A 70,700-nucleotide genomic window follows, 5' to 3' on the forward strand; every position below is an offset into this window, starting at 1 on the left:
AACCTCTAATATTGGTGTGTTGTAATTAGTAGGATCTTGTTAAATTCTTCTCAATGTGTACTTTCCATGTATGTAATTATAATTTTTTTTTCTTAATATACAACTAAGGATACACAGTAATAATTAACAGATGTCTATGAATTAGTCATTTGTTTCAGAAACAAAATGAAGAGAACAAGCTTTTAGAAGTTGGAAGTATAAATGTATTATGAAAGGCACACCTTTTTTCTCCCTTTATTTGGTTACCCTTCTTTTCTCTTCATTATAGTGGTTAGGAGTTGTATGATTGTTTACTATGTGCATTCTGTATCAAGTTAATTGACTGTTGTGTTGATTTCAAATGTATGGTTTTTGGTGCTTAAACATATGCAGGTCCGGTGATGGTAAAGTGAGTGCATGTGGAGGCAATGGTTTTGGTGGTGGAGGTGGTGGGAGGATTTCCATTGATGTTTTTAGCTGGCGTGATGAGCCAAATACTTATACTCATGGTGAGATATCTGATATTTACTTATCTTTGTTTGATCCATTCTCACTTTATTGAAATTCTTGTATATCTTTGTTTGATTGATTCTTATTTCTCGTTTCATATTCTTTTTTTTTTTTATGTTGATTTGATTGCTTCTATTTGCCTGCTGCACTTTTTGTTTTGTATGGCTCTCAGAAAAATTTATCGGCTTGCATAAGCTTTCTTTGGCTTACAATCTATTTTTGGGCTGCTATTTTGGGATTTTGTGAGATGAGCAGCTTTTCTTGGTTATAGATGGCTGGATCTTCCATATAATAGAAGTACAATGCACATGAGAATCTAGATAGGTCACACTTTTTTTACGAGGTGTATCTCATAACTATTGTGGTACCACTGTACCATATCTTGAAACTTTTTGATGTGCTTTGAGTCCTTCGACTCATCTGAAACAAGATAAAAATATTTTGAAGTAGTGTTCTAATGAAAAATTTTACTTCATTATACTCTCAAACTCATTATACCTAACTAAAAAAATCATACTTTTAGTTTGAATGGATATTTTTTCCCTAAAATTTTAACATTTTTTGTGTCTTATTCCCTCCATTTCTTATTTTTTTAGTTTTTATGAATTTTTTTTTCTAAATTTTAAACTTTCTCGTGTCTTATTCCCCCTTCATTGCTTATTTTTTTCTACCTGCTTTTTGCACATTTTCATGTGAGCATCAATATCTTAAAATACGTACTTTAAAAAGTATATGAATCTAACAAGCTCCCAACTTTGATTTTTAAAAGTTTGTTTCTCGTCAAATGAAATATTTTAAGTAGGAACAATGTTTAGAAAGGGAGTACCTTGTGGATATTGTGGTTTTCTTATGTCATTTTTATATGTTACTCTGACTTGAGACTTGGCTTCTCATGTCATACCTAAAACGTCAGATCTTACTGTGATGGTGTAACTGAATAACTAATGGCTACATCTCAGATAATTATGTCTTCTGTCTATTATGTGACTTGATTCTTGAAGCTCCACTGATTTAATGCCATACTTTTGATTACTTCATCAAAATTATGTATGTAAACATAGGATTAATTTTGTGGGAGAGACTTAAATTTTACAATCCATGTTTTCTGTTCCGTTGAGATAGTACTGTGAAGGTTATAATTATTTTTCGTGAAATGATGACTGTCATTTATTTTGTTTAGAGTTGTACAAGTGTTAATTGCTAACTTGACACTTACATCATCACTGCATGCAGGAGGAATTAGTTATGGATGCTCAGATAATGCAGGTGCTGCTGGAACTCTTTATGATGCCGTTCCCCGCAGCCTTATTATTAGTAACCACAATCGTTCTACTGACACAAACACCTTGCTGATGGATTTTCCTAACCAGCCTCTTTGGACCAATGTTTATGTACGCAACCATGCGAAGGCATCTGTTCCGTTGCTTTGGAGTCGTGTGCAGGTCAGTTTATTTCATTCTTTATTCATTTACTGTTGTCAATACCATGTTTTATGAAATAGCTATATACTTCCTCCGTTCCGTTTTACTCCCAACAATTTGACATTTGCCACTAATCACATATTTCTGTTTGACCATCTTTAGTGATTAATATGTAAGGCAAAAGTATAGACAAGTGGGATCTTGTCAGATTTGTCCTATGTTATATTTTCGTAGTATCAACTTTTTTAAAAAAATAGATTTTTACTTGATCATAAAAAAGGTTATTAATGGTTGAAAGTTATGCATCGGCAAATGTGTAAGACTAATTGTTTCAAGTAAAATGGAACAAAGGAAGTTTGTAATAAAAACAATGAAGTGTCTTCGCTTCGCTTTCATTCCTCTAATTTGCGGTTTTGGGGTACTGGATCAGTCTATGCCTACACATCTAATCTATCATAACAGAGAGTTCTAGTCTCATTTTGTGCCCTCACCCTTGGATACATGTTATAGCGTATTACTTTCAGATTTCAGCTTCTAGTATTACGTAAATTTAATTTCGTTTCATAATTAATAGGTTCAAGGCCAAATTAAACTGGAGGCTGGTGGTGAATTGAGCTTTGGGCTGGCAAAGTACGCTTCGTCAGAGTTTGAATTGTTGGCTGAAGAATTATTGATGAGTGATTCAGTGATCAAGGTTTCTGCTATTTCAGACTTTACCTTCTGGATTCATTTTAGGAGTTTATTTATTTATTTTTATTGTAATGTCAAATAGTTTATGGTAGCAATTTAACATTTCCAAGAATATCAGTTCTCTGTCTAATTTGAATGTTTTTTGAGTGGAAAGCATAAAAGCATCACAATACTTTTTAATAAAAGTCCAAAAAGTAAGTCGTTATTTTATTTATTAACTTGTTTTACAAAATGGGTATTTTGATATAGGAAGATTAAAGGTGCTATCCATTGTGGTTTTTTGATTGTTGAGAGGTCTTGCATTTTGGTTTGGAAATTGGCTATCCTTTTTAGCTAGAGCCTGGATGGCCAGACTTCTTATGTCGCCATTTTTTTTATTTTTTATTTTCACAATTTTGTATATTTATTATGGGGTTGGGTGCTTTGATTCTTCTTTGCAAACATATTAGCTTCTTATCTTATTTAATATGTCTTTTGTTTTTTTCCTTCGGCAAACCCTTATCAGATTTGCTTGGGCCTTTTTAATTTCCTTTAAATTTGATCCATAAAGATATGATCTTTCTATTCCCAGTGTAGAGATTTATTAGTGGTTGATAGCATAGCATTTTGTTCTTCTGATTGTTTTGAGTTACTTTCTGTAATTAACTGTGTTTTGCACAGGTGTATGGAGCTCTTCGTATGTCTGTGAAAATGTTTTTGATGTGGAATTCTCAATTGCTAGTAGATGGTGGTTCAGATATTGCAGTTGCGACATCCTTGCTTGAGGCCAGTAATTTGTTGGTTTTAAGGGTACATCCTTCTGTCTTTTTTTTCTTTTTTTTTTTTTTTTTTTTTTTTTTTTTTTTTTTTTGGGTTCATGATAATTTGTCCATGTATTGAAATCTACTCATTTATATGCCAGGAATCATCTTCCATACACTCTAATGCTAATTTGGGAGTTCATGGGCAAGGTTTGCTAAATTTGACAGGTCCTGGTGATGCGATTGAGGCACAGCGTTTGGTGCTGTCATTATTTTATGGTATCCATGTAAGTTTATGTTTAAACTTTGCAAGTTATCCATTAAATGCATTGCTGAAATAATGCAAGTACATTTTAGTGGGACGATCAGATATGGGGTCAAGGCTTAAATTTTTAGATGTATGTTAGATCTACCCTCGACCATAGCAGATCTGCGATATATTAAAATCCTATTCTTTGCTTTTGTGATGGTTTTAAATCTCGTACACGGTCTGAACTGTGGGCAATGTGGGTGGCTTGTGGCCTAATATTTTGGTTGCGGTAAGCTTAAAATTCCTAATGAGGTTGTGATGTGCCTGAGATTTAATTCCATGGTTTGGATTATTTTATTGTCAGTTAGTAGTCATGTTTTTACAGAATATTCATTGGTTCATTATTGTATTATACGCAAGTATTGGATTAGGTTGAAGCATCAAATTATTTTGCTGTGCAACCATTTCAATTTTATATACTTTTGCAGATTGGGCCAGGATCTGTCTTGCGTGGCCCACTGGAGAGTGAAAAGAAAGATGACATGTGAGTTTTGTTGAACTCTTAACAGTTCAACCTTTTTACCACATCATTTGGTGTCAAAGTGGTTCATTCATTTTGTCTTGCAGGACACCTAGGCTGTACTGTGATGACAATGACTGTCCTTTAGAATTGCTGCATCCTCCTGAAGATTGTAATGTCAATTCTTCCCTGTCATTCACTCTGCAGGTTTGTATTTTTAAATGAATGCTATTAACAAGATCCAAATATGATCGAATATTTAAATCTAATTCACGTGGAGGAGTTGTTGACAGGTGTGTAGAGTTGAAGATGTGATTGTTGAAGGCTCTATAGAAGGGTCAGTTATTCATTTTCATAGAGCCAGGACTGTAGATGTGGGACCATCTGGAACAATAACTGCATCTGGCTTGGGTATGCATCTTTTAAATTCTTATAGTCGAGGTGTATATCTGTTTATGTGGCTGGATCTCGTTTATAGGTCTGAGATTCAGAAGAGATCCCTAAGCTATAACCTTAGGCAGTATCTGTCGTTAGTAATTTGCGGTGGTTGCTCTGACATGGACATCAATCCCTTCCCTAAATTCCTATTGCTTTCCTTTTTAACTTTATTTATTTTATTTTTTTATGTTTGGTTGGACTGCAATGGGAGGATCTACTAAGTACCCTGTCCTTTGTTTTGAAAAAGCATGTTATATAATTGTGCAGGTTGCACTGGTGGAATTGGCAGAGGAAAGGTTCTCAGTAATGGCCTCAGTGGTGGTGGTGGTCACGGTGGTAATGGCGGGGCTGGATGTCATGGTGATACTTGTGTTGAGGGTGGGGTATCATATGGAAATAAATATTTACCTTGCGAACTTGGTAGTGGAAGTGGAAATGATAGCGTAGCTGGTTCCACTGCTGGTGGTGGAATTGTTGGTAAGTACCATGAGCTTAGATGGTATCGTCACCGTATTTTATTGGCTTCTGTTTAGTGTCTAATTGTCTATCAAAGCCTTATAACTTTGCTTTTCTAATGTATATTGGCAGTCCAATTTTTCTGATGTTATTTGATACTTTGTATTAGTCAACATGATTGTTGTTTTTCCACATATTTTTTACAGAAGTGTGTATGGTATGTAGTTTGTAGTCCATGCCATGTGTATATTGTTGACTCTTCTCTTATTGCTAGATCTAAATGTCAAACTTTATGAAAATAGTTCTATATGTTAATCTGTTGGCCGTAGGTTGACATGGATTCCTAAGTCCAATCTAAATGAGCATTTATCTTGGAGAAGGGAATTATGCATATTTTTGGTTAGCTATTGTAGAATTAATTAATGCATTGAAGATGCTGAATTTGTGATTGTGAGCTTTTCGAACTCCTAGTTAATGCGAATTAAAACTAATTGTATACTTTTTCACTTTGTTTTTGTGTTGTAGTCATGGGTTCAATGGAGCATCCATTGTCCAGCCTTTCTGTTGAGGGCTCACTGAGAGCTGATGGAGGAAGCTATCAAGATGGAATTAGGAAAGCTTATTCTATTTTTGACAGCTTTAGTGAAGGTCTTGGGGGTGGATCAGGTGGTACTGTGCTATTATTTTTGAGGACCTTGACTATTGGTGATAATGCCACCCTATCTAGTGTTGGTGGGAATGGTGGTCCACTGGGTGGTGGTGGTGGTGCTGGAGGCAGGGTGCATTTTCATTGGTCTGATATCCCTACCGGTGAATTTTATCAGCCAATTGCCAGCGTTAGGGGAAAAATTGTCACTGGGTTTGTATTGGCTTCCTTATTTGTTTATATCTTTTGCATGAAATTGTAATCTTTATTGCCGTTATTGCTTTGGATTTGTATGCTCTGTTTTGTTACTGTATTGGGCTGTCTTGTGAATGATATGAAATAAATCTGGCATTTGTTCTGTTATATACTCAAGTCAATAGTTCATGCCCTTGTTATTTTTTTGGTTACCTTGTCATACTGTCATTTTCGTATGCATTTTTTCTTATCTGGTTTCATATTTAGTACATACTCGTATATAGTTTGAGATGATATTTAGCTATTCAGGAGTATGTGGAGCTTTGTTCTTTTCATATATGGATGTGGCACATGTTTGCATTAGACATTTTTTTGTTGTACAAACTCTTGGTAGAAAATTTTGAAACGTCTTCCCCCTCCTCTTTTGAGTAATTTGACACCAATGAAACAAAATAATTGATGGTTTAAAGCTTGCAGTTAAATATACTTTGATGTCTTTGTAAATGATGATCCTTCTTTGATATCTTTCTCTGGAGCCTAGCATCTCTTTTGTTGTTACGTGTTCTTTGGAAATTATATGAGAGTTTTGTTCTTTCTGTTACTTTTTTTTACTGTTTCCAATTTTCCATTGACGCTTGGATGTGTTTGCTTTATTATAGGGGAGGATCTGGTGGTGATGAAGGTGGTGCTGGAGAAAATGGAACAATGACAGGAAAGGCGTGCCCAAAAGGTCTCTATGGCACCTTTTGCAAGGTAAATTTGGAAGTGAAGTTCTTGCAGAATTTTCTTTGTAATTTTTATTTAATTACTGGAGTTTTGTGGTCTCTTTGGTCATTGTATAGTTGAAAACTACTTTGTTAGCTGCATGTCTTTTAATGATGTAGATGATATTATGCATGTGGCCTGATAGACGTTTATTTATTTCCCCTTTAGCCATGTATGTTATGGGAAACAACTGACAACATCTTGTTGCTTTTACTCAGTTACATATTAATCATATGGGAAAAAAAAAATTATGCCTGATAACAAATTTGTTTTCTGGACAGAATTATGGTTGCGTAAAAGAATGTTTTGTTAATTTTTTGTTTTCCATAATTTTTTTAGCACTCCTTGGCCAGGAATATCTCTAAATCTGCCTTTGTATAAGTGTGCTATTTACACACTAAAATTCATCTTCATTGGCTTGGAGTAGGTTGGCTGTGCACATAATATAAAATTTCTGAGTCCATTTTCCTAGATTAATGCTTTACTTTACAGGAATGCCCCCCTGGCACTTACAAAGATGTCATCGGATCGGAAGAACATCTCTGCCATCATTGTCCTTCGCTGGAGTTTTCTCATCGTGCTGTTTACGTTAGTGTCAGAGGTACTTCTAAATCTTGATTAAATGTCAGCAAGAGTTTTACAGTTGCTGAGCTGAATTAGTAAAAGGTTATGGCAGTTTTTATGCTGCTGTGATTTCTTGTAATTATTTGATCAGATCTGGAAATTTCATGTTTGAATTAATTACTCCTGCGCTTCTTAATCACTACAAGCTATAATATGGAGGATGTAATGTTTAAATATTGGCTGCTTCATTAATAAGCTGATCCTTTCTGATAGGTGGCGCAACTGAAGCTACATGCCCTTACAAATGTATTTCAGACAGATATCATATGCCACATTGCTATACAGCCCTTGAGGAGCTGATTTATACATTTGGAGGACCCTGGATGTTTGGTCTTATTCTACTGGGCCTCCTTATCTTGTTGGCTCTTGTGCTCAGTGTTGCACGTATGAGGTTTGTTGGGGTCGATGAATTACCTGGTCCTGCTCCAACACAGCACGGTTCTCAGATAGACCACTCTTTCCCTTTCTTGGAGTCACTTAATGAGGTGTACAATCCTGTCTTCTGATTTTTTATTTGTCTAGAAAGAGGGGGGGGGGGGGGGGGGGGGATTCTCTAATTAAGTGGACATGACCTGGTTTAATCTGTGAACTATGGAAGTGATCTTCAATTATCTCTGTTTTTTCATTTATTTTCTTTTTAAATTTACATTTGCAGTGTTGATACTATTGTCTTACTTTGCTGTTTCTTGTCGCAGGTTTTGGAAACAAACAGAGCCGAGGAGTCTCAGAGTCATGTTCACAGGATGTATTTTATGGGACCAAACACTTTTGCTGAACCTTGGCACCTCCCTCACTCCCCACCGGAACAATTAAAAGAGATTGTGTTAGTACTTTCTTTTTTTCAGCCATTATACATTTGATCTTTGGATGCACCTGAGGTGGCTTCTAAATGCTCTCCGATGCTTGAAATCTTTTACAAACATTAAGGGTATCTTGTCTCATATTTGCAGGTATGAGGGTGCCTTTAATAGATTTGTAGATGAGGTTAATCTTCTTGCAACATATCAGTGGTGGGAGGGATCAGTATATAGTATACTTGGTGTTTTAGCATATCCATTGGCTTGGTCTTGGTTACAGTGGCGCCGTAGGATTAAACTGCAGCGACTTCGAGAATTTGTTCGATCAGAATATGATCATGCTTGCTTAAGATCTTGTCGTTCTCGTGCTCTTTATGAAGGGATAAAGGTTAAGCTCTGCCTGCTTACTTTCTTCTGTTATTTTATATCTGAATGTTTTTGTGTTTTGGAATAGGATTGTCTGTTTTTCTTTTGTTCACCAACCTTTACTACGTAATTTCTGTAACAAAACTTGCTTTTTCTTGGATCATTTTGTACTGGTTGCTGATTTTTTTGATCTTTTTTGTAAGATGTCTTTCTCAATTGAGATATTGATTTGTCCGAAAGGCGTAGTTTTTCAGACTTCCTGCGTCTAAAGGGTACTGGGGTAGCTGATAGGTTTGTGATAATATGGCTGATTAGATTGTTTGATTATACTCCCAGCGTTTTTATTTATTTCCATAATTTGATTTTTAAGTGTATCGGTTTGACTGGCACTTAGTTTTAGGTTGGTGAGTTGAATGGAGTAAAATATTGTAAAACAAAGATAGTGGTGGTAATGTAAAAAAGTAGAAGTTGGGGGGACCATGTGAGGAGAAATGAAATATGAGAGATGATGTTCAAAAAAGGAAGTGTCTTCAGAACAGGTTTTTTGTTAAAGCTTATTTTTGAACCCACATTTGAATTTAACAGGTTGCTGCTACTCCTGATTTGATGCTCGCATATGTGGATTTTTTCCTTGGTGGTGATGAGAAAAGGAGTGATCTCCCTCCTCATCTACTTCAAAGGTTTCCCTTGGCTATACTTTTTGGCGGTGATGGAAGTTATATGGCACCCTTTACTCTTCACAGTGACAATATTCTAACTAGCCTAATGAGTCAGGTATGCCGTTGTAAACTCATGTCTGAGTAGGAATTAAATATTTATAAATATGTGTTGATGCTATGTTTTCCTTAATGCTGATCGTGTATGTGTGCTCTTTGGGGGTATGATTCCCTTCAGTCTGTCCCTCCAACCACTTGGTATCGTCTGGTGGCCGGTCTTAATGCGCATCTACGCTTGGTCCGGCGTGGATGCCTAAGGAAATCATTTCGACCTGTTCTTAGGTGGCTTGAAAGTCATGCTAACCCCAAGCTGAAGAATTATGCTCTACGTATTGACCTTGCTTGGTTTCAAGCCACAGCTTGTGGATATTGTCAGTATGGTCTTTTGGTTTGTACTCTTGATGAGAACCTTGAGTGTCTATCCCCTGAGTATCATGATGGGAATATGCAAACTGAGCTACCTTCTAGGTATGTTGTTTTAATCATTCTTGTTTATTTATACTTATATTGTTGTATATGTATATGTGCATACTCAGCCTCTGTGTCTAGTATTTTTTAGTTCTGGTGACTGTCTTGATGAATGCTTCTGATCACATAACAGCATCCGGGTAGGAAATTCATCTGGCTATCACTGGGAAGATGCCCTCTTAGACAATGTTAGCAAAACAGATGAATATTTGATGCGGCAGAAGAGGTCATATGGAGCTATTTTGGACATTGAAAATATACGAGATCTGGAGGAAAAGAGAGATATCTTCTTCCCTTTCTCTCTCATTCTTCACAATACTAAGCCTGTAGGGCACCAGGTAATGGATTCTGCTAATTAATTTTGAATTGAGTTCTGCTGAAAAAAATAGTTTACAAGGGCCTTCATGGATATTAACTTACCATCACTATTATATGTATTGTCCTCTTGCAGGATCTTGTTGGTTTGTTTATCTCTATATTGCTTCTGGGGGATTTCAGTCTAGTGCTGCTTACTTTACTCCAGCTATATTCTGTATCACTGGTGGATGTGTTCCTTGTATTATGTTTTTTACCACTGGGTATTCTTCTTCCATTTCCTGCTGGAATTAATGCTTTGTTTAGTCATGGTCCTCGGCGTTCAGCTGGTCTTGCACGTCTGTATGCTCTGTGGAACATCACCTCTTTGGTCAATGTTGTAAGTACAAATTGTCCATCTCTTTTGTTTAGTTTACAAATATGGTTTAATTCTTCTTAAAGACCTTGATCTAGTACTTTAAAAGAATTTGATGCTTTAAAGAAGTGAAGTATTTTCTTATTTAGTTCATCCTTTATCGATTTCTCTAGTAAAATCTTCAATACCAACTCTACATATCTGGCTCAACTTGCCAATCAGCTTACTTAAGAAGGGTTTACTTGGCAATTTGGATCCTCTTCAGCTCATCCCTTGGCCCTGCTGAATGCTCACGGTCTTTTTTATTTATTTTTATTTTGAACAGGTGGTTGCATTTATTTGTGGTTATATCCACTACAAGTCTCAAGCATCACGAAGCAAAATGATTCCCTATTTGCAGCCATGGGGCTTGTAAGTTAACTTTTTAACTAGATGTTTTCTTTATTCGCTAATTACAGGTAAACATAGGCTATCGTCGGCCTGCCTCATAACGATTTCCTTTGTTGCTGGGTGTATTTGCAGGGATGAAGGTGAATGGTGGATTTTTCCAGTGGGACTGCTTTTGTGTAAATGTCTTCAGTCTCGACTGATAAATTGGCATGTTGCAAATTTGGAGATACAAGATCGCTCGTTGTATAGTTCCGACTTTGACGTATTTTGGCAGTCATAAGTCATAACATCATTTACTTTGTCTCTTGCCCAAGTATTAGGTTTTTTGTATGTTGCTCTTGGGCGTAGATGAGAAACACAAAAGAACTGAAAGGAAAAAGAAAACAACAGGAGTAAAAGAAATTATTAGGCCTAGGATAAATGTCATTCTTTTTGTGTAGCTGATCCATTATGTAATCTTCTGTATCCCATGTTGTACATAATAGGTACATATGTGCTTCGCTTTTTGACCATTTATGATTCTTCATGACATTTTGACAAATGTTACCATACTTATTTAACAGAACAATTGTGTTAACGCGCACTTCTACACTTTGCCCAAACTAACTCAGAATGGAGCATTCGATTTAACCATTGAATAGGTTTCGGAAATTCTTGAAGTGTTGCAATGGTAGATGGAAATGTTTAATTCATGTGAATATGAACTTGTAGTTATAGGGATTTAGGAAGGAATGATAATTGCTATTTTCTCCTTTCAAAAATATAGTAATGTTAAATCTTGTTAAATTTATCTATGAAGCATACTTAATACTACCTTCGTTTCATATTATTTGCAATGATTAGACACTTTTCTCTCTATTTTATGTTAAATCGTTGCAAATAATATGAAACAGAGGCAGTATTAACATTTTTTATAATTTTACTAAAATACAACTTGAGAAATTTAAGTTATAAAATATGCATTGACATTTGACAGTCGCAAAATCCTCAACGTTGTGACTAAAAGTAGTATTCTACTTTTCTCAAAAAAAAAAAAAGTAGTATTCTACTTACTAATGCACAAATCAAGCTTAGAATTTTACTTGCAACACTAAGAAGTTTCACTCTTACTAATCTATATTTTAAAGTATTAATATCTTTGTTGCGTTTTGGTAAAATTAGATTTTTAATAAAATTTAATAGTGTAAATTGAGATGAATCTAACTAGATAGTAATACATGAATATTTTTTAGAGTGTAATTAGTGCCGAAATCCTAATGTACAACTTGCCAATCAACTAAAAAGATGGTCTTCACATTTCACAGGAGACAGATTACAATGACTCCCAAGAGATCTGAATTTTTTATATTCAGCCATAACACAAATAACTACAAGTTGAAGCATTTTATTCCTAGTTTAGAATATGCTCTGCCTAAGAATCATTGAACATCTTCAGAAAATTCTTGATACAAAAAAACATATCTGCTGTCACTCTTTGTTCAAAATTTTGGGCACCTTGATGTATGGTTCCTCATAACTGGGAAATGAAGCTATAATAGCTTCCCTGTACAGTAGAAACAGGAGACTTAGTTTAGATAAGAAGTTGAAATTTAAGAGCAATCAAAATGGCTATAAAAATGAAGAATATTTTTTACCAATTGTCAAATGGTTGAGGGATGTCTTCACGTAAATTGTCACCATCAATTTCTGCACATATGATTACATTTCGAAGTTAGATAGGAGATTTTTACATGTCCATATCGTATCAGGGATATATATATCAATGCTTAATCATACAAAGTAGTTATCTAGAATATCATGTAATGCAACCAATATTCTTAGGTATAATAATGTAAAATTTAATTCTAGCAAATCATAACAACGGAATTCTACATGCCAATGACGCAAACAATTCAATGATTTGGTTTTCACAAATCAGCACAGGCAAAGGTCCTAAAAAGCTACGAATTCTCCTAGTGAATCTTTCTAAAAAAGTCAGACTCAAGACGAAGAATTCAATGCTCATTGCAGAAGAGGGTAAGCTAATTAGTTTCGTTAGGAAATTGTAATTGTTAATTGTGCAAAGTTAATTAGTTTCGTAATAAAATAATGAAGTAAATCAGGATAGGAGTCCTAATTTAATGAATCAGTAAAACTAATTACAGCAAATAGGGGACGTATGGGCACAAAAGTTCACAGGCAGGTGCATAGAGAGTATATGAGGAGAATCCTTGCAAGAAAAAAGCTCATATACTGTGTACCATGCACTTAGGGAGAGACTATTCACAAAATTTCAATAAAATGACCGCATCATTTCCTAGACAAATTGATAAATCAGTTTATAAGAGGGGGGCAGTAAAGAGGATTGGAGAAGAAGAATTAGACATTAGAGCTTAGAGACAGCAGTAGTGAAAATAGATTTGACAAAGATGATAGTATTCGACGAAAAAAAGCATGTGTATTCTCGATAACAATGATTGAATGCCGACTTCTTTCCAAATATTATTTTTCAATACACTAGAAGCAAATATATATCCTTATCTTGAAACGAATTTCCATGGATTTAAAAAAAAAAACTTAAATAATTTCCATATGATTTACAATCCTATGACATTCCCAAGTCAAAATAATAATGCAGTCAGAGGAAATATTTGTAATGTTCTCTAGCAAACATAATAAGAAAAATACCTTTAGTTACACACTTAAACAAAGAAAGGGGTGTCAGGGAGTTAGAAGAGTAGACACTATTACCTGAACGAATGGCTGGCTCAATACTTTCAAGATCGACATCTTGAAGTTGTCCAAACCTAATAAATAAACCAGGAAAGAAAACCCTATAAGCTAAGACGAGACAGCACAAGAAAGTAGAAAATGTTTATTACAGCCAAAGTAAATCCTTATTTTAGATCAAGGTTGTCCTTCCGTAAATCATGCAATGATGCAACACACCCAATCACCAAGGTAAGAAAATTGCCTCTTAAAAACTATTTTACCACAAGACAGCATCAATCCATGAATATTAAAAACCCCAAAGGGCCAAAGACGAAACAAATAAATTCACAATCCTATGTCATATGAAGATTATTTCAACGAAAAGTAATCAGTAAACGTTCCTAGGTTAACCTTCCTTACTTCAGCATATGGAACAAACAACTACATAAATTATTTATATCCCTCTACCCCCACTCCCGCCCCCAACAGTAACCCATCACTGCAAATTCTGAAGCTAATATGGATGATTTGAGCATCACAACATGAAAGAAAGACTAATCAGCCATTATAATGCGGAAAACCTGAATTTAAAAATTGAAAGCAATCAGCAATTACATAAGCTGAATTTGAACAAGAGGGTAGTAGGCAAGAGGAGAAGGTTTACCACTCAACGACTTGCTGAATTTTAGGACCAAATTCTTGAACCTAAAATCAGAAGACAAACAGCTTAACAAATCTCGCTCAAGCCGTGAAAAAATTGTTAAAAGAAACAAAAAAAACAGGTGTGACCAAACTGCAGAAAAGGATGTGCTAGATTGTTCAACTTTTACCTCCTGGGGGGTGAGAGAGATACGAGCAGTTTCAGCCAACCGACCCACATCAGGTGGATCAAAAGAAGAAGATTTAATGGAGTAATTACGTCTTTCTCTCTTCTTTATGAACAAACTGGGAGTTGCAGTAGTGCTTCTCGTACTACCAACTAACATGTTTGTTCCTGTTCTAAATGCAACCATTGCTCTGCTGCAGAAGCTTGCCATTTGCCTGCACTCTTTTCTTCAACACTGCTAGTTTGTGAATTGATGCCTCACCCACCCCCTAGCTATTATCGACGGACACAAATACAAGAACAAGAGCTAAGTAATTGGATAAAGAGCTAACAAAACAGCATGTTATGAATAATACTAACATTTTATCACAAAATACCATTATTATAATTGAAAAGAGCCAATAGGTGGTAACAATCAGTACAACTTATGATCTAAAATACAAAGCAACCACAATTTTCAGAATAAGACTCATTGGGTGTTGCAAAAATACACAAATTAAACTAAACCAATTCCAACATAATGTGTCATCCTCCCACATCTAACACCTCTCCCAAGCATAGAAAAAATCATGTTGAATAAAATCCCCACTCAAACTAACCCAAAACTAGAGCTGATTCTCATAATAAAACGGATTTATCAACAAGAGAGGAAAGAAATTTGCCGAAGGCAACAAAATTTAATAGTTGCAGTGTGCAATGTTGAAAAAAAAAAGTAATAAGATGGGTTTAAAAATTAAAATCAATTCATCTTTACAAAATAAACACAAATCAGAGGCGCAAGATACCCTTTCCCTTGGACCTGAAATTTCATGCCTTCAAACTGCAAACTCAGCCAAATTTTATTTAGATGCTGAAATATAAGAACTGAAATTTCCGCCATCAAATCCCCTCCCCATCTGTTAAAACTCAATCTCCAGTCAGCTCCAAATTTTCTACAAATTCTGATTTTGGCCTAGTGAAAGATTAAGATCAAATAATGAGAGAGAAAGCTTTGACCTGGAAGTGAGACTGCCAGTGCAGCGGATTTTAAAATCTGCTATGTCTTATTCTAGTTTGAGGTAAAGGAAGAGGGAGGAATTAAAAGGAGGGAACCTACGAAACCAGGTTAATTGTATTTGGCTATCTCTAGCCTATCCAACATATACAAGTACGGAGTATATTCTGATAGAATGCTTAAACTAGGTATTATAAACTAAACAATTTCTTAAGAGTGAAGATGTTGAGTACGGTGATAGTGCCCCTAGGTTGCATTGGCAAGTTGATATCAATTAATGATACATACAAGATAAAAGTATAAATATCTAATGATAAATACTTAGTAAATTGTTAAAAAATGATATCCAAACATCTAGTTTAGATGAAAAAACCAAACAAAGTATAATGAGCTTTTTTTTTTTATTTTTTTTTTTGAAAGAAAGTATAATGAGCTTATGTGCATAAGAAAGATAATACTAGTCGTACAAGTAATCGTTCTTATAAACCAACAATTAGAGCTACAATAGTCTTAATTTGTAAATCGTTCTAAATTCTAGTACTTGGAATCTGCAAAGTAAATAAAAACCATGAAACCAAGTACAGGCAAAGTGTATATCTTACACACCATAAAACCATGGAAAAGAAGCACTATTGCACTGTAAAAAACTAAGATAAGTAGATAAGCACAAGCTCCATTAGTATGCAAGTTATGCATACCGCGGAGAAATAAACCAAGTCCTCAATTGTTTCCAATTTCAATGCAATTATACCAAGGATATCCTTTGGCAACATAGACCAATAATCACCCATCTAAACAACATTACAAACATATAATCAAAACACTAATCATAATTAATTACAATCAATAATTCCTAAATTGAGTATACTGACGACTAAATTAATCGATTAACACTAGATTGTGAAATTAATATTCGGTAGATTAAAACAAATAGTACCTCTAAATTGGCCAGATTATCAAATTAAAGGGTTATGTAAACCAAACTATCAAATATATGAATAGCAAAAATTGCAATATCTTACCTCAGAAGCCGTTACTTTCAATGGTGGAGAATGGAGACTGAAGAGAAAGCTCAAAAGCCGCTTCAATGGAGGAAATTTTATAGAGAATACCGAAGAGTCCTATAAAAAAAATGAAAAAACTTATATATCAACGATTATTCCTGAATTAAAGAAAATGAGAAATCCAAACAAAACTTTCTCAAAAGAACTTCGAACAAAAATCGATTACATTAGGGAAGTAATTAGGAATAATTTAAGTGTAAAAAGAAATTGTGAATAAAAGATAAATTCAAATACCTGAGAAGATAAATCGAAATACTTGAGAAGATAGAGGTAGTGCTAGTAATCAAATTGGTGATTAGGGCACAGCTGATCGCCGTCTCCGTCACCGTCGCCGCCGAATTCGCCGGAAAATTGGGGTCGGAAGAATGCGTGGAAGGAGAAAGGAATTTAGTGACTGGTGATGGAGAGTGAGGAATGCTCATCCACAATGCTAAGGAAATACTTTTTTTTTTTTGACACAAAAGGAAAAATACTAGGAAGGTAAATAAAAAGTTGGAAAATAAATTATAATTAATTAGCCAATTTTCTAAATTTAGTTTAAAGAGCGGAAATAGTGGTGAAATTATAAACTAATTCTTTTGAAACTTTTAACTTTTTTTTTTTTAAAGGTAATTCAATTAGAAAGACTATTCAATGGCTACATGTAGTTGTAGATGTTATAGTGTTATACAAAATTTTACTCCAACCTATTAAAGTTAGGAGCAATCGTATCCATTGTTTTGTTTATTAAGTGAAAAAGTTAAAGTAAGAATACGAAACCAAAGTTAGAAACGGTTTTGCCTGCCATAAAATACAATAGAAACAAAGTGCCAATGCAACCTAGGCGTAATATCACCATACTCACCATCTTCACGATAGCCACTTATTTTCTTAGTTGGTCGAAAGGAACAAGAACTAGTAGGATAGTACTCTTAAGTAGCATTTTTTAGTAATTTAAACAGCGAAATTGCAACCAATTTGATAATTATGTTGCACATAACCTTAAGGATTATAAAATCAAAGCAACATTTAAAAAAAAAAAAAAATAATCCATATACAAGTATACAACTGAGCCGTCGTGTGATTTTGTCATTTTAAGATTTGATTTGCCAAATTCTAGATAGATTGTGTTCCTAGATAGACGCAAAGTAGATACTCAAAATGGAGGGATTAGATCATATACAATGTGAACGTGAAAATTGCCTTATTTCACCCAATATATATAAATAATGCACAAAAAGGCCAGTTCATCATGTCAAAAATTTCAATTTCTTTCAGGTTCTGCGTCACTATTAAGATCAAAAGTTCTCCTTTCTGAGACAGTAGTATTATTACAATGGTGTAGTTGTTGAGCTGCGGATAGAATCTTTTGGCTGTCATTTGTGTTAGGGGAAGTGTTTGTTCCCGGATTTTTACTCGCTTCAGGCAAAATGGAAGATTGCGTATCAGCTAATGGAGCAATTCCTGCAGCTTCACTGCTTCCAACATGACTTGCCACACCGTCTTTACAGCCACCAACAACTAAAGTAGCAATACAATGAAGAAACAATTGGAGAAAGAAAAGAATTTAGAAGCAGGACGGGAACCATAAAGAAAGATGGCCTTTTACACATAGATAATACAGTATGTTGTGTAGAGACCTATTTTTCTTCTAACAATAAGGTTCATAAAATTTATCAATAAGATTTACATACCTGACTGAGGAGTTGGAACAGTTGGCAGGCTGGTGGTGGAAGCCGAGGATAAGGCATTGCTTGCTTTTTTGCTTTTAGTCTGGGATGAAAGGATAGCATTAGGTAAAATGAAATTTGAGGTGCAGAACATAATGAAAGAGATATTTGTGGCTCAGGAATTACAGCATACTAAGCATAGTTCTTTAAATTACTCAAATTATATCAGTTTTTTTTTTTTAATTTGTTTATATACAATAAGTATTTGAGCAATAGAGCTCCCATCTGAAAGAAGCTTGCATAGAAAGTTGTTGAATTAATTAGGATTAATGATGAGCACGTATTTATTTGAGCTTTGGGCTGTAAACACGAGGAGCCTGAGCTTTGTTCTTGTGTGAGCTAACTAAGGTTGTATACAACTCAAGGACATATAAAATAAAAGGTCACAAAAGTGCATGCTAAAATACTTACACAATAAGTTTGCTTATATGAATTATGAATGCATAATTAAAAGTGAATACATGATTGCAGAATACGGCAAAATATAGTTCATGTACCTTAACATTTTCTTCGCAGTACTTGACAACAGCAGAGATACTTGGGCATCGCCCGTGCAATAGTGTGTATGCCCACAATAAAAGTTTCCGTGGTACACTCACATCGACAATTTCAACCCCATCTGCACTGTGGTTAAACTGCCCAGTTGTGATCAGTCGAGCTGGAACCCAGAAGAGATTCAAACCAGATAGGAGAACGATCGATGAACTATCACGATAAAAGCTGTAAGTAGATCTCAGCAGAGAATTTGCCGTTTCCAGATTTTCCTCTGAAGCTTTCTTGACTACAACATGCTCAAATTTTGACAATAATGTATTCCATTTTGTTTCAAGAATCGCAACGTGAGCTGAATTTCCAAACGAAGGATACCAGAAATCTTTGGCTTGCAAATCTAGACACAAAAGCTGCTCATTGTCTGAAGCAGTTGCTTCACCACAGGCACTAGAATGTAATGGTGTGATCTTAACAAGATTGATTATAAGAGATCTGCACCAGGCAACAGAAGCATGTTTGAAAACCCCAGAGCAGCTGCTATCGTTTGACAGTTTTGGATTTCTGCAACGTTTCCGTATCTTCTCATTTAAGCCTTCAAGGACTTCAAGCTTGACATCTTTCTCCAATGAATATAGATATTGGTGGAGATAACTGCATTAAGAGCAGATAAAGAAAATAATGCATCTGCCCATTTCAGTTCAATTTCAAATTTGACTGCTAATATCGAGTACAATAAGGGGACTTAGTTTGAAAGTGAGTTCATGATAATTGATTACATAGGAGATAACATTACAGTCAAGCATATTTTTGTGATAGTCTCCATGAAAAATTTAGAATTCTGAAAATATAGCATTGAAAAGGGAAAGAAACAAGCAATAGTAGCATGTAGATATCAAAATAAACTTGCTGAAGACCAATAAAAGAAATAAGTGGTTGAACATAAATTACCCATATAATGTTCTTTCTGACAGTTCTGGGCACTTAATTTCTGTCGAACTGCAAATATCAGGCCAAAGGCTTGCCTGCTCCATGAACAAAGTAAACATCTTCTCAAGTATCTGCTCGGGAGAGCTTTTTGCAGGAGTAGAGGCAGCAGCATCAGTTGACGACATGGATGAGATAAGAGTCTTTAAGTACCTCCCAAGAGCCACAGGAACCAGATCTTCCAAGCATAAGGAGAACTGGATCCAAATTCATACGAGTAAATATTTCAAATCAGCAATGTATTGTAGGCACAGCATTAATCTTATAGTGAATATTGGCATCAAAATCTCCATAACATAAACAACAGAGAAAAGAAGAAAACAGAAAAGATCTCTAATTTGTAAGACAAACTTCAAACCCGGCCTTTCCTTTTCCTTTTTCCAGGACTAAGGAGGAAAAGGGGCAAGAGAAAACCAACTAAATACACGAGCTATATGACTTCTACAGAAAGAACAAAGACCCTAGATTTCATAAGCCAAAAATTAAAACAAGACAAAGAAGGAAATTTAAATGAGAAGAAAGAAAGAAACTGGATATGCAAAATTCCTTCAACTTGGGTAGGAAGCATAAATATTCGTAAAATGGCAGCCAAGGATAAAATGACGCCAAAGCCTAGGTGGAGGAGATGGATTCAAAGTTGCTTGTCTTCACTGTGTTTGTTGGACGCTAGTTAATGGCTGACTCTATTAAGTTTCAAAATTCTATAACTTTTCAGATCTCTGAGTTAATTTCAGCACTTACAGTTGTCAGTCCCTAGAGGAATGGATGGGATGAAAGTTGGACTCACACTTCAGAAATAAACCCTTTCAAGTATAAAGGATGGGAAATTGGCTAACTTTCATGAAATCAGCTCTAGAATGTGGTTGTGCTGTATTAGATGAATAGTCCAGCTACAATTTTGGAGCATTTTCACACCCCATGTGAGATTTTGTTAAAATATAGGAGTGAGATCTATTAATTTTATGGAGGTCAGCCTTTTCTGCTCTTATACGAGTGATTTGCAAGGGGGGGAATTTCAATATGTAGTAGCTTCTCTTCACAGAAGAAAGTAATTAAAACAATCACCCATCTGGCCCCACTCAATTGAGAATATCTCTTAAGCATATGTACTACACATTTGAAACATTGTTGGTCTTCTATGATTCTAACCCAATAACTTCTTTTGTTTCTAGTTTAGCCTAGTATTCATTATAAAATTATAAATTAATACTAGCGAGAAGGAAGAGATCATAGGCAACAGTACAACATGAGAATACTAAAAGAATTAATCTACGTACCCGCTTATCAGCTCGGATAGTAACATATGCTCGATCAAGGGTGCAAAGGTCTCCAGTCTCCTCCAGGAGTTTCAAATAGAATAGCAAGTACTTCCTTATGCAAGTTATAAATTTCCTAGAACTTTCTGGCAAGTTAACTTCAAGGACCTTTTTGCTCCCAGCAACAGCAGGTGCTTTTCGTCTGATACCAAAGACAAGACAGGTAAAGCCCCTTTAAATGCTTTTACAGTCTATAGAATATCCACAAACTTTTCATGAAGTCCTAAAATAGTAAATTGGGCCACATATGCTAATATTTTTGCCCCACGGAAATGAAAGGCATCGTCAAGATTAAGGAGGAAAGGTAATTTAATACAGAATGGATGGAGTTTAAACCTTCCTTTTTTTGCAGAACTATCAATCTCCCACATGTTAATTGTAAAGGAAGAGCGTGATGACTTGAAGCAGAAAGACATCTCATCCTTTGCCTTCTGAAGATCCCCAATTCCACCTCTTTTGTAAAATCCTTGAGCAAGCATGTATCTAGCTTTGTGATAATGCTTAAGATCCCCTTCCACACATATCTCAAGAGCAGAAAGGCAATCATTGTACAGCATGCGCCAGGGTTCATCCAATTGATGAACTTTCTCAAGGTTAGGGCCATCATGACCAGATAGGATATCCTCCTTCCTATCAATTTCTACTTTATCAAGAATATTCATTACTTTCTCTTTGGTGGTCTGATTGAAGGAATAATCTGCAAAAACCTAGATCAAATAGAGCAAAGTCAATTTGCAGAGACTTCAAAAGAAAATTCCAGAAACTGTCCAGTGAAGGCTGAAAAGACACCCGAGCCAGCAAATCGAGCTTAACAGTATTCCTCAAAGATGCCATGCAAGTGCAAAGACTTTGAGGAAACATGGCATGATAAAGTCAAGCCTTACAAAATCAAATAATCACTATATACAGAAAGTTCTAGTTTATCAGGTAAACTTTTTAAAGACTGATGATTATTTTAGGATGGAAAGAGCAAGATAGTCGCACTGCTAGCACTCTAGCAGATTAAGAAAATAGCTTCTGAATATATCCTTCTGGTAAAAACATTCCTTTCCATGCCCAAACATAGAATTGGTTGAAAAAATAAATAACAGTTCTATATAAGATAAATGAGATACCACCTTAAGATTTTCAACATTTGTCCTCTGACATGTGTGAAGTAATTTCAAGCGAGAAGCATGCATCCTATAAATCGCATCAACTGCTGATGGGTTTATAACAATAGCCTTGTCATAATATGAGAGTGATAGCTCTGGGGAACATTCCAGCTTTTGACAAATTTTCCCCAAATAAAATGCATGTGACCAATCCTGCCTAAGACCACAAATTAAAACCCATAAAACTTAGAACCAATTCCAATATTAATAAAACAGGGTATACATGATGAGGAACAAAAAGACCAGAAGGTACCTGTGTGCAAAAGCCTTCTCAAAATGTTTCTTTGCATTTTTACAAAACATCATCCAAGTTGCATCTTTACTTGGCGCAACAGATCTTTGATCATAAAATGGTACGACATTCTGAAGACCATCATAATACACCAGTGCCAACATCTCGTGTATCTCACTCTGTAGTTTACATCGGAAGAATAGCAAAATATAAGAAAGTCAGACCTTGTAGGGTGCCAGTACCTTTAGAAAAAATTGAAAAATAAAACAAAAGAAGAAACTTCCCCCAACCCTCTCCACCCCCCCCCCCCCCCCAACACCCTCCAATTGGATTGAGAGATAATTAGTTGATACTCAAATGGAAAAATATGGGTACTACTACAATACTAGTAGCTGATAAACTCTTACACTTCAACGTCCCAACCTTCACACTTTTGTTTTGAGGCAAGAACTCAATACATCTTGGTCAATACAAGGAAGTAAGATGGTTGTCAGCTTGAGAAGCTTATCCACAAGGTCAAAGCCATGGCGAAGAAGGCATATTACCTGTTGTTCTGAAGTCTTAGCCAAAGCCAAACTCATTAATAGGCACCGTCGGCTCCTCCTCCTACTTGTCTCCACTCTTTGAGGCAATGAAGCATTCTTTCTCCATCCAGTTACATTTATATTCTTGCTCCCATCATTTAGCAATAAATCTACCTCCTGTTTCACCAAAGAGAGACTTACCTTCAATATATAGCAGAAAATACCCTCTCATTATTCTAATTTAACATTTGCTCATAGAATTAACAGGGGTTAAAAAAAACTTGTTAAAGAAGGCTTCGGTGGTTTTGACAATAAAATAGATCTGTCTTACCTCATCATAAACATTGGCAAGACGCTGCCAACTCTCAAAGCGCAAAGGATTAAACAATAAATCATACTTGGAAACATTAGCGTTCTGCTGAACATAGTCCTCCCCTTCCTTGGTGAGAACAAAGCCAGGCCATTTATCAGTAGCACTTGCTTCCTCAGACTGAGCCAAAAGATAGTACAGGTCGCTATAAACCTCCATATAAGGCTCGCAGCTGTAGTCATAACATCAATAGTAACGATTTATTGAAGAAGAAAGCAAGAGAATAAATTCAAGTAGCAATGCAATTAATTTACCTTCCAACTGAAATCTTTTTCTGGTTGAGGATTCCTGTATCAAGAAATATAGCTTTGACTATTGATTCGAGAAATTCATCAGATCCTGCCACCTCTGAGAGTTTATCTTCACAGAGATTTGGATCATCTAAATATTTATCAATAGGATTTCCAGCAAGAACATCATCTGGTGGCTGAGGAAAATGTTTGCGTATGGCTCTCAGCACTCTTCGGAGCTTGAGCAGCCCTGTTTTCTGAAATGAATGATATTGCAAGTTGCAACAACAAACATAGAAAAAAGAGTTAAAGAGTAGTGATAATAAGTACGCATATGGGCTATTATTTTAAAACATACAGAGGGATTAAGAAAGAAACTAACAGTTGAAGCCTTCGCATATGGCAGTATATATTTGAACACATCAGCACACTGCTCTTTGGACTGATAGTCTGCCTGACTAGTGTTTCTATGCACCGCCAAATCATCCTCAAAGCCTGATTCAGAACGGAGATTTAGACCATAAAGACAGAAAAAGCACTGATTCAAGGCATTATCAATTGCTGATTCAAGTTCTTCTTTTTCATCTTCAGAAAGTTCAGACCCAGAAGGAGAATCCGGCTTGCTTTGTTCTTCCCAATTGCTCAATTTGTTGATTGGAACATCCTCTATGCCATTTCCCTGTTCGCTTTCAGCAGAGGAATAAGTATCAGGAACTATTAATTCATTAGGTCCTGTAAAGACTTCCTTAGGTGGACTAATTCCTGCACTTGGCCCATCCGCAGACATCCTTGCATCATCATGAGATCCATTGGATTCTTTGCTCAAAGAATGGTGACTAGACTTAAGTTTTATAGCCAACAAATGTTTAATAGCAAGTTTAAGAAATGTTCCATCCACCCCTTCGCCATCTTCACCAACACAACACAACCCATACTCGGCAAGCACATCATGGATTGTTAAAATTAAATCAACCTGATACAAGATGGGTAAAGAACATTGAAGAATTTGCAAAATTGCATGAACCTTAGAAAAATGATCTGGAGAAGACTTGACACAGATTACTCACTTGAGTTTTAATGGGGATTGTCAGATCCAGGTGTTGAAGCTTGCAGAATGCAATTGCTGCATTGACAAAGAAACATTTTCGCTTCAATTCTCCATGATCTGGACTCGAGACGCCAGAAGGTTTCTTGCAAAAGCTCATTCTTGCAATGTTGCACATCAGTGCCAACAACAAAGCCTGGATATCAGCAATACTGCTTCTTGGGATATTGATATCCCTCTGTAACAATAAATTCAGATATGAGTAGCTGTAAAAGTAACCTTCAAAGCTAGTAGAAGCATGCACACATACAAAAAAGGTTGGACATTGAATAGTTAAAGCTTGCGAAAGGTAAACATGCATACATAACCACATAATGGTATCAGAATCCAATTTCTACTATGACATGATATGTAGATAAAGGGATCATCAATTAACCTTGAGTTGATATATTTTGACACAGAAACACAATACTATCAAATTTGTCATTGGAATTTGAGGTATCTTAAGGTTTATTAGAAAAAAGTTGTCTTGTGAACCAATGCAAGCCATAATTAATTTGGTCTACGAGTATAATTCCTTTATACACAACTAATTTAGTAATAATGTGCCTGCTACCATTAGACATGCCAGGGAGAAATGAGAAAGTTTATTATTTTTGTTTTTTAGCCAACATGCACAACAAATTCAACGCCCAATGAACCACATACCCTTTCACAACAAGAAAGCAAACAAATATCTTTGAATGGTACTTATTCTAAATAAAACTCCAGGTGGTTAATTAATAAAAATTTCAGAACAGCGTTTACGTAATTGATTGATTAAAAATTTCAGCATCACATTGTTCTATTAAAAAGTATACTGTATAGCCCAGAAGGTAACTTGCTAGAACCACACCAAACTACAAACCATCAATATCAGATTAGCTTTCCATAATATCCTTCTTCATCCATTTTATAAGTCACAGTAACCTAAATCTCTTCCCACTTGCCAATACACAAGTTGATGGTGTGTATGCATATGAGGATTTCTTAAAACTCATCCCAAAACCTAAAAGGATTACATTATTCTTCCTTTTTTGGTTTGGGTGTGTCGAGTGTGTGTGTGTGAGCCCCTTTCCATTGAAGTAGGGAGGGCCTCCTTCCCCACCATTCCGGAAACATCCATTTCTCTCTTTCTAACTAGAACAACCGAGCTCAGTAGCTTCCAACACCTTAACGACAAGCAAGGAAGAGGGGAAGGGGGGAGGTTGACAGGAAGAGCAAGTATACAATACTCGGTCAACAGCAGCACAAAAACTGACTTTGCAAACTATATAAATTATCTGGAAGTCTGACACCGATATCAACTCCCACCAAATGCACTTAGCTGCAAAATACTACTATGAAGTAGAAACATGTTATGTATTATAGATGGCTTCTTACAATATCTCTAATGTGAAAAGCATTTAGAAAGACCTTTTCTTGAACAGAAAATTTTAAGAATTATGATTCTGGGATGGTGTAAACTTGCCTCCAGCGCGGCAGCGCCAAAGCAACATATATATAATTTCCGAAAAAATCACTTGTTAAAAAATTCTAATGCTTGTGTAGTTGTGTTAGGACATGATGTTTTATAGAGATTTGGGACATCTTAGCACTATATACTCAGGTTCCTTCAAGATATCTGTGTTTTAGAATTGTTTTAGAATGACATAATACTCTCTTTATGCTTATATCTTTCCACAGAGGTATTTGTTACAAATTCTTTATAATGATGTCCTCTCCAATAAATTATGCATAGATAAGGATGTAAATCAATAGAGACCCTCTAATCTTTTGCTCCCAACAAAATTATTCCAACTTTCTTTTTTTTTTTGCTTGGTGTGACTGAACACGAAGGAAAAGTAAGGCAAAGAAATGTCAGCATTTAATAAGGATAAAGTCATTACCAGATCTCTGTGTTGATCAATAAAACTCTTCACCTGAGATGCACATTCTGAAATTGCCTTGACTTGCTCTGCAATTGAATCAAAATAGTTGTTTGATAAAGTATCTTTTGATTCTGTTCCATAAGACATTACTTTTCGAGCCGTCTTCTCACAAGATAGATCACATGAGGCTACAAAGTCTTCCATCCCAGCTGCAACCATGAGTAATTGGAGTTTGCGTTTCTGACAATTAAGGTATACCTCCACATTCAGAGGATTGACCTTTTCACAGGCTTTGATCAAAACATCTAATGCTGATAGTTCACTAGTGGTAACTCCCTCATATTTATCAGTTGCAGGCGCAACATCCACATCAACACCTTTTGTGGACAGCAAAAGTGGAGCAAGCAAGGCTATGCATTCCATATACAATTCTTTCTCAAGCATTTCAGCAACATCATTCTTCAGCAGAAACTGAACTTCTAACAGATTGATTTCATGTAGTATTTTATCAGTAGTCAACTCTTTATTAACCTTGCAGTGAGGCAATTGAACAGAACCAGGTATATCATTCAAGTTTCTGTTGTTTTCCAAAAGGGATAAAGAAGTTGAAAACTCTTCATGAGCCCTCAATCTATTACCTTCCCAGATCGACACAAGACCGCTTAACCAATAAAATCGTACCCAAAAAGAACTTTTCTCAGTCAAAATCCGTGCATGCACTGATGATTTTGGCCGTTGAGGACAGTCAAAGGAACCTTGAACACAGTCTTCTGTAGTCTCACCATCCTTAGAGCAAACTTTACCCCAATTAACACCTAAATCCACAGGCCATTCCAGAGCAACTGATTCTACAATTTTTGATAGATGGAAGGATGCCTCGTGCATAAACTCAGACATTTTAGATGATGTGGGTGAACATGATCCCAGATCATGATATAACTCAGCGAGAAAGAGACTGCATTCAGGCGTTCTATCACATCCCCAAAGCCTCGTCAATTTTTCCATCTCTAAAAATTTCATAAATGCATCACGATTTAAAGGTTCTCTTTTTGCAACCTCTTCCAAAAGCAAATGTCCCAAGTGATGAGCCCCATAATTTTTTGAAGTTTCAATCACAAAATTTTGTACATCTTGCCATTCATTCTCCAGAGAATGAATTGAAGAGTAATCCAAATCCTTAATCTGCTGTCCACTTATGATGAAAGGTTGTAAAGAATGAATTACAACTTTCTCCATGTCTTTATTCCCAGAGAATTCTGCATCTTCCTTTCCTGTTTTCTGACTCCTAAGGCTTACCAAACGAGTGCTTCGTCTTTCAAATATTTGTTCTTCAGAATAATGCAATTCTTTTTTATCAGTAATATTTTCCTGTCTTGTATCACACTCACCATTTGAGATGTTTTGAGAAGAAGACGCAAAAGGCATTTCAGCATCTTCCTGCTTTGAAGGTAAGCAGATTGCTATTCTCATATTTCCAGACAAATTAGAATTTTCAACTGCTGTCTCAGAATTTGATCCATCAAGTGAATTCAAGAGTCCCAAGACAATATCCGCAAGAGCTGTCCACGAGAGTTCTTTTAACTGTAATTCAATCATCTGGTTCAACCTCTTCGGCACATTGTCCATGTCCAGATCACTGTTGGATGCTTTTCTCTTGTCAACAAATTTAAGTCTGGCATGCTCTGGTTCCAGCTTATCAATGCCTCTTGGAGCAAAAGGTATTGGTTCTGACTCTTCAATAGTTATCTTGACGTGTGAAGCTCGAGCATGCGATGGCCAATGGCGCAAAATTAATTCTGCAACAGAAAGGCTTGCAACTTCATCTCCAATAGCAATAAGCACCTCTAAAAGTTTCTCCATGCAATTCCCTGAATACACCATAAAAAAGACACAATAACACTTCTTTCTTGAAAAAATAGAAAAGGCAGAAGTACTTGTAGAAGCAGCAAACCAGTTCAATTAATAGCATGTATCAGTAAAGAGCATCAGCTATAAAAGGGACCGAGTAGTGCTTACAATTGTTAGGACTGCAAACAAGCCCTTGCTCAAATGCCCAACGAGATATACTCAATAAACCCATGGAACAAGCCAGCGTACCCAGCTGATTCCAGACAACAGAATCTTTAGTATCAATTTCCACTGCTTGCAGATAACAGTGCAATGCACTTTCATAATGTGCAGAACCTTGTTGCAAGAAAACAGTAGCAAGGTTCTTCAGGGCCAAAAACCTGTCAGAAATGAGATTTGAAAAAAATTAATTAGAAAATGAATAAAAAAAAATAAGATTAAAAAATGAATCAATATGCATATATCTCATGGAACTGCAAAATGACTGGCCAGATGACATTAATCAATAAATAAAAGCACTACATTGCTGCAGATATCTATTACTCAAAAAACAATAAATTTTAAGGTATTTTATAAAAGTGGAGGATTGTATCATCATAAAATGCTTATCTTACATTTATCACTTAATGCCTTGTTCTCCTCAGATTTTTTTTGCTTTAAAAAAATCATTAAAAAAAACGTAAATTTTCTGAACTAACTTTTTTTTACGCAAAATAGAAATATATTATATTAGAGCAATTTTAAACGCTCGAGCAAAAGCAAAGCATAATGGCGCATGTGTAGCAACCATTTCCTGCTTTGAAAGATAGGAAACATAGAAACAGATAAAAGAGCTAAAGGATAAGATAAGTTTGTAATAGCTACATAGACAAAAGACATCCTGCGTGTATCAATCTGAGTACAGGGAACAACAGGAAGCAGCTCATCAAAGAGGTTAAGCTGCAGTATGGTGCCTTGGGATCTCATTTGCATAAGCTTCAAAGACTTCAGCAGGGGGGTAGAAATAAGTCTCCTTATCTCCTTTCTTCACCACAGTGGCACAGTTCTGCCACAGTTCTGAACTAACTTACTTTTTCTGATCTTGACTTATTTTTACAGGACTTATTTTTATTTTTGAAAAAAAACTCATTTTTGCAACAACTATATTAATAAGTTGAGGAGAACATATCCTAAATCCATCATTATTTTGTCAAAATACAGACTTATGCATCTCTCATCAACAGATTGAGAATAGCAGAATTACATGATGACGAGTTGACGACCACTTAATTCATATGGCTGAACGCCTGAACCTAAAAATTATTTTTGATGTATGAGCACAAGCTTAAATTCTATGAATATCAATCTTTTGCAGCATGTCTAATACTGCTTAGGATTAAAAATTAGGTACATTGAGACCTCTCTAGCTCCCAATGCCATATTTTGTAACAATTACCCTGTAGTTAGCATTTCACTCTATTGACAGATAGCCTTAATCAATTACAGATTTAGCATTTCTAAGTATATTACCTATAACTCTGTCAGAGTGTCAGACATGCCGCAAGAAATTAGGGGTTGTTTTGATTCAGCATTTTCTGAATCAAGAATGATATTGCAAAGAGATGGTTCCCTTCGATTATCTTTTGATTTTACTTTATTTGCATTCTCCCTCCCCTTTATAAATAATCAGCCCCACCAAGCATTACAAACATTGATTATAATCCCCACTATGGGGTTAAGTTTCCCTTTCTGGGCAAGATAAAAAGTGAATCAAAATAAGAAGAAAAGTTAACCCTTGCTATCATTGCTTCCATGAAACTATAAATGACCATGTAATCATGTATAGGGGAGATGCAGTGGACAATACGTCAAATATCTCAATGTAGCCATGATATTCAAACCAACAAACCAACAATGGTCTACTGGCCAAGGTCTGAATTGTGATAGCTCACTGTATAATTAAAAAAAGCCAGTCTCAAATGCCCCCAACACAACTTCTGAGTTCTGATGCACTAGGACACCATAAATGAAGATGGGCCAAGGGGCTCAATGAAGGAATTCCATCTTGAATGCGGTCATGGTGGCAACATGGTAGCAAAACCACTATTGCAAGCAATGTGGATAATTGTCCCCGCAGTCTCAATCAAATACATAGTATCAGGGGCCATAGTAGGTTCAAAAACCTTAGAATGTGGTGATGCACCCAGGAACAAACCCTAGCACTTATCTATTTAAAACTTCTTCAGGAAACCAGGGGAGGAAAGATGGTGTGAAAAACTAAGTTAATGAAGTACACAAACGAATAAGCCACAAATCAGGTCACAAACTGTAGTTCTTGCTTAATAAAGATTACCTGTTAACCACAGTGAAAAAGGATTGACACTAATGAAGGTATATTGGTAGGAGGATGAGAGAGGTTCAGACAGACAGTCAGACATTAAGAGAGTTACATACAATTAACAGTTTTTACATTATTTTGATCTATGGGTCCAGAATATGGATCTTGTCCATACCTAGTTGAATTTTTTAGTTAGCTCCAGATCAATGAAGAAATGGGGAAATTAATTTCCAATAATTTTATACCAAACTTAAAGCCTATGCAAGAACTAAACTTATTTATATATACAGCACAAAACTTCGGGGAAAGGTGACTGCAAATTTTATAATTACTGCTGGTGTCTGGTAACTGTTAAAAAAATATGATGCTTCAAGGTCTAGAACCATAGTTGCATGGGAATGGTAAAGTCTTGCATGATTACCACAAGCACTCTTTACAAGTCACAACCTTTAGCGAAGATGGATGTATATGAGATAAACAATACAAATTTATAATATGAAATAAAGTTAATTGTAACCAACAACTGTTCAATAGAATATAAGAGGATGTGATACAGTTTATTTAAAACGTAGCTAGGTCATACAGTCAGTTTATAGTCATGAAGAAAACCGTACACACCTAGAGGAAAAGGAAAAAAAAAAGAAGGGAAAGATAAGAAGGCAATGATTAGTTGATTACTCTAGGAAGATATGGATCTAAAATGAATTGGAAAATGTCCAAAGCATAAACACATTCACGCAAAGAGATATTGTGTGCAGTATATTAAGGGGTTGCAACAGCTTACTTGAGTTGTAAGAGATGGCCATCACTTGCAGTACTCTCCACCTAAAGATAAAAATGATCTCATGATTCCTCATCCAAGCTTATAAGGAAGCTATACTTAGATCAAAATATGTGAGTGAAGAATCACCTGAGTAGTAGACACCAGAGGATCTTTGACAACAGCTTCCAGATATTCACGTGCCTTTTTATAGTCTTTAGCTTGCAACTTCAAGAGTCCATCGTGATAAGTTTGCGTAAGGTGGAACTCCTGTACCGAACAGAATCATGAGAGTGAATTTTATTGGAAAAAGGATGTCTACTATGGTCAGAATTCAAGAACACAAGGAGCTAGCTTAACATAAGGAGATTTAGAATCAAAATATAACTAAGCCAGCAGGAACAACAACTATAAATCAGCACCAAATCCTTAGGTCCTCACATTAAAAACTAACAAGTTCAGGAAAATGGTATCCTCTCCCCGATCACAATTTCATTTTTTTTCTTTTGAAAACTCATTTCATCCAAAATCCTATGCGTACCAATTAATCATCAGTGAAATCCCCTCTTATAATTGAGATAACTCACATAACTAAAGTAATTAACAGCATACAACTTCAATAATCAGCCCAATGCCCTTTACAACGATATCATATCAGCACAACGCCCTTTACAATAATATCATACCAGCTTATCTTAAGTCACATTGTCAGCCAAATTAGGGTTTCATCAGAAAAGTTCCAAAATGCATCAGACCCAAACAACCTAAACTGCCACAGGCGAAAACACGAGTCCCCCTGAACCTTACAAGAAAATCTTCACCGACAACATATGACAATCTACCAATCAACCAGATAGCTATTATAGTATCAATCACAAAAATCAGCAGAATTCAAATATCAAACACAAAATACAAGCAATGCCCCTCACAAATATCTCAAACATGATCAAATGAAAAAACCCAAAAATTTATATAGCATAACATATACTCGTAGAAATCAATACAAAAGGGCGGCATAAATTTATAGAATTGAATAAACTCATATCATAAAAGTAATTTTTAAAACCCAGAAAAGGGTACCTGAGCTTCTTTGGTAGGAGCTAATGGTTCCCACTGGTTCTTCGAATCAGTATCATTAATGGCGGAAATTGCAAACTGCAATAAAAGGGTAATCAACAAAAACACTAAATTTCAGCAAAAAATTGATTTCAAGCCCAAATTATGATTCAGTCGATAAATTAACATGAACAAAGAATGATGACAAAAATACTAATATATGAATCAAATTACCATTGTTCCTGATGTTGTGTGATTTTAGGGTTTATAGAAATTGGAGAGCCATAGTTGGAATTTGGGGATTGCAGAATTTGTTCGTAAATTTATTTCTGGAGTGAAGAGAATTTTAGGCGCGGAATTGAGTGCGAAGAGTTGAGAACTGGGAACTTGGTATTTTTGACAACTGAAGTATTCGTCCGAAATATTACGGTGTTTGTCTTTTTTAGGAGTCGATAAATTAGAGAAACAAGAAAAAGATAGAGTAGATTAGTGATTGAATATTATTTACTTTAATAACATTATGCATTTTTATTAGAAACTTATTGCCAAAATATAATCCAATAAAGAATGTCTTTGTGTCGGTATGTGTGAAATATATGTATTAGTATATTTTGTATGTGATACAAATGCTGATACGTGAATGATTATGCTGATATGTGAGATGCACACGCTGATTAAGGATTCTAAATCTAAACATTATGTTGTTGCGTTCATCCATATCATATTATTGCTGATTATTAGTATACATTATTGTAATTTTAAATTTTATATGCGTTGTAATCAATCTTCATGTCTTGTGTGGTTACACAACTTACACCGGCTATGGCATTCAACTTTTCATGTGATACTTTAATTGATCAATAATCCAATTGGTGAAATGATGTTCCACAACTATTGCCTCTCAACTACCAAGCTGAGTTTGGTTTAGTGGAAAGGATTGTACCTTCCGACCTTAAGGTTGGGGTTCAACCCTCACTAAAGGCACTTTGAGGGTGGAGATCCCTTACCCTCCCCCTCTCACTCTTAAAGGTGTTTGACCCACAAATTTCGGACCAAAAAAATCGTAAGGGTTGAGATTCGATCAGGGTCCTACTCCTTAATGTTAAAAATTTATATATAAAAACAAAAAAAAAAAAACTACTATCAACTCCTCCCATCTTACACACAAGCATATTATCATTCAAATTTTAAAGGTCAACAGGCCTTTATAAGGCTCCGTTCATTTCACCAAATGGAATTTTAAAAAAAAAGTTCCGTTGCCGGGACTTGAACCCGGGTCTCTCGGGTGAGAGCCGAGTATCCTGACCAACTAGACTACAACGGATTTGTTGGTAGTTATAGTAGAATAAATTTTAACAATAACATACGAGTATTTCTCAAATCAACACTTCTATAATATTTATATTTGTATTTAATTAATGCAACATAATTAATTATTTAATTGTCAGTATTATTATACTCAAATAAAAATTATTTGTCACTACTATTTTACTTTTTTGAGGCCTATCACTATTATTTTACTTGTACTCCCCAGTCACTTATTCCATTTTTATTAGTCAAGTACCATTAATATTAATTTTATTACTAAAATTCTCTCCAATTTGCAAAATAACTTTCTTACGTAAATTTTGCTTTTCCATATAGTACTTTAATCACTTTTTCTCTCACTTTTTTGCATTCCTAATGTAAAAGTGACTACCAAATAGGGACGTAGAGAGTATATTTTATTATAGTATATTTTATTGTAGTACAGTTCGAGCTATTAGTATATAATGCATCGACAATTAGCATGAAAAAACACTTTCTTTTTTTTTTGTTTTGACAATTAACAAATTAATTAAAATACTTGGAACATACTTCAAAAAAAAAATGCACTTAGCATTTCCTTTTCATACACTTATCTCACCACATGGCAAATACAGCTTTAACTTGCCTTCCCACCCAAAAACAAAAGTACTTCTTCTACAACCAAAATAAAACACTAATTAAATCAAAACAAAAACAACACGAAAAAAAAAAAAAAAAAAGTGGTGCAAAAATAAAACCCTACAAAATACTAAGAAGTTTGAGCTTGACTAGTTCGATAATTGTTATGATCAATAGTACTACTAGTAGTAGTAGCCTCTTGAGCCTTATGTTGTACATATTGCAAATTCTCCTTAGCCTTTTCCTTAACCTCCCAAGCCGCGTTACCAATCCTCATCCTAGCACTATCCAATTTATCAGCACCGGGCGGGTGCTTCCCGGTCGTATACTGATATATCCACGACAAAGCCGATAGGGCCGCAACACCGCACCCACCCGAGAACACGAAGCCAGATGCAATTAAAAAGATTGTTATTAGGGCAGGAACAAGGATAGGACTAAAGAGGACTAGGACGGGTGTGGCTAAGACTAGGGCTAAGACGGTACCGGTTAGGGTTAGACCGGATAGGACTAAGAGGACGGTGCCGATGGTTGAGGCGGTTAGGAACTTTACGGTTTGACGGGTGGTTGGGCTAATTGGGTGGTGTTGTTGTTGGTGTTGCCTTTGTTGTTCATAAGATGACATGTTTGTTTGCATGTTGTTGAATTGTATGTTGTGTTGTTTTTTTTTTGTTGTTGTTAGTTTTTTGTGATTTGGTGAGTGTAGTGTGTAAGATGGGAGGGAGTGTAAGAGGGATATATTGTAAGGGAAGGGGGGTGTACGTGGAAGAGGGTTAAAATGAGGGTTTGAAATAGGGTGGCAAGTGTTTATTTGCATGCATGGGGTTTTGTGTGAGTTTGACACGTGGAGGAGGACTTGGTTTTTCCTTTGGTGTCACCATTAAAATATGAAAATTTAAAATTGTATATTGGTGTTTTTGGTTTTGTGTGTTTGATTTTCGGATAAATGTTATACGTAGTATAAAAAATAAAATCTATTGATTTAATAATTAGGGGTGCTCATATATAATTCAGCACCAGAAACTATAGGTTTTCTCGGGTACCCATGGTCAATTAGCCGACTCAGGTTCAGACTTGACTCTCTTCATTTTTATTGGATCGGGTATCATGCCCATGAAATTAGCAATAATAAAGAAACTCATTTAGAGGGCGTTTGGTTCAAACAATGGTATGGGTTTGGAATAAAGAATGAAACTTGGGTGGTATGAGATTAGAACTTGATACTTGATTTCATATGTTTGGTTTTTATCTATAAACTCATACCCACCTCCCCATTGGGTTTCAAAAACCCATACCTTGGGGGTTTGAGGTATGGGTTTGAAAAATGAAAATTCTGAAATTTAAACAAACACGAGGTATGGGTTTTGGTCATTCTAAACCCATACCTTGTACAGTTGTACCTAATATGCTTGAACCAAACACCCCCTTAAAGGTTTATGTATGGAATCCAATGTTAATACAATGCAAGTCATTAATATAATCAAAGTAAAATAAAAATAAATAAAATTAATTTTTACAAAAAAGGATAATACTACTCCGTATAGGAAATACATGGTAAATATTGAAAAGAATCTTGCTAACGAGCGCCCCGGTGCGTTAGATAAGGATAAATTATATTGGTTGAAATGATATTAAGTTAGAAATTCATGACAAAATGGTATTCCTTATCTTACGTCCCGGGGCGCCCGTTAGCAAGATCCAATTAGAAAATATTTTAAATATGGCAAAAGCTAATGTTAAAGTTTTTCCTAAAAAAAAAAAAAAGTTAAATTTATATTTATTCTTTCTATTTTTAGTTATATGTAGTATATACTCCGACATTTTCCAAATTAAAAAAGAAAGAAGTGGGCTAAACAAATTGAACTCCATTTATGATTTATCAACATATAAAGCCGGCTTTTCTAAAAAAAAAAAAAACATATAAAGGCGACTTACGTTTACAAAGCTAAATTTTTTTCCCCTCCTATCAACAATAAGAGGTTTCTCCACAAACTTGTAAAAACGTACACTATAATACAAATCATTGCTATTGCCCTTAATGCTACAAGCTTGGAATTTGTTATATACATCGGGTATACCGTATATTCTTTGTTCTTATTTTGATTATTGTTTTTCATTAAATCATCAAATGGAGAAAAACACTAACCTTGAGTAAGTTGGGTGTATGATGCACTCGGGAGTATATAACAATCTCTCCTACAAACTAGATAGATCTACACACAACTCCAAATCTTGTTAAATCATCTCCTTCAAGATTTTAACTATACAAATTATTAATGGGGACAAAGAATTTGTACTTGTAAAATCATAGATTCATAGATGACTTAAAGTAAGTTAAATTTCGCCTAAGATTTGGTTTTAATAAATTAATTAACAATTATACACATACATTTGGTCAATAATTCCTTTAATCCTACTCAAACTCCATCTCCACCGTCAATACAACCGTACGACCTTAACAATCAACGGCCACAATACGCTAGATCGAAAAAAAAAAAAACAAAAAACAATTTTCAAATCTCAAATACGCTCCTCCTAATCAAATCGAACAAAGAAATTAGAAAAAGAAAATTTGAATTGTTGAACAATTATGATTGGTCCACGTGTCCACCCCAAAAATTCGACCGTTGTAGAAATCATTCAATTTCTTCCCCCCCTAATCCTCCCTCCCCTCTCCACCGTTGAACACCACTGTCATTTTCTCTCTTTCTTCTTTCTCTCTCTACTTTCTCTCTCTTATTTCTCTCTCTTCAATGGCGATTGCTGCGGAAAATCAGGCTGAGGAGAAGGTGAGTTAAAGATTTTAATTTTCAATTTTCGGATTATTATAAAGTTAGGGTTGAATTTGTTCTTGAATTGTGAAATTAGGATTTTTGAATCGCGTGAGATGATGCTAGGGTTTTGTAGAAGTTTATGTTAAATCTTCAAATGTAAAGTTTCTAATTTCTGGTGCTAATTTTGTTTCTTTGTTTCGATTTGTTCATTCTTTAGTCCAGAAATCGGATAAAAAATGGCGATAATTTTAGAAATTCGTCGTATTTGTTGAATTCGTAGAATGAAGTTTTGTAACTTATGAGTTCAAATTCATCTTACCGTTTGATTCTGTGCAATGTGCGAAAATCTGCCCTTGTTCTTTGAAATGCGTATATTCATTTCGATTTCGTTGTGATTTGCTAATTTCAGCTTTGATTGGTCGATTTATAATGAATTGACTGATATCTAGTTTAGGAAATCTGGAATTTTGAGTTTTTTTTTTTTTTTTTTTTTTTTTTTGCTGAATGTCTGTATTTTTGTGAGTTTATTCAGGCATCTGCAGAGGTTCCTGCAGCGGAGAAGCAACGGTGGGTACTAAACGATTTCGATATCGGAAAGCCACTCGGTCGAGGGAAGTTCGGTCATGTCTACTTGGCAAGAGAGAAGAGAGTATGCCATTTAATCTTGCTCCTTTTTTTAAAGTAGGAAGTTTTAGTTGTAATGTTTCTGTTTATGTCTAAACTGAATGAATATGCATAATTGCACAGACTTAATTTAACCTCGAAATATGGTGATCTATTCTTAATTCAAATCATGTGTGAACAATGAATTAACATAAGCTAATTTCAAGAAATGATGATATAAGAAAATCCACCTCACTTTATATTAGGCTATTGCTTTGAACTATGGTATTCAATCTCGGCCACATCACCCACATCACAATGGTGTGTAAAGAATGATATCGAATCGAATCTCGGCTGCTCAACTGCATCACGATCGAATTGTATTTAAACTGTCAAGGGATTTGTTTCTTTGAGATTTGTATATCTTTAGCTAGTAAAGACATCACAAGTTGAGAAGGCACAAAATTTGAGTCTTTTATCAATACCTGTCATTAGCAATGTTATGTTTGATTTAATTTTGTTGCCTCATCCTCCATTTTTGTACACTGTGATTGATATTAAGTGCACCCTTATTTATTACCCCTTTGATAATATCTTGGCCTAAAGGGGGATTTTGAGAATTTTACTAATTTGCTGATTATTGGAGCAGAGCAATCATATAGTGGCATTGAAAGTGCTTTTCAAGAGCCAGCTAAAACAATCACAAGTTGAGCACCAGATTCGTCGAGAAGTTGAAATTCAAAGCCATCTTCGCCATCCCAACATACTACGTCTCTATGGATACTTCTATGATCAGGTACTGCTTTATGTTTATGTAATGATGTTGGCTATGTCTGATGAGAAATTGTTCCATACAAAGGTGAAATGACTCGATATGTTATCTATGCAGAAACGTGTGTATCTGATTCTTGAGTATGCACCGAAAGGAGAGCTGTACAAAGAGCTTCAGAAATGCAAGTATTTCGCTGAAAAGCGAGCAGCAACTGTAAGTTACTCCCATAGCAATAAAAAAATTTTGAGGTACTTTGGTAGGAATGGTTTCAAAATGTATGACCTGATAGCAAATCCAGCTCAGACATATATGTTGTTCATAATTTTCAAGTTAATTTAGTTGAGTTCAATACACCTTTTTTCTTACATCTTTTGCAAAATTGCAAAGCTTGTGGAATCCTTAGATAGCAAATCCTTAGATAGGTGTATGACAGAGGACAGCAATTTTACTTCTACTGATGTTAACAGCCACTTCATTCAGCATGTCTAGAGTGCTAACTTGTGTCTTTTATATCTTTTTCATTTGTCTGCAGTATATTGCATCATTAGCCAGGGCTCTTATTTACTGTCACGGAAAACATGTGATTCACAGAGATATCAAGCCAGAGAACCTCCTTATAGGGGCACAGGTAACAAGCACAACTAGGCTTCCATTTTGGTTTTCCTCAGGCTTTCCATATCCGCAAGATTGTGCTAATATTGAAAATTGTTTTCTGTCAGGGGGAACTCAAGATAGCGGACTTTGGTTGGGCAGTTCATACATTCAACCGCAGGAAGACCATGTGTGGGACACTTGACTATCTTCCTCCAGAAATGGGTATGCATTCTGTGAACAATCTTTATTACAGCAGATTTTTTTTAAGTGTTTATTTTGGGTTAGACATGATTTATTTTGTGCTCCCTTTTTGCCTTGACAGTTGAGAGCGTAGAACATGATGCAAGTGTTGACATATGGAGCCTTGGCATCCTTTGTTACGAGTTTCTGTATGGTTTCCCTCCCTTTGAGGCTAAGGAACATTCAGACACATATAGGAGGTGAGAAATCATTGACTGCGTGTTTGTTGTCTGTTTGAAATAAGTAAACTTGTATCAGCTTCCATTAACATCAGTAAGAACACGTCTTTTTGCAGGATTGTGCTAGTTGATTTAAAGTTTCCTCCCAAACCCATTGTATCATCAGCTGCAAAGGACCTGATTAGTAAGGTAAACATCTTTTTACAATGCTGATAATTCTTTTTTCAAACCTGCAATATCTAAATGATCGTTCTGACCCTCATCATTAAAATATCAGATGCTCGTTAAAGACTCAGCAGACCGTCTTCCACTGCACAAGCTTCTGGAACATCCATGGATAGTACAAAATGCAGATCCTTCAGGTCTTTACAAGTTCTAATACGTGCTCTTCGGCTCCATAGTGATACGTCATTATAACAAGAACAAGTACTTATTTTGTAAAATTGTCATCTAATGCATGTTTCCTAGGATGGGCTAATCTGTATAATAACCATGTCTGATGTCCCCTCTAAATTTAAAGTAGTTGCCATCTTCCTAGGGGTGTAGACATATTTCAGGTGAATATTATTTGTTCCCCATATTATATATTGTAGCTATAAGAATTCTTTTGTTTGTTCATTATGTACTAAAATCAAGGCAAGGATAATAATATATCGAATACTGATCACTGTCTCAAGTGCATCTCCTACGTTATTTGATGGGCTATAGCCTTTTACAACCAAGTCCGAGTTGAAGTCATGCAAAAAACACATCAGGTTGACATGAATTTCAACATTAATGAGTGTAAGGTACTTGAACCAGCCTACCAACTTAACAACTCCAATTCTTCCATGGAAAATTTCTTTTTTCTCAAACAGTTTGCATTTGGGTTTGAAACTATCAGCATATCCCATTTGTTTTTCCTTTTAATTTATCCTAATGTATTTACTTTCTATGTTCTAACAACGGAGTTTACTGTATTTTAAATAACTACAAAATTAGTATATATAACACCGAAAGTAAACTAGAGATTAAACTGGGGTCTTAACCAGTTTGCACACTGAGCAACATAATCGGTTTCAGCACCTCACAGAGTCACAGTCACCAGCAATTCCAGTATCCCCTGAACTCTGCTGCCCACTTCCTTCACCACAAACCACATAACCTGGTTTGAGTTCTGAACGCCAATGAAGCTTTAATGGGGCTCTATCATATGCGATAGCAGCATAGGCTTCGGTTCTATAGGTTCCAAGACAAAATTCCTTTCTGCTTTTACACTTCATTCTCCATTGCCCCTTGGAGCAACCCCTCTGAATCTAGAAACCTGGCCACCAAGCAACTTTTTATTCCTTAGCAAGTACTAACAACCGAAGCTTCATATTGTCAGGTGATATAATGGATCTAGATAAGTATTTCCCTACAGAAATGAATTTTGTTAACAAAAGCAGTAACTGTCTCGTATGAGAGACTTCACATAAGGTTTCAGACTTCGGTAGAGTTCCAACAGTAAAACTGAAGTTTAACTTAATCAAGTAGTGATTAAAAGGCCTTGAGTATTAAGATTTAAGAGTGCCTAAATGCTATGTGAATAGAAACGGGTGAAGTTTTATTCATGATGCATGCAAGGAACTATAAATTGATGCACCCAACAAAGACAGCACAGTATCTGTTCTGCCAAGAGCTAAATAAATTAGTGAAGATGCAACATAAACTATAAAATTATTTGCTCAGAATGATGGAGTCTAACCTCAATATCTCAGGATAAAGAGCACGAAGTATCAGATGACGCCATCATCTCACTTTCCTGCTAATTACAAGAAGGGAGAATAGACTAGGGATGTGATAACCTGAAAATCATGAAAAAGAGAACTGCAAATCTGCTGCAATACCTAATATCTATGGAGAATAAAGCAGGGCATCAATTAAAGGCATCGACTTAAAGAATGTAGTTTGATATATGAATTTGGTGCAGGACCTTGCACAACACATTTTCTTATCCTAAGCTCTCTTGATCCCCAACCTACCCCCCCCCCCCCCCCCCCCCCCGCAACACAAACAAACACACACACACACACACATACTATACTAATTATTCAAGGCACATTTGAAGAATTCTCCATCGTGTGCATAATGTTTCATAAAAAAAAAAAACAACATTATTTATACCTTCCAACAGCACATAAGATGATGACCAATATGATCATTGCTAATGCACAGCTCAAATTAATCCAATGCTTACAAATAGCACAATAAGCTCAATTTTTTTTAAAACCACAGTCATTTCACATAATTAACCCTCATTTCACCCCGCAATTACCCTCCAAGCCAAAAGAGAGAATAGAAACAAGTGTTAATTACTAAGAAGGATCCGAGCTTATAAACTTGAAAACAAAATCAACAATGAAGAAGCTCCTTCTATTTCATTCATTATATCACAAAAAACCTAGACTGGTTACATTTTTCTGTTTCTACATATACTAGCTTCAATTTAACAAGTGTGAAAGCCTATCATATCAGTATAATGATATTTCTTGAGCTGCATACATCAAGAATATATCATGCAAGTACAAACTACAATTAAAGGAACTAACATCTTTCTAAATGAAACAAAACAACTAAACAAAAAACTCAACCATAGAATTCACCTATCTGCACAATAGCACAATCTAAAACCTTAAAACTGATACCGCCTACACGATTGCCACGAAACAGCAGGCTGTCCAGCGCACCGTGTCAATTGAAACTCGAAAATCATGTTCCCGCTTGGCCCTTTCTTCTTAATACATTCCTTCACCTCATACAGTCCATCATAAACATACAAGATCTTTTGACCGTAACTTTTATCCAATGTAAGCCCCCTGACCACCCTAACCGGCTTCTTCTCTTCCTTATTATTCCACAAAGCTTTATTGCCTCCCTTAAGCTCCTGATCAGGGGGTTTCCCGGCCTCGTTTCGCCTTAGAACCCCTCCTTCCCCAATGTAAACCAGAGCATTGGGATCATTCATTTTGTCCAAATGCCTCTCACTAGCTACAATACAAGTAGCCAATCTCCCTCCACCCCACTCCATTGTATCGATACCGCGCTCGTAATGCTTATGCAGCCCTACAAAGGCCAATTCCACCCTGTAATGAAATTTATCACCCACTTCTACACCAGGAACAGCTCCAATCATCAATGTAGATTGGTTTGAAATCTTCCCTTCTTTTCTCAATTCTGCACAAGCTACTGTATCAATCCTTCTAATTCCTCTTCCACTCATTGAAATTTCCTTACACCTCTTCCTAAACAATTCCACCATTTCCAACACTTTCTTCCTTTCCCTAGAAATGTTCTGGGGTTTCTTCATCTCATCCACCTTCTCCTTCTTCTTTTCTCCTGCTCTTCTCTCAGTAACTGCATCGAAACCCGAACCCGGCAATGCTTTTCCCTTCACATTCTCAGGAATTTTCACAGGAATTCCATCATCCATTGGTTGCTTACTTCTCACGGCAGGCACAGAGCGTCTCCAAGCAGTGGAATTACTGCAAAATCCAGGAATTTTCTCACTTTCAGTAGGTTTTTCAGAGGGTTTTTGAATGATTTTTGATGAATTTGAGCCACACCTAGGTGGAAATTCTCTAGTATAATGATGAACTCTCTTCAATGTTGGAAATTCCATAAAGGGTGAGTTTGAAATCCCAAATTGTGGCGGGAATTCTCGGGACAATGAAACCCTAGATCTCTTACTTCCATGGTTTTCAGCTTCCATTAATAGAAAATTTTTGAAAAACAGGGGAAGGGGGGAAATGGGTATGAATTCAAACTCAATGTGAGCAAAATTCTGAGAAAATTGGAGCTTTTCAAGCTCAAAAATTTGTAAAGAACAGCAAGAACCCAACGAATGACCCAGAATAATACCATAAAATTGCAAAAATGAAGGAAATTTTGGGATGTTTCAAGTTTCTGGGTGTTCAAATTTTGGGAGAAAAATATAGGAGTGAAGATAACAAAAGTTGTGAGAAAAGATTGAAGGGTTTTAATGGGATAGTTTTAGGAGAGAGAAAGTTGTGAGAGTAAACGCCATTGATAAGAGGTTTGAGAGCTTAGCAGAAGGAGGGAATGAAATGCAGTGTATGTATAACTGTACTTTAGACTCTGAAGAAGCAGATTCTATTTTTAACCACTTTTGGCTTTTAGTGATAACCATTTTACTTTTTTTTTTTTTTTGAGGTGAATTTGCCAAATATGAGTGTAATGAATTTCCAATTGTCTTAACGTAATTAATACTCTATCCATTTTGATTAATACTCTACCCATTTTGATTGCCTTTAATCTTTACCTTAATATTCCCGCTTTTTGAAACAAAATGAAAATAAGAAAGAAAAGAATAACAATGTGGTTAATGTGGGGATCGAGAAAAGAGAAGAAAATTTTACAAAAAATTGTTTTTTTTTTTATGGAAAAAATTATTTAATGGGAAAATTATTTTAAAAATTGTATGAAAAAAGTAGTGATATATACAATTTGGCACACTCACTAAATTATACTCGTATATAGGAAAATTGATGGGAATTATTCTAACTATATATATATCAGAAATTTCAAATGAGAAGAAATTTTTAACCATAATCAAGAAATGAGCAACTAAGGATTGAAGTAAGTATAAAGTAAAGTGGTGGGATAGTCTTTTGTTCATAAAATGATAGAAAGTTAAGGAAAAATTGCCAAAAATAATACAACGTTTAACCCCCTTTTTTATTATTATTTTTAATAATACAATCTTTTGATTAATTTTGAATAATACAATATTTAGGGGGTGTTAATTTTAAACAAGACAAAATTAGTTATTCGGTGGGTTTTGAGGTTAGGAGAGGGGAGGGGATGAGTTTTTGGTAATGGGGATTGGCAAGGGGGGGAACATCCCCTCCCCTTTCCGACCTCAAAAATTATCATTCCCTAAAAACTCTATTATTTAAAAATAATTAAAAGGTGTGTCAGCCTCAAGATGCGCCAACTTCTTCTTCTTCGATCTGTGCTGCACCATCGTCTGTATTTGGGTTTATCACATCAATGTAATCTCCTTGAGGCTATCTAAAACAAAAATTCACATAAAATCGATGTAAAATTGAATTTCACCATAGTGGTTCTTTAGTTCTATTTAGCTTAGGATGGAGCGACCAAAAATAAAAAGTGTGTCATTTAATGTGAAACGGATAAAAAGTAAAGTGCCTTAAAGAACCATCACAAGATACCATGCCAAAACGAGTATGAGAATATGTAAAGGGACACTTCAAAATAATATACTCTTATAGACAATCCTTAAGGACTAAGAACTTAAGAAGAGTATAGTTCAATTTATTGCTTCCATTAAGTTGCTTTCAAACATAAGTCTTTATGTACATTAATTCATCTTGATTTGATCTTCTGGTTTTTACTTCCATTTTTCTGGTTGAGTGACACATCGATCTTCTGATCAGATTTTGCATCCCACTATAATTTTACATACTTCAGGTTTGACATGATATTTTTTTTTCTTTTTTTTTGCTTTTTTTTTTTTTTATTGAATCAAGGTTTGACATAATTTTTTAAGTTACACGTAGTATAAAATAATATAATGCTGTTGTATACTCCGTAATATATTGTCGTATAAATCACAATATATCTCAGCATGTGAGAAAAGTGCTAGAATATCACTTGGAAATAAGAGTGAATATGAAAGTACAAATAATTATGTACTCGTACGTACAAAGGATAAAAGAATTTTGGTAGGGATAAGTTTTGCATGTGTATAGTCTTTTTTTTTTTTCCTTTTTTCTTTTTTAATTTTAGAGTCATGTAATATTTATTCAAAATAAACAAATAAAAACAAAACAAAATATATGTAAGGTAAGAAAACTAAATGTAATCCGTTTTGTTTGTATAATTAGGGGTTGAATCAAGGGGGGTTGGGATAGGCCATGACCCCCATATGATTCAGTTAAAATTTATTATGCAGGTAGAAATAGCTTATACTCCCTCCGTTTTTAAATACTTGCTCCATTTTTCTTTTTCGGCCGTTTTTAAATACTTTGCTCCATTTCTTTTTTTGGAAAGCTTTTATAATATTTAATTCATTTCCCATACTTAGTAGACCCAATATAATACTCTTTTTCCTCCTATTCTTCCACTACTTTTGCTTTTTATAATTTTTTATTTTTCCAACTACTCCACTACATCCATATTTTTATTACTTTCTACAATTTCTCCTAAAACTCCGCGCATGGAGAAATGGAGCAAGTATTTAAAAACGGAGGGAGTACATTGTAGCTAAGCTAGTTTAAGAAATTAAACCATGATATTGGGGATCTTAATATGTACAGTAATACGTATTTTACAACTTTTTAAAAAAAGTTTTCTTAAAAAATCTATTATTTTCTAGAAAAATAGCAATTATATATGTTAGGATAAATTATAGCTTAGTATTCAAAATTTTATAAGTTGTGTAATGAAAGAATTAAAATTGTTTTTAGACAAAATAAATAAAAACTTTGTATATATTTGATCTACGCTACTGCATATAATATAATTTGAAGATTTATTTGAAGATTTTATATGTCCAGATCATATGCATACAATGAGAAGAAAAAAAAAGATCTCACAACTACTAAAACTTAATGTTTTGGCGAAAATTGTGTGTATATGCAATTAGACACTTATGTTAGGGATGCTTCATCATATTTACAACTAATACAAGAAATTGTGGGTGATTGAGGTCTAACATTAGAAATTTATGTGTATAAGAAACTACGTAGTACTCCCACGGCTAATTGTTTGCCCCAAATCATAAATCCCCTTTATTAAGATTTTGGGGAAAAAATGGTGCACATGGGTTGACACAAATATCAATGAGGAAAGAGATAGAGAGAGTGCAAGTGGGAAAACATGCCAAAAGTAATACGGAGTATGGGGCAATTTTTTGAGTACTTATAAAAGAAAGTGGAGTAAACAATTAGGGACAGAGAGAGTACTTATAAACAACATAATGTTGAGTAATGTAATAAGTAAAAAGAGAAGTACTCCATTTTAAAAAAGAAAAAAAAAAAGTTTTTGTCATTTCATATGCTTGCCTTTATGGCATGTTTGTTTAGGGGGATAAACGAAGAGGGATAGGAATTTGGAAAAAAGATATTAAAATCCTATGTTTGTTTCTAAGGATTGGAATTAGAGAGAGGGATGAGATTGGGATAAAATCACCTCTTATTCCTCAATTTCTATACCCAGGGGGTAGGGGTGTCCATTATTCGGACTCCAGTCCGAAATCCAATCCAATCCAGTCCAAATAAGCTATTTGGATTGGACTTTTTTTAAATTTGGATTGGATTTGGACTCAAAAATTTTGAAATTCGGATTTTCGGATTGGATTTGGGCTCAAATTTTTTAAGTCCAAAAAGTCCAATCCAGTCCAAATAGTCTGAATTAATATATATATATATATATATATATATATATATATATATATATATATATATATATATATATATATATATATATATAGGGTCGGGATCCGGTGAGAACCACCCTTTATGTGAGAACCCACACCTTATGTGAGAACAAATCTCAGCCGCTAGATTAGATGAAATCCAACTGCTGAGATTATAAGCATGCCTACAAGCTAACTTTCAGCATCTAATTTATCTCTCCCCTCTATTATGTCTGCAATTCAAAGCTCATCAATGGCGATTTACTTATCAATGGCGATTCACTGAGTATGCTCTTCTTTCGGCAAATTTCAGCGGTTTCTTTCTGCAATTTTCAACGGTTTCTTTTTGCAAATTTCAACGGTCGCAATTTCATCCACCATTGAGGTTTGTTCGTAATTTTAATTTTGAATTGCATGTTAATCTGAATATTCAATATATTTTGATTTTACATCTCTGAAAAATTTGGAATTACATGTTAATTTTCGAATTGAATTACATGTTAATTTTCGAATTACATTATTCGAATTGAATGTTTAATTGCATCAATTATTTGATTGAATTGAATCAATTATTTAGGTTTGATTAATTTGATAGAAATTTTAATAATATCAGATTAAACTTTATAGTGATTGAATCAATTATTTATGTTCTTATTTTCAATCAAATTCAAAATGAGCAAATAAATTAAAATGAGCAAACCTAAATATGTATAATAGAACAAAGTGGATATGAAATGAGCAAAGTGGATATGGAATGAGCAAAGTCATATAAAAATGAGCAAATTGAACTTTGTTGTTATTATGTTCTTATTTTCAATCAAATTCAAAATGAGCAAATAAATTAAAATGAGCAAACCTAAATATGTATAATAGAACATTTAAAATGAGGTAACTACAATTAAAATGAGCAAATATTAATGACATTCATAAGTAATTCAAGGATCTATAAGTTTTGCAAATATTAGCTTGTAAAAACACTAAGTATACAGAATTGTGTATGTATGTGTGTGTGTGTGTGAGAGAGAGAGAGAGTGTGTGTGTGTGTGAGTGAGTGTAACAGTGTGTCTGTGTGTGAGTGTGAGTGTGAGTGTGAGTGTGAGTGTGAGTGTAAGTGTGATTGAGTGTAAGAGTTTATATATGTGGGCATTGAATTGCATGTTCATTTGACAAATGAGCAAACCTATCCCCCCCTGCCCCCTCCTCTTTCTGCTTGCAATTCTGATTTCAGAAACTGATTTCACTTATAATTATAGATTGTGAAATTATTGAGTGTGTGTGTGTGTGTGTTTGTGTGTGTGTAAGTGTGTATCTATGTCTGTGTGTGTGTAAGTTTGTTTAAGAATCTGATTTCAGTTCTAATTATTAAGAGTGTATGTGTGTGTTTAAGTGTGTTTAAGGAGGTGCATATTCACAAATGATGAGCAACAACGAACAAGTTGAAAGTGAATCAAGTACCATCACAAATGTGCCAACTACTCCTACAATAGTAGTTTCTCCTAAAGTAGCACCTTTGATCACTCCTGGAGGAACAAAAGAATGGCATCCAATATGCCCCAATGAGTTGAAACCAGCTATAGGGATGAAGTTTAATAATCTTGAAGAGGGCCTTGAATTTTATAAAGGCTATGCATTTGCTTCTGGTTTCAATACAAGGAAGTCTACAACTAAAAGACAAAGAAGAAGCAAAGAATTAAAATATCAGTATATCTTGTGCAATAAGGAAGGATACAAAGAAAAAAGAAAGACTACTGTAGAAAAAGATTTAAATAACAAGGAAGGGGAAAACAATGAAGAAAAATCTTCAATCAAAAGGAAGAGACTCGTTACTCGTGTTGGGTGCAAGGCACATATTGTCCTAAAGCATTGTGATGATAACACATTCATAGTGACAAAATTTCATGAGGGACATACTCATGCACTTTATACACCTAGCTGCAATCTATTCCAAAAAGAAGGAAGGAAAATGAACATTTTACACAAAAAAATAATTGTGAATAATTCTAAGGTAACACTTTCAAATTCTCTTATGTTTCATGAATTCTATGTATGTTCTAATAAAAGTTGTTAGCTCATTTGACAAATGAGCAAATAATTTTTTGCTCATTTGTCAAATGAGCATTGAATTGTTTCATGAATTCTCTTATGTTTCATGAATTCTCTGTATGTTCTAATAAAAGCTGTTTGCTCATTTGACAAATGGGCAAATAATTTTTTTCTCATTTGACAAATGAGCATTGAATTGTTTGCTCATTTTAAAAATGAGCATTGAATTATTTGCTCATGTGACAAACTGTTTTGTTCTTTAAATAGGTGAATATTGGTCCCGTTACAACTTTTCGAATGATGAAGGAAATTGTTGGAGGATATGAAAACATTGGTGCATCTAAGGAAGATTTCAAAAATTTTCATAGAGATTTAAAAGCATACATTCAAGGAAGCGATGCTCAAATGTTCGTGGATAACTTTACCAACAAAAAGCTAATGTGGAGCGCTTTTTTCTTTGATTTTGAGATGGATGAAGATTATTGTCTTTGTAGAGCATTGTGGGCAGACCCCCTTTGTAAAAAGAGTTATGCTCTATTTGGTGATATGGTATCCTTTGATACCACATACCAAACCAATAGGTAATTCATTTATGTGTTATTACTAGTTTTGCTGAAATTAATGACTTTGTTTTAAATAAAATTAGTTTAATTGCTCATTACTTCTATGTGAAAATTGAATATCCCCATAAGTCTAATATTCTTTGATAAGAGTATGTATATGGGCATTGAATTACATGTTCATTTGACAAATGAGCATTGAATTGTTTGCTCATTTGACAAATGAGCATTGAATTGTTTGCTCATTTCACAAATGAGCATTGAGTTATTTGCTCATATGACAAATGAGCATTCAATTATTTGCACATTTGACAAAAGAGCAAAGAATTGTTTGCTTATTTCACAAATAAGCATTGAGTTATTTGCTCATTTGACAAATGAGCAATTGATTATTTGATAATATTTCAAATGAGTATTAAATTATTTGATCATTTAAACTATATTTTGTATGTGTAAACAGGTACAATATGGTGTTTACTCCATTTACAGGCGTTGACCATCATAAGAATTGCATTAATTTTGCTGCTGGTTTCATAGCAAAGGAAGATATCGTGTCATTTGAATGGCTGTTCAGATCATTCCTCAAGGCAATGGGTGGGAATGAACCTAATTGTATGATCACAGATCAGGATCCAGCAATGAAAATTGCTATTAAAAGTGTGTTTAAGAAGACTGAACATCGGTTCTGTATGTGGCACATAATGAAAAAGTTACCAGATAAGGTGGAGAAATCAATCATGCAAGAAGAAACTGGTTTCCTAAAAAAATTATGTGCTTGCGTTTGGCACCTTGAAATTGAACCTGCTGAGTTTGAAGAAAGGTGGAACAAGGTGATGATTGAATACCACTTGGAACAACATGAATGGTTAGGTTATATGTACAAGATAAGAGACAAGTGGATTCCGGCCTATTTCAGAGATGTGTTCCTTGGAGGAATAATGCGTACAACATCAAGATCCGAAAGTGAAAACAACTTTTTCTGCTCCTTTATCAATCCTCATGTGTCACTTGTTGAGTTTTACTTGAGATATGAAGCTGCAATTGATGCCCAGAGACACACTCAAGGTCAGAATGATAATGATTCAAAGCACAAATATCCTAAGTGCAAAACACCACTAGGGATAGAAAAGCATGCCTCACATTTATATACTAACTCTGTGTTTTATGAATTTCAATACGAGGTTGAAATTGCTTGTTTTTCTTGTGGTGTTGATGAATTGAAGAAAGAAAATGAATTGGAAGTTGCAACAGTAAGTGAAGGAAATCGGACTAGAACATTTGATGTTGTGTTTAATCCAACTAACTATGACACCACATGTTCTTGCAAGCTATTTTATAGGCAAGGAATTCCATGTAGACATATGATTTGGGTTTGGAAAGCAAAAAGGTTTGAAACCATTCCCGGGCAGTATATGCTACACAGGTGGACTACTATGGCATTAAAGAAACCTATTTTTGACTTGGGAGGAAACCTGTTGGAGCAATGTGCTAATATAATAGACAAGAAAAAACTGTTAAATGATTTATGGTCAGAGATACACACTTGTGTAAGTTTGGCAGAAGGCAAAGATGAAGATATTCAAGACCTTGTGATAAATCTTCAAGGAATAAGAAAGGATTTGGAAGCAAAGAGGATTGCAAGAAATAATGAAACAACAGCTGGAAGTGCAAAAAACAAAGAGCAAGACATTGAGCTATTGATTGGAGCTAGTGTGCCAACTGAAATAATTGTCAAACCTCCAAAAGTTTCAAAGAATAAAGGGACTGGAGTTCATGTATCAAATGAAGAGACATCAAAAAAGAAAGCGACTGAGACTGATGTGTCAAATGTTGAAACAAGAGGTAGAAGTGCAAAAAGGCTTAAGGGAGAAAAAGAAAAGGCTGTAGAACAAAACCAAAAAAGAAGAGATTATGTAGAGGTTGTGGTGAATTGAGTCATCATGATATTAGAAATTGTCCAAAAAAAGTGTAATGGTACTTTTATATACATATAAGATTTTGTTGAATTTTTATATTTAATAATATATTATTAATTTTGTACTAATCATAGTTTAATGCTTTGCAATATTGTTGAATTGTAAATAGAACATATTCAAATGAGTGACTAAATATTTATTCATTTCTCAAATGAGCAATAATTCCTTGCTCATTAATCAAATGAGCAAATAATTATTTGCTCATTTGGTAAGTGAGCAAATTAGCTATTATATGAACTTGGAACAATTACACTCTTGTTTCATCTCCAAGTCCAAAATCAGCTCTCCTTGGGTCAAATGAGCAAACATATCTTTTCTCAATCATCAAATGAGCAAGTAATTCCTTGTTCCTAAAGACAAACAAACAAAAAAAGAAAGTTAGAACAAGTTTGAAAGCAAATATCTTAACAAATATAAACCAATCTTACTTATAACACATAACCAATTGCATAATTTGCTCATCTGTCAAATGAGCAAAAAATTATTTGCTCATTTCAAATATGAGCAAGTAATTGCTTACTCATTAGACAAATGAGCAAAAATTTAGTTGGTCATTTCCAAAAAGAACATAGAATATTACAGTATATATGGTTACCTTATTGGCAATTACTTGAGTTTCCACTTCAAAAGGAATGAATTTTTCCTAAATAAAAAACAAAAAAGTTAAAAAAAGTAGGATAAAAAGGAAAAGAATAAAACAGAAAATTATAGTTAAACACCATTTTAGGCTGTATCATGCTAAAAGAACCAGCATCAAGCTTTTTAGCACGAATATTTCCAAGCCTCCCTTTAAAGAGTTCCAATTTCTCACGTGTTGACAGCATAGCTGTTGTCCACCCTTTCAAGATTGGAATTTCACGTGCAGCTCGAACTTCCTCAAGTACAAATTGATCAACATATAATAACTACAAACAAGTAAGAAAAGAAAAATTAGTAATTAAAAATAAAAAATAAGTAAGAAATACTACATTAAAAATAAACAAAAATTAAAGTAATACCATAAGAAACAATAAAGACCCAGGAAAAGAACGAGTTGGACGTTCTTCCCATAAAAGCTTGCCCTTCACGAGAGAATCAAGGATATACTTTGACCAATTCAAGTCCTTGATTTTATCAACATCAGAAAGAAATGTAAGAATATCAGAATTAATATTCATGTTTTGTTTCCCTGACAAAAAAATGAGCAAAACAAAAGAGAAATGAGCAGATAGAAATTTAAGTGAGAAAAATAAAATAGAAATGAGCAAACTAAATTGAAAATGAGCAAATTGAAAGTAAAATGAGCATAATAAAAATAAGAAGACTACCATCCATCAGTGTAGACACACAAAGAACTACAAAGTTCCGTTTGAACATAGCACCAGCTGACTTATGCTCCTTCAAAAACTCTTTAAGCTCCCCTATTTTGATAGAGAGTGAGTTGCTTTGGAATTGCTTTTTCCATTGCTGAATGACTTTTTTATTTCTGGAAAAATTATTTTTATCAATCTCTATGCCCCCTATTGGCAACCCAAGAACTTCATGCACATGGTCTTCAGTAATACGGAAAGGATCAGAATCAGGAATATTTAATGAGCACGTCTTAGCATCAAAGTGCTGCACCAACCATAAACCCAACCGCAAAGGCAGTTGGGTCACCTTCAAAAACTCCATCGACCCAAATCCTATATCTCTAACTGCTTTCAACTGATTTTGTGAAACTAAAACTGATTCCATAACTTGAACAATGGATGAGGGTGACATCCGACTATGCAATGTCCCATGAATGTGAGACTTCAAACCTTCCACTTCATTGCCTGACTTCAAACCTTGCAATTCATTGCTGGATTTCATCTCCACTACATTAATCATTTGTTTTTCTTTCTTTAATGTGTCCTTTAAAACCATTTTTCCTTTGTCATTAGAAGATCTTGTCTTGAAACTCATTCCTTTATATTGTGGCTGTGTAGAACGACCAACAACTCCTAATTGTGCTGGCCCTGGTGCATCTTCGTCACCACCAACAACTCCTAACTGTGATGCCCCTGCTGCATCTTGGTCACCACCAACTCTTAACTGTGCTGCCCCTGCTGCATCTTGGTCACCACCAATAACTCTTAATTGTCCTGCCCCTGCTGCATCTTGCTCACCAACATTAACAGCAAAATCTGTCTCAACAGATGTCTTGCTCAACAAAATAGGTATCCTTGATGTCAAATGAGCAAATACTTAGCTACTAATTTAACAAAATGAACAAAAACTTAAATGCTCATTTCTCAAATGAGCAAATAGTTAATTGCTCATTTCTCAAATGAGCAAATAGTTAATTGCTCATTTGACAATACTTAGTGCTAAAATGAACAACAAAACATAAAATGAACAAGTTATCAACTACTTTCAAAGTTGTGAAGAAGTTAGAGAACTTGTTTTTAAACTCAAATTCTTTCTCACTGATATCTACTTTAAGACCTGACGTGCAACATAATGAAATAACTTCTAGGCTTCTGATGTGAAAAGCCGAACAGTAAAACGCCTTCAAACTATCAGCTTCTTGGCTTCTAATGTGAAAAGCCGAACTAAGTACACGACGAAGTTGGTAGCTTTGTGGTGACAATAGTAATAACATTGCACAGGGAATTTTGATTGTGATAATTTCTAAGACAAACAAAAGAGATGAGAGCCCTGTACTCCCATCTTAAACTGTTTTTTTTTTCCTATTTGCTTTCACATACAAGTATTAACCAAGTGGAAGTTTTAGATGTATTGAAAATTACTTCCCAACATAATCTACAACTTTTTATTGCTTGTAACTATCAATTAAAAAGCTAATATTTCATAAATGAACAACAAAACATAAAATGAACAAGTTATCAACTAATCTACAAGAACTCCCATACAAGTAATACAACTCATCAACTAATCTACAACAACAACAAAAATAATAATAACTCAAATAATAAAAATAAAATGAGCAGAAACACATACATTGTATTTTCTTGAGGAACATTTGCAGAATCCATAGCAATTACTTCTAGGTTTCCAAAAAAAACAAAGAAAAGGTAAGATAATTACTCATATGAAGCAAAATTAAAACTAAAATCAACTAATAAATACTCAAATAAAGCTATAATCAAACAAAAAAATAAGATAAAACCAGAAAATAAAACATAATTGAGAACTAAAGTAAACAAAAATCAAATTAAAATACACAAAATAATTAAACACCTAAAATCAAGCTAAAATCAACATAATAGCACAAATTATCAGTGATTTCTAGGTTACCAAAAAAACGAAAAAACTGGACAATAACGAAAATAAGCAAAATCAACTTGATAACTACTCAAAAAAACGAAAATAAAACTAAAATCAATGAAAAAACAAAGTAAAACATTATCGACACAAATTGATAAACAATGTGAGCTGAAATCAGCGAAAATCAAACAAAAATCAAAACGAAAATCAACAAATGTAAGTGAATGTGACCTAAAATTAATTGAAAAACACGAAAATATAAACAATAAACTCACCTTGACAAAGAATTGATGAAGATTGAAGGAGTAGTGATGAAAAATCAGAGAGAATAGCAGAGAGAAAGAGAGTAGAAAATAGAGAAATTGTGAGGAGAGAGAAAATACCGCATGAAAGAAGAAGGAGAAGAGGGAAAAAATGCAGGAGTTTTGTTTGACCGGGATTTAATTGTGGCCGTTGGATGTAATTGATCCAACGGTTATAATTAGTCCTCACATATAATAGGGTTCTCACATAAGGGATGTGGTCTCATATGATCCCATTTCTATATATATATATATATATATATAAATAATAATTAAAAATAATAATAACAATAATAAACTTCAACCCATATAACATTAGTAAGCCCAAACCCAATAGCCCAAATATGCCAAATCCCCTCATTACTATATACTAGAAACCCTAAATCATATCTTAGGAATTTTTTTTTATTATTAATTCGGATTGGATCGGACTGGATTCGGACTATGAAATTTAAATTTGGATTGGATCGGATTGGATTTTGAAAACTTTGGATTTGGACTATAAAATGAGAGTCCAAATATATTTCGGATTGGATTGGACTAGGCTTCAGTCCAATCCAAAGTCTGAATGGACACCCCTATCAGGGGGTTGGAATAAGAATGAGGGATAAGGATTATAATTAAAATGACATTTATACCCTTAATGAAGAGTAAAAAAGATAAAGGAGAAAAATAAGGTTAGTAAGGGTATCTTTGTTACTTATTTACTTTTGTCTCTAACTTATACCAAACAAAGCATAACACTTTATTTAATCCTTATTCCATGCATCCAAAATTCTCTATCCTTATCCTATCCTCTTATCTTTCTTATCCCTATCCCACATACCAAACGCCCTGGTAAAGGATAAGTTAGATAATCAGGTCAAAGATTTCAAGTCAATGAACACAAGTCTTAATTATTATTATTTTTTTTAACATCGATTCTTAATCATATTATGTTAGTGAAATTATAATAATTAAAAACTTATTATATGAAGTCTCGCAATTTCTAACATACACCTAACTTACCAACTATACTTGATGTTCAACAATTACTACACATAAGTTGTGTCTTGTGTGCAAAAAACACAGTAGCACATGTAATGTGTGCGCTATATATGCCATGATATGCAAGAAAGTGTGAGGACACATAAAGCATGTATTACTAATGTGCATGAAGGCCATTCACTACCAATTGGTTGTTGGTGTAGTGGTGATTGGGACTACACTTGGTAGGGAGGACCCGTGTTCGATCCCCCGCAACAACAATCGGGAGGGGACTAGAACCTAACCACCCAGAACTGATCCCCGAATTCGGATTAGCCCAAAGGGTGAACCGGATGGAACACCAAAAAAAAAAAAAAAAAAAAAAATGAAGGCCATTCACTAAATATGAACAGTGTGTTGCTGAATCCGTCACCATTCTATCGATGCCCTAAAACCTGCATATAACAGACCATGTACAATATTATGTTGTACAAAAAGTTTCAGGAATTATCATCAGAAAACTTAATTAAATTGCTATATCAACATTAAAGTTGCAAACATTGCAATAAAACCTGTAATTAGAAACAGAGTTAAGCCACTGTCAGTGATCAATTTTGATTATACATTAATGTTTCCAACAACTGCATAATGTTATACAATGAAATTTTATCGCTACCTCTAGATTTCAGCACAATGTCAAACCTGTAAACTTAAGAACTTTGTTAGAAAGTTGGTTCTTTTCTTAGCTTTATTATACTACAAGTTCATCAATGTGTAACCAAGTGCATTCGGCGAAATCAGAAGAAACAGAACACTTGACCAAATCAGGCGAAACATCAAACTTGACAAACCACTGCGCTTATGGATGTCATTAACAATGTTAGGGTCCAAAGGAATAGTGTTTTTAAGGACGGGAGTGAGAATTGAACCCATAATCTCCTGGAACTGGGAGGGAATCTCTAACCACTTGAGCTATCCCTCACTCTCACACTGGTAGCATAATGACCATGATTAAAACAAGTTTATATAGAGTTAGAAATTCAAGAAATCAATAAATTAAATTCAATAACATTAAATTTTTTTTATAAAGAAACTCCCATATGTTAGTTAACAGCAACTAACACAATATTTTCAACATTTATAAAAGAAGAAAAACACATAAATGAAAGGACAAAAAAAAGAATCTCCTTATCAGCAAGGTAGCCCAATTTCTTCACTTGTAGTATAGGGCTTTGCTTGGCATAATTGGGCTTTGTTGCTTTCCTAGTCTTGGACTAAACCTAAAGCCTTGCAAACTTGCTGCAGATTTTATACACTGAATGATTAAAGCACTTGATAAAGATAAGAGTTTCACGGCCTCAGTCTAGAGATAGTTGTTTCGGGTGATTTTTGGATTTACTTGGATACTGGTCACGCTCTGTTGGCAATGAGACTGGGACACCTGTATAAAGAACGAATATTCCTTTACCGGAATATTCGCCTCCGACGATCTAGTTAGTGATCTGAAACGGAAAAGGCTAGAGAGAGAAAGTAGAGAGAAGTTGGAGCTATTTAATGCTCTTTTTTGTAATGTCGTAATCCACCCCTCCCATCATAAATGATTGGGGTATTTATAGGGGTGGGAATTTGTGCTCCTTTAGGGTTTGTACCCTAGAATTACGTGATGTTTTGCGGCTTTCAGGAATATCTCTCGGGATTTGGGCCATGATGTAATAAAGCCCCCCTTTTTGTGCTGATTTCAAGGGTTTTATGTGCCCTAAACACGTGGTGTCTTCCCGTAGTGACACGTGTCACCCTTTCATTGGACCACATGTCGCTACAGGATTGGCCCACGCACTAGAGTGCTTTTAACCTGAATACGTGACATCTTCCCATAGTGACACGTGTCACCCTCTCATTGGGCCACGTGTCGCTACGGGACTAGTCCACGTGTATGGGGTATTTTTACCCTAAACAATAGTCTTTTACAACATTTTACGTACTTTTTTATTAGGTAATTTCTCACATTATTTATTAGGTAGTCTTTCATAAATTTTAGATTTTATTAGCTAGTTTCCGAACAAAAAAAATCCTAATTTAAAATTGCAAAGGAAAAAAATTGAAAATTAAAAGTTAGCAATATTGACTAAAAAGATTGAAACGTGTTGAAAGCAACCAACCAAATAAAAGTAGATTGGTTTCTTTTAAATTTGGGTTGAGATACTTTAAAGTGTAAGAGAGTCTCATTAGTTAGTGCAAATTAAAGCAAGTTCAAAATAAAGAATGCCATGTTCAAGAAAAAAAGCACTTGTTAAGCTCATCTTCTACAATGTCACAACCATTGCAAAGTTCTTCTTTCTCTTCTTCTATCTCTTCTCTCTTTTTGTTGCTAAGATCTTCACTTTCTTCTTCAGGTTATTAATTAATCCCTCTTTTTTTCACATTCAATTACACATAAAATTGATGTAACGTTATTACTAATTTATTGTTGTTAATCTAGCAGAACCGAAGATGAGTACGAGTACGAAGATGAGATGTTATATGAAGACGACGAGGAAGAAGAAGAGGAAACAACAACAGAGGTGGAAGACGAAGAAGAAAAAGAACAAGTACATGAGTATATACGATATTCATATGTGGGCGAAGAAGATCATATTGTTGCTCATGTAGTAAATGACGGCGACGCCTTAGTTTTCGTTCCGAAAGAAAACTTGCATGATCATAGTAACTCTGATGAGAGCGTATTAGTATTTCAAGATCCTGTTGAAGATTTTAAGGAAGAACAAGCGTACTGTTTTGAGAGCTTGTCTATTAGGTCTTCAGAAAATAATGATGATATTATTGTTGAGAACAATGCTTATGAGGTTGAAAATGAAGATTATGCATTAAGATACGACGAATCCAATTATATGAATGATCAAATCTCTGAGTTGAGAGAAGAAGATGAGAACAACAACAACAACAAAAACGACGAAATCTATGAGGAGATGCGTCGAAAATCTCCAATTAATAATAAAATTCATGGTAAGTATGTTGTCCGTCCTTGGCCTATACACTAAATTCAATTATTAATATCTTTAATTTGCGTGTAATTTATATTGATTAATTTAACTGTCTTTGATATTGTGTAGGAGAAAAGAGTGAAGAGAAAGTTGAAGAAGTGAAAAAGGAAGACGCGAAATTCACAAGGGATGATAAATTTCTAATATTCGCCCCTCCAAAATCTGAGTCAAAAAAATTGATCGTAGACATGGAAAAAGAGAAAGAGAAGATGTTCGAGGACACGTACACGATTGGATCAACCTCTAAGAGTTCCTCTGAATGGAGAAGTTCAATTAGGGATTCGTGTACAGATGATCCTTTCTCTTCCTCGTCTAGAAGGAGCTGCCCTAAATGGGAGTCTTATGCCGTGTATCAAAAATATGATGAGGAAATGATGTTTCTCGATAGAATTAGCGCACAAAAGCTTCATGAAACTGGTATGTTAACTTATACATCAATAGTTATTACTCCCTCCGTCCCTAAACTACATTTCTACTTCTCTTTATTATGTGAGAAATAAATGTTAGAATTAAAGATATAATTTAGTAACGGAGAAAGTATTACGTACCAAAAATAATTTACTCCATTCTAGTTTAATTTTGATGGACACCATTTAATTAATATTATGTTTTTTTATTTTTTTGGTGAGAATTTATATTTTTATCCAAATTCTAAAATCCTACTTTAATTTCATGAGTAAGTAATTTATTTGTCAAGCATAATTTAATCCTCTAGTAAAAATTAAGATATGTATATATCGATTAGCGTGAGAATGGTATAATTGTTATTACGGAGTACAAGGGATTATGTCTAAAAGGTGGTTATAATGGTACCACATAGGTTCTCCTATATTGAGTAACTTGCATTTTAAAACGAAAGAAAATGACCATTTTACCCACATTACTTCTAAGTTAAGCATTGAACTACCAAAGTGTTACTAGTTTCGTCAACTTGAAACTTGTTTCCAACACTTGAAATAAGATGAACCGGACTGAATATTTTAAGATTTAATTTGGTCTGATCTGATTCTTTTTATAATTGTTTAATATGTTTATTTCATTTGATTTGAATATTTTCGTTCTTATTGAAATATTTCTGATATGAACAAAATATTAAGTTGAAGAGAGCAAGTTCTTGCTTAATTGATTAATTTTACAATCGATTGTTTAGAATCATTGAAGTCATTTCAAGTGGAACCAAGATCAATATCCCAAAGAATTGTACACAAACTTGGTAACAAGAAGAAGCCAAGTTCAGGCGACGAAATCTACAAGAACAACCCTTATAATGAACTAGAGGTTGCATATGTTGCTCAAATATGTTTAACATGGGAGGCGCTTAACTGGAACTATGTAACCTTCAAGCGAAAGCTCGTGTCGAAAACCGATTTAGTAGACCCTGGTTGCCCTGCTTATATTGCACAGCAATTCCAGCAATTTCAAGTACTTCTTCAAAGGTACAATGAAAATGAGCCTTATCAACGCGGTAAAAGGCCTGAAATTTACGCGCAAATGAGAGGCCATGCTCCTAAATTGCTTCAAGTACCTGAATATCATGGTGAGTTTCAATTTTTTTTTAAAAAAAACGAATGAGAGTGAAGGATAGCTTAGAGCTTCCTTTTCAGTTCTCTAGGAGATCTTAAGATCGATTATCATCATCTGCATTTGTGGCTCTCTAAACACCAAAAAATCTTATGCATGAACACATACCAAGGATTTAAATACCTAATTATATTCAAATCAATCTAACTAATATATGATTCATTATATGCTTTTCTTGTTGTTTACTTACATTGCCCTTTTTGTGTTATTCTAGTTAAAAGTGAGTACAAGGGAATAATGAAGAATCTTGATGATTTAGTGCACGGTCTTAATAAAGTTTACTTCATAATAAGATTAATAACTAATCATTGCATTGGTTCAACACATTAATATATCTTATTATTATTATTATTATTATTATTATTATTATTATTATTATTATTATTATTATTATTATTATTATTATTATTATTATTATTATTATTATTATTATTATTATTATTATTATTATTATTATTATTATTATTATTATTATTATTATTATTATTATTATTATTATTATTATTATTATTATTATTATTATTATTATTATTATTATTATTATTATTATTATTTAAGAGTACATGAATCATATATTATTATGAAATCATAATGCAAAATGTTCTAAAAGTTCAACCAAAGAAAAGGTGTCGTATACTTTCAGTTTTGTATAAGCCAAGGCGCGTACATACAATTCTTTAGCCATATTTTAGTCGTCTTTTAGAAAATTGAGAATTTATGACAAATTTATATAATTTGTTTAAACGGTCTAACAATTTTATGTAGCTATGTCCAGTATGAACTCGAATACATCATTGCTTCTTACGGAGTAGTTCTTACATACATCATTAAATTTATCGAACAGATTATGAAGGAGACGAAAAGGAATTAAGTGGAGGAAGAATAGCATCAACATTGTTCCTTGAGATACTAGAAGATTCAATTCAAACATTTATGAACTTTCTTAAAGCAGATAGAGAGAGTCATTGCCAAGTTATCACTTCATTTTTTAAAGTACGTCCAAGAGGATCGATCGATCCTACCGTTCTCAAAGTGTTCAAGAAATGCAACAAAAAGGTTAGCTCAATTTAATTAGCATCAATTATATGTCAATAACATCTATTTTTATTTTAATAATTTAATTAAAGATATTAATGATTAAATAAAACTGTGTATTCACTCATATATTAGTGAAAGTATGAAACTGTTACACTTGTTTAAATACAAATGGATATCTCTCGTTAAATTTTATAATATTTGTTCATGCATTTTTTATATGTAACATATTCTAATATATTACGAATGTATATATATTTGCAGAAGAAGTTGAAGCTGAATGAATTACAACGTTCGTGTATATGCTTCAAAAAGAGGAATTTAACAAGGGAGGAAGAAATGGAGATTTTGATGAGTTTAATCGATTTAAAAGTGGTGTCAAGAGTTTTAAGGATGGCAGAAATAACACAAGAACAATTACATTGGTGTGAAGATAAGATGGGCAAAATAAGAATTTTTGAAGGGAAGAAATTACAAAGAGATTCCTCCCCTCTTTTCTTTCCTGCTCATTGACCCAATTTTAATAAAATAACATGCTTTTGCTTTGGTGACTAGACTTTACATCTTCAATGAGTATATGAATATCCCTTTGGAAGTCCCCTTTTCTCTTGATGGGTTTATCATATAGGTTATTTACCATATATAAAAATTATTATGGGGCCGCCAAACATGTTTAAACTTTAGACACTTAGGTATTATACAGTGAGTCATGAAAAAACATTATCTCAACCGACGTTTGTAATTCACACACCTGCAATATTTGTAATATAAATATTCTATATAAGTGGAAATAAATATCATTTCCCTTTTTTTAAAAAAAAAATAATATATTTTTAGCGTAACATTCATGTAATCCTTACTAAGAATAACTGAATAAGCATTTAATACATTTTCTAGTTTGGTATTAATTTAAGAATCACACGCAGATCGATTAGTGTAATATAATATTGCATTATTTATTTATTTATGTTTGTTTCATATTTAACGTTTTATATGTAGCCCTAATGGTTGTCTACTTATGTATGTCATTTAATTTCCTTATTTTTATTGTAATTTTTTTTGTTTGTGGTCCACAATATAGATGATAAACCTTTGAAAGGAATTTTCTTGAATATCCTTAGTGAATAAGCCCTTTTTGTAAGAAAGAAAAAAGGAGAAAGTAGAGTAATATATTAAGGGATGCGTCGTGCGTGCATGCCCTACGTACAAATCAAAGGGAAAAAGAAATGAAATAAATGACGTAAAAAAGATATGAAGGAATCTAAAAAAGAGAGAAGAGTCGGAGTATAACTTTGTTTTGGGCTTCTTGATAACGTGGAAAGTGAATCAAAAACATGCAAACAGACAAGTTTTATTATTTGCTTTAGCTTGCTTTAGTCCGCTTTAGCTTTATTTCATAAGGATTATTTGTTACAATTTGGATTTGTGAAATAAAAGGTTGTTGCATGTTGTAGTGGCCTGGGAATAAAGAGGTTGCTCGTGTTACACTCAAACATCAGATTATTAGCAGCCCTTAAAAAAAAATTTAAAAAAATAAAAAAAATAATAATAATAATAAAAAAAACTCCAGGTTAAATGCAAAAGTGAAGGAAATTTAGGGATGTGTCAAGTTTTGAGCTAATGCAATGTATTCAAATTTTGTGGAGAAAAATGTACTCTATTGATAAGAGGTTTGAGAGCTTAGCAGAAGAGGATCGATGCAATGTGTGTAACTGTACTTTTGACTCTAGGGGCATAGATTAAACATTTTTAAAAAATCGGATGTATACATCCACTTTAAATTAAAGTCACCTTAAAATGATCAAAAGTAGTTACCATATATATAAGTTATCCTGATATAAATTAAAGAGTTTTATAAATAAAAGTTATCCTAAATTCAACAAAAGTTATCTCGATGTACAGTAATATTATAATAATACATCGGATGTATACAAAAGTTTTTGTTCTATTTTTAACGCTTTTAGTGATACTGGCTCCGTGTGGCTGTACACATAGTAATCTTCACTATTTATTATTAACCACACTAATATTTAATTAACAAAATTTATGTCTAGGTACTCGTAAATCTAATTGCAAAATAAGCTAAAAAAATATTGTAATTACAAAATCAGAAGAAGATTGTATCATACAAAAGAAAAATAAGGGATTATTACATACACGATTAACATGACTAATACATAAAAATAATTACTAATCAATCACAAAGTTACATATTTTCAGTATGTAAAGTAGTACATTTTATTGAACACATTTTATACCAAAATTGAAAAAATAGTTATTTAGGATTCGTTTGGCATTGCTGTGGTTTTCTGTTTTTTGATTTTTTATTTTATAAAAGTATATGATATGTGTCCCATAATGAATAAAAAATTATATAAAATTATTAAAATTATGATAATTTTGAAAACTAACAACAGAAAAGTGGAAACACCTTTTTCTTGTTTCCTGTTTTTGGTTTAAAAAAAAATAGAAAACTGAAAATCAAAACTGATGCCAAACAAGCTCTTAGCTAGTCACTTAATTTTTTTCTTATGTAATAATATCCAAAGTTATTATTTTGTATTATGTATTTATTATTGCAATAGTGTTGATGAAGATTGAGAAGCTTTTGAAAAAAATAACAAAATTGTAGGGAAAATTTTTAACCAAGAGATAACAGGTGTTATTCCTGTTTTTGACTTTAGTATATACTCCCTCCGTCCCCTTTTGATAGTCCCTTATGGGCAAATTTTAGTCCCAAAATGTTCACCCCATTTGCTTTTTTCAACAACCATTAATATTTATTTTTTACCAAAATTCCCTCCAATTTGCAACAATATTTGTGCAAATTTAACTTTCCCATGTAAATTTTGTTTTCCCATATATTTTTATTACTTTCTCTCTCTACTTTTTTGCATACCCAATGTTAATTTACTTTTTCAATGTACTTTTACTATTCTTATTTGTGTTTATTAATTTCCGTGAAAAATTCCCATAAGGGACTATCAAAAGGGGACGGAGGGAGTAATAGTTATAGATACAAAGCATGTGTCATACATGTGCCATATTAGTCATAATAGCGTGCATGAAGGTCATGCAAATATGCAATATATATGAATTGAACTATTGAATCTCTTAGAAGAATTGGTAATGCACCATAATAGTTATAAAAGGGTGTCTTTCTTCTTCAAGTTGCATTCCTTTTCAAAACCATGATAGGTGTGGTATAGCACATAACCCTGTTGTTTAAATTAGGGCCTGTTCTAATAGACTGAAATTAGTTGAACTGAACTGAACTGAACTGAATATTTTATAAGAGAAGGAAATTAGGAGCTGAACTGAACTGAACTGAACTGAGCTGAGCTGAACTGACCTGAACTGAGCTTAGCTGAACTGAAAATAAACGTATGAGAACAGACTCTTAATCCATCACCATTTTCTCAATGCCTTAGAACCTGCATATAATAGACCATGTACAATATTACGCGCTACAAAAAAGTTCAATGTTTTCATGGTCAGAAAACTTAAACCGCTATATCATCATTTAAGTTCAGCAACTTTCATAACTTGATTGCTAAGTAGACAAGATTGTAAATATTGACAGTTGGGTCTCATAATTACATTGTATCAAACAATAACAATATATACATAGATTTATGACTAGAGAGCAAATTGTAGGTTCCATCTGTTTTATTCACTTTGAAATTTATACAAATTCTCCTCATTCACAAGACAAAAATCGACATTAACATATACTTCGTATAATAAATCATTATTCATCAATACTCCGATCCTACAGCCTTTCCAACTCCCACACCCTTTTCAAGACACTAAGTTTTGTTTGGAACAATTGTTGTACTGAAATCAAAAGATGTATACAAGTTCACTGATTTCGAAGATAATGGCATTGGTAGGAGAAGCTGGGCTCAACCTTTAGCAAAAATCCCATTGAGACCGTAAAATCACCGAGCAGGAAGACAAAAGCACATTGTCTTGGATTTCATTCCTAGCCTCTTCTTAGATTTCTTACCTACCAAATGGGAAAAGAAGAAAAAAAAGACTTATTTAATCTAAGTGACTCAAAGAATTAGGATTTGACACAAGCTGAAGTACAGGATTCTGTTATTGTGTCATGCATGAAGAATGTATGCAGAATTGTTTTTAGTTTTTACAGTTCTCTTTCTTCGATGGCTGAGCAACACTCTTCTCTTCCACAGCATTGCCTTTGCAGTTCTCTCCCTTCGATGGCTGAGCAACACTCTCCTCTTCCACAGCATTGCCTTTACAGTTCTCGCCCTTTGATGGCTGAGCAACACTCTTCTCTACTGCAGAATTGTTTCTACAGTTCTTTACCGTAGATGACTGAGCAGCACTCTCTTCTGCAGAATCGTTTTTACAGCTCTCTCCCTCAGATGACTTAGCAACACTGTCCTCTTCCGCAGAATTGTTTTTACTGTTCTCTCCCTCCGATGACTGAGCAGCTTTCTCATTTTCCTTGGCGTTGGCAACTTCTATGGCCCCCAAGAAGCTTGGTTGATTGGTTGATGAAAGAAGCCTAGCCCACATCCTATCGGTTATAACAACCTGATTCTGTTGCTCAGTGATGCGCTGCATACAATTCAAGGCAGAATATGTCATCCTAGAGAAACTATAGCTAAAATTCTACACGGATTTTTTTTATGGTGGAAAAGAGCTAGCCACTCGGGGTAACCAAGTTAGCTATGCAACCATCTTTACTTAAATGAGGCCAAGGTTGAGATGCACTGAAAAAATTGAAATTTGGCCTCATTTAAGGAAAATAAAGAAAATTAGAGCCGCTTAGTATGCGCAAAAGTTTTCTTTTAAATCCAAGTTTCTGAATTTGGAGAAACACTGGTCATATACTAAATACAGAACTCACATTGAAAGGAATATACGTTTGCCTTCCATTAACAAGCCCAACTGTGAATCCTGTAAATCCTGCCATAGCTCCATGTACAGCACTTTGAGCAAGATGTGTGCAATATACATTATCAGATGCGTTACTGGGAACAGCACGGATCATGTAGGTAGGATCTGCAAACAACTAGCTCGAGTCATTTTCCTTTCTGTGGTTCTTTTTTAATCTGTTTTAGAATGGACTATACCCTAAATAATGAAGTATACAAAAACCAGATGACTGACCTATATATTTTAGATTTAGAACCATTTTATTTCGCGTAAAATGTTCCTACAGTCATAAACAGGAAACATTAAGAATCTAGAAGATTAGCATAATCCTTTCATCATAATAGAAGTTAGTTCACTAGTTCTCAATACACATGCATTATAGGCATAACTGAAATTGATATAACTAGTACAATTTGAAAACAATTAAAGTACTCTCACAGTCTCATCTGTTACACTGATCCATTTATGCAAGATTAGTATCACACAAGGTTTGATAATGTTAAAACATGGCAATAAAGTCATAAACAGATTTTAAAGAGTTTTCATCATTTCACTAAGTAGCATTCAACAAAGTTAAATCTAGCAAAATAAAATCAGGTATCAAAAAGAAGTTCTAGCGATTCACAACTTAGCAAATTAACAAAGAACTAGTCCCTCGAGTGTTTAAGTTAAGAAGAGAAATCATAATGTGATGCAAGCACCAAAGCTGAAAACACAACAATTATAGAATGGCTTTGTAAAATTCAAAGAAACATGATTGAAATTCATCAAAAACATTGCATGACATGTGGCATGTTCCATGTGAATATCTAGGGCTACCTACCTAATACATACTCGTTTCAATAAGTGAGATAAGTATAAGATCGCAATACGCTACCTAATCATGTCAAATTAGCCAAAAAATGTAACCATTTTTAGCACACATGTTCCAATAGTGTGAATAACATGAAGATACAAACCTTAATTTTATGTGACATCCACAGGCCAACATCTTTCAGCAACTTGTTCCCTGAAGCATCTTTCTCATTCCAATTTTGTGATAAGAGCTCCTGCCCAGCTCCTTCAGCAATTACGATGACTATATGCCCATTTTCTTTGAGTCTTTTCTCAATGTATTCAAAAAGCCCACCCTTGCCTTCAAGATAAAAAGGTGACTCGGGAATCAAGCAACAATCAACATCTCGACTAGCTAGAGTTGCAAACATTGCAATAAAACCTGCGATTAGAAAACAACTCCGTGAAGAGAAGTAAGAGAGAGGGAAAGAAACAGAGTTAAGCCACTGTCAATGATCGATTCTGATTATATATAAATGTTTCCAACAACTGCTGAATGACACAGGAATTATTTGAGCATGCTCCTAAGTCCTAATACAAGAAATATTTAAACTAGACAAATGAGCATGAATGATTTCAAAAAGCATCATCCTCTTAAACCTCAAAAAAGGATGCAAGAAAGAAGACTGATTAATGAACAGGATCAACATTATAGATTATTAATTATAATGCCTCATTGTAAAAGTACAAGAGCCTGAAAATAAACATGTGTTTCACTAGTATTATGTCTAGTAGGCAGTGGTCATGTTGAACATTCTATACACAGAGTTTACTTTACTAGTTTACTTTACTCTGGATTGACTTACTCAAAGAACCTTGGAGAAAGAAAATGCCTACATAATTTGGAGAACCTCCTTTAATGATCAGCTTGAAATACAAGATTCTTAATCAGAACAATCTTGCTTAGGTGATTAAATAAGGCACAAGTGAGCAAAAAAACGTAGTATGATATATAACAGCAGATAAATGATCCTAGTAGCAAATCTTATACCAAGATGATTGCTAAAGCTTAAAGACACTAACAGATCGAGAGGTACCACCATACCAGGAAAAGAGACTTGCAAATACCAACTTTTCAGTATTTCAAGCACACAAAATTTTCCATTATAAGTCAAATAATTTCAATAAAAAAGAGATAACTAACCACTGTAGCGGCCCATCAATTTCACCAGACCAATACCATTCTCCATGCTTTCAGCTTCTACATGGGCAGCATTTATTGCACGTTGAGCTTCCTCTACAGCAGTATCAAAGCCAAAAGACCTATCAATAACCTGGAAAGGACAAACCATAACTCCATAAGGCATAAGCCAAAGCAATCATATTCAATTATTCAATAAAACCAACATCTAAAAATAAGACACATATACCAGCTAGAAAACAATAGAATGAGTTCAAAATGCTGCTAAGTACCGGAATGTCATTATCAATCGTTTTAGGGATTCCAGCAACTGCAACTTTCAGGCCTCGTCGTCTAATTTCCTGCATAATTACATATATCAGAAAGCAATAATATTTCGGGCATACATCAATAAGCATCTTTAATACACATTAGTCAAAATCTGAACAGAATCAACAAGGCTATCATACCATGACCATTTAGTTATATCTTAAACTATTTTAAAGAAAATATATATCATGCCAGACAATTTTTATCATCCTATTGGCATTACATATGGGTGACTAGAACATCGGAGATCATTTATCAAATGTTTAAACTTTTGTTATTATAAAGAAGATAAAATAAGTAAATAACAGAATTCCAGTTTGCTATCTAAAGATGCCACCATTTAATAATTGACATACTTAACAAATAAGCCTTTGTCACTAATAAATGGTACCTCATAGATCACAGCTGCTCCTTTCTGTGTCCCATCACCTCCAATTATGTAAACCTGAATAGTTCAAAGACACGTTAGCTTAGCACCACAAAATGTATCACAAAGGACCTCCGACCTAGTAAATGCAATTAAGCTTACAAGAAAAGCATATTATCACTTAATACCTGGTTTATTCCACGGTCTTGAATGCTATCAACTATTTTTTTGGTATCATGACCACCTCGAGAAGTTCCAATCACTGTACCACCGCGCTTATGGATGTCATTGACAAACTTAGGGTCGAAAGGAATAGTATTTTTAGCATAAAAACCCTTATATCCTCCCTAAAGAATATATTTCACTTTGTCAGATGATAAGATCAGTAACAGATACAAGTACATCATTCATGAGCACAAAAAACACAAAGTTTCAACACACTGCATGCATAATGACCATGATTAAAAGAATTTTTAGAGAGTGTCAGAATAAGTATTCCATAAGTTGATTCTAATTGTTCAATAACACTTAATACTTTAAAAAAGGAACCCCATATTAACAACAACACAAAATTCAGCATTCATGAAAGAAGAAAAACACAAAAATGAATGAAAAAATAATCTCCTTATTAGCAAAGTACGCTTACAAACTTACCGCAGATTTAAGACACCGAATGATTAAAGCATTTAATATAGATAAAGAGTTTCACACCCTTTATTTTCCAAAGAAAAGACTCATATCAAAACCACAAAACTGCCACACCAGGTTCAGGCATCTAATTTATATTGCAAGCATAAAAACATCGCGTATCAAAGGATAAAAAAAAAACCATATGTAGTAAATCCAAATTGTTGGACATAAACTCAATTAAAAAAATGATGCAGCAAGCCAGTTACAAAGGATCTTAGCTCTTGAAGCAAAATTCATATTATCTATGATTTTTTCAGCACCATACAGCCACAAATGTTCAATCATATCTAGTTTTGTTTCCTTCTTTGCTCCTTTACCTGGTTAGGGCTATAAACATGATACCATAAAATACAGAAGAATCAAACCAACTGATAATCATGCTATGATGACATGAAGATTGGAAAATCACCGTAACTTACAAAAGACTTATCATACTTACATTAATTCCAATAACTTTGCTGACACCATACATGTGGTAGAGGCCGCAGACAATTTCTCTGATGACAGTGTTAAGTCCAGGGCAAAGACCTCCGCATGTCACAATGCACGCATGCACTTCACCAGAATTAAAGTACACCTGGGCTATGAAAAGGTTTTGATTTTTTTATGACATCCAGAAAATTACTCCCACATCATCTACATAACAGGCATCAGAGAATGTACCTTCTGCCTTGGACCTGCACGCCTGAAATGTATACCCCTTTGCGAATCCTTGTGAACTACTACCTAGAGAAGGAAAAATAAAAATAAAAATAAAGCTAGTAGCTCTTCTTCTTTTTTTTTTAAACAAAAACCAACACTCCGTATTAACTTTCAAGACCTCATCCTAACATATTGTACAAATCACTTGCACGCTGTCTGGAAAATATCAGAACATCCTCTGCAGTGGAAATGTTCATATGTAAACTACTATGGCTATGTGACATTGTGACAAATATATATACGGGAAATACCTTCTGTATCACCGTATCATCCTCATGAACAAAATATTGCCTGAAAAAAAAAAAAAAAAAAAAAAAAAGAGAGAGAGAGAGAGAGAGAGAGA

General features: G+C 34.2%; 7 protein-coding genes and 1 non-coding gene across 9 annotated transcripts in view; 3 read left to right on the forward strand and 5 right to left on the reverse strand.

Annotated features, from left to right (window-relative positions):
• LOC145642096 (uncharacterized) overlaps nt 1-11,187 on the forward strand; it is a 16,014-nt gene extending 4,827 nt beyond the window's left edge. The window contains exons 2-22 of the mRNA XM_081693180.1: nt 373-488; nt 1,723-1,931; nt 2,485-2,604; nt 3,261-3,389; nt 3,502-3,627; nt 4,079-4,134; nt 4,218-4,317; nt 4,404-4,521; nt 4,816-5,025; nt 5,530-5,863; nt 6,505-6,598; nt 7,103-7,211; nt 7,448-7,719; nt 7,930-8,057; nt 8,185-8,419; nt 8,983-9,171; nt 9,292-9,581; nt 9,715-9,919; nt 10,033-10,275; nt 10,577-10,662; nt 10,774-11,187. Coding sequence (XP_081549306.1) covers nt 373-488; nt 1,723-1,931; nt 2,485-2,604; nt 3,261-3,389; nt 3,502-3,627; nt 4,079-4,134; nt 4,218-4,317; nt 4,404-4,521; nt 4,816-5,025; nt 5,530-5,863; nt 6,505-6,598; nt 7,103-7,211; nt 7,448-7,719; nt 7,930-8,057; nt 8,185-8,419; nt 8,983-9,171; nt 9,292-9,581; nt 9,715-9,919; nt 10,033-10,275; nt 10,577-10,662; nt 10,774-10,921 — 3,517 coding nt within the window. The 3' untranslated portion in view covers nt 10,922-11,187. The remainder of the gene's footprint in view (nt 1-372; nt 489-1,722; nt 1,932-2,484; nt 2,605-3,260; nt 3,390-3,501; nt 3,628-4,078; nt 4,135-4,217; nt 4,318-4,403; nt 4,522-4,815; nt 5,026-5,529; nt 5,864-6,504; nt 6,599-7,102; nt 7,212-7,447; nt 7,720-7,929; nt 8,058-8,184; nt 8,420-8,982; nt 9,172-9,291; nt 9,582-9,714; nt 9,920-10,032; nt 10,276-10,576; nt 10,663-10,773) is intronic.
• A 726-nt stretch (nt 11,188-11,913) lies between these two features.
• Nucleotides 11,914-16,654, reverse strand: LOC145556386 (glutamyl-tRNA(Gln) amidotransferase subunit C, chloroplastic/mitochondrial-like). 2 transcript variants are annotated; one of them, XM_081618033.1, is made up of 7 exons: nt 16,451-16,654; nt 16,175-16,273; nt 14,163-14,431; nt 13,997-14,037; nt 13,372-13,427; nt 12,276-12,327; nt 11,914-12,184 (listed from the first exon to the last, which is right to left on the reverse strand). In XM_081618033.1, exons 3-7 carry the CDS (start codon nt 14,367-14,369, stop codon nt 12,109-12,111), a joined length of 432 nt encoding a protein of 143 aa, XP_081474159.1. In that variant the 5' UTR covers nt 14,370-14,431; nt 16,175-16,273; nt 16,451-16,654; the 3' UTR covers nt 11,914-12,108. The 2 variants fall into 2 exon arrangements, with proteins under 2 accessions (XP_081474159.1, XP_081474158.1); XM_081618032.1 differs by having other exon boundaries at nt 14,163-14,427; nt 16,451-16,653.
• A 721-nt stretch (nt 16,655-17,375) lies between these two features.
• Nucleotides 17,376-32,556, reverse strand: LOC145642097 (calcineurin-binding protein 1-like). The gene is made up of 19 exons (XM_081693181.1): nt 32,398-32,556; nt 32,188-32,262; nt 31,258-31,377; nt 31,132-31,172; nt 28,199-28,410; nt 26,201-28,050; nt 24,295-24,510; nt 23,610-24,200; nt 23,252-23,484; nt 22,959-23,169; nt 22,649-22,804; nt 22,125-22,282; nt 21,836-22,028; nt 21,054-21,424; nt 20,679-20,859; nt 19,366-19,598; nt 18,423-19,068; nt 17,890-17,968; nt 17,376-17,716 (listed from the first exon to the last, which is right to left on the reverse strand). Exons 1-19 carry the CDS (start codon nt 32,398-32,400, stop codon nt 17,460-17,462), a joined length of 5,826 nt encoding a protein of 1,941 aa, XP_081549307.1. The 5' UTR covers nt 32,401-32,556; the 3' UTR covers nt 17,376-17,459.
• An 858-nt stretch (nt 32,557-33,414) lies between these two features.
• On the reverse strand, nt 33,415-33,487 carry TRNAE-CUC (transfer RNA glutamic acid (anticodon CUC)). Its single transcript has one exon. It is a non-coding gene; the product is annotated as a tRNA-Glu (tRNA).
• Nucleotides 33,488-34,219: 732 nt separating this feature from the next.
• Nucleotides 34,220-34,714, reverse strand: LOC145555398 (oleosin L-like). Its single transcript, XM_081617141.1, has one exon. It carries the CDS (start codon nt 34,712-34,714, stop codon nt 34,220-34,222), a length of 495 nt encoding a protein of 164 aa, XP_081473267.1.
• A 2,032-nt stretch (nt 34,715-36,746) lies between these two features.
• On the forward strand, nt 36,747-39,853 carry LOC145556387 (serine/threonine-protein kinase Aurora-2). The gene is made up of 9 exons (XM_081618035.1): nt 36,747-36,878; nt 37,396-37,512; nt 38,116-38,262; nt 38,356-38,451; nt 38,771-38,866; nt 38,958-39,054; nt 39,155-39,272; nt 39,368-39,440; nt 39,529-39,853. Exons 1-9 carry the CDS (start codon nt 36,843-36,845, stop codon nt 39,628-39,630), a joined length of 882 nt encoding a protein of 293 aa, XP_081474161.1. The 5' UTR covers nt 36,747-36,842; the 3' UTR covers nt 39,631-39,853.
• An 18,108-nt stretch (nt 39,854-57,961) lies between these two features.
• LOC145556388 (uncharacterized) lies at nt 57,962-62,004 on the forward strand. Its single transcript, XM_081618036.1, has 6 exons — nt 57,962-58,142; nt 58,232-58,752; nt 58,860-59,207; nt 59,941-60,327; nt 61,216-61,427; nt 61,671-62,004. The coding sequence occupies exons 1-6, from the start codon at nt 58,012-58,014 to the stop codon at nt 61,917-61,919; spliced, it is 1,848 nt and encodes a 615-aa protein (XP_081474162.1). The 5' UTR covers nt 57,962-58,011; the 3' UTR covers nt 61,920-62,004.
• A 2,977-nt stretch (nt 62,005-64,981) lies between these two features.
• The window catches only part of LOC145556389 (ATP-dependent 6-phosphofructokinase 6-like), a 7,878-nt gene continuing 2,159 nt past the window's right edge, over nt 64,982-70,700 (reverse strand). Inside the window, exons 3-13 of the mRNA XM_081618037.1 lie at nt 70,609-70,648; nt 70,319-70,381; nt 70,095-70,232; nt 69,154-69,312; nt 68,990-69,043; nt 68,562-68,630; nt 68,293-68,422; nt 67,274-67,530; nt 66,549-66,594; nt 66,286-66,440; nt 64,982-65,993 (exon numbers count right to left, since the gene is read on the reverse strand). Coding sequence (XP_081474163.1) covers nt 65,547-65,993; nt 66,286-66,440; nt 66,549-66,594; nt 67,274-67,530; nt 68,293-68,422; nt 68,562-68,630; nt 68,990-69,043; nt 69,154-69,312; nt 70,095-70,232; nt 70,319-70,381; nt 70,609-70,648 — 1,558 coding nt within the window. The 3' untranslated portion in view covers nt 64,982-65,546. The remainder of the gene's footprint in view (nt 65,994-66,285; nt 66,441-66,548; nt 66,595-67,273; nt 67,531-68,292; nt 68,423-68,561; nt 68,631-68,989; nt 69,044-69,153; nt 69,313-70,094; nt 70,233-70,318; nt 70,382-70,608; nt 70,649-70,700) is intronic.

This window comes from Chenopodium album, chromosome 8 (genome assembly GCF_948465745.1).
Source record: "Chenopodium album chromosome 8, dcCheAlbu1.1, whole genome shotgun sequence".
NCBI lineage: Eukaryota > Viridiplantae > Streptophyta > Magnoliopsida > Caryophyllales > Amaranthaceae > Chenopodium > Chenopodium album.

Bases quoted from the DNA above. Each gene is read 5' to 3' on its own strand.
- LOC145556386 (XM_081618033.1), bottom strand. From the start codon at position 14,369: ATGGCAAGCTTCTGCAGCAGAGCAATGGTTGCATTTAGAACAGGAACA. The intron at 13,428-13,996 runs GTAAACCTTCTC...TTTATTTATTAG, and splicing joins ATTCAGCAAGTCGTTGAGTG to GTTTGGACAACTTCAAGATG. The intron at 12,328-13,371 runs GTAATAGTGTCT...TCATATGTGCAG, and splicing joins TGAGCCAGCCATTCGTTCAG to AAATTGATGGTGACAATTTA.
- LOC145642097 (XM_081693181.1), bottom strand. The intron at 23,485-23,609 runs GTTAGTTTCTTT...CATTCATTTCAG, and splicing joins CATATGCGAAGGCTTCAACT to AAAACAGGGCTGCTCAAGCT. The intron at 17,969-18,422 runs GTACATGAACTA...CTTTCATCCCAG, and splicing joins ACTGCGAAGAAAATGTTAAG to ACTAAAAGCAAAAAAGCAAG.
- LOC145555398 (XM_081617141.1), bottom strand. From the start codon at position 34,714: ATGTCATCTTATGAACAACAAAGGCAACACCAACAACAACACCACCCA.
- LOC145556387 (XM_081618035.1), top strand. From the start codon at position 36,843: ATGGCGATTGCTGCGGAAAATCAGGCTGAGGAGAAG. The intron at 36,879-37,395 runs GTGAGTTAAAGA...GAGTTTATTCAG, and splicing joins AAAATCAGGCTGAGGAGAAG to GCATCTGCAGAGGTTCCTGC. The intron at 39,441-39,528 runs GTAAACATCTTT...TTAAAATATCAG, and splicing joins CAAAGGACCTGATTAGTAAG to ATGCTCGTTAAAGACTCAGC.
- LOC145556388 (XM_081618036.1), top strand. From the start codon at position 58,012: ATGCCATGTTCAAGAAAAAAAGCACTTGTTAAGCTCATCTTCTACAAT. The intron at 59,208-59,940 runs GTATGTTAACTT...TCGATTGTTTAG, and splicing joins ACAAAAGCTTCATGAAACTG to AATCATTGAAGTCATTTCAA. The intron at 60,328-61,215 runs GTGAGTTTCAAT...TTTATCGAACAG, and splicing joins TCAAGTACCTGAATATCATG to ATTATGAAGGAGACGAAAAG.